We start from the raw sequence: 72,089 nt of genomic DNA, 5'->3' as shown, positions 1-72,089 counted from the left end.
TTTGTTACACTCATAGAATATTCTTAATCTTTTAGCGATAAATTTGTTCTCCTAACATGGTTCTATTTTATCTCAAGGTAACCATTACATCTTCCTCCATGAAAAGTCAATTACTATCAAATAAAAATTAAGTCATTCATCACAAAGAGAAACAACCTATGACCATATTTACTTTTCATCTATCATGTAATGCCAATTAGAGGATATCATTTACCCATGTCTTGGGCTATGAATTCCACTATTGTGAATAATGCTACATACTACAGAAGTCGTATGCCGTACACAAAACCTTTCGATTCCTTATCTATTTGAGCTTAAGCTTTTACTTACAACAAAGTATATGATTCACGCATACATAATTCACCGTTTACTCAGGATTACGAAAATCACAAGTGAATAAATCCATAAAAAGGTTCAGGATCTATTCTACTTGGGTCCTGTCCAATGTATTGTCAGTCCAGCAAGTCAAATCTATGTATCTATATTCTGGTAGTCATCTGCTCCGATGCTCAAGATAAAACATCTCTCCAATTGGACTTGATAGATGACATATTAGTCTTTCAATCGGTTCGCTCAATTCTAATTAGACTAAGAACATGTTTAGGTTCATATACTAATGTAAGTTGTATTTTCGTATTATGATCCGACCATGTAATATCGTTTAGTATTAGTTAAACAATAGATAACTAGTCAGCTAATATTTGCTTCCATTTTGTTTTGCAAGCAAAAACCATTGAGGAAAATATACAAAAGGTACTAATACAAGTTAGACGAATATACTGCATTTAGGGAACCATATCCAATAGTCTCCCACTAGCCCTAGTGAAGTAGATGAGTCATATTTTCCATTCCCATGCTCTCCATGTTTTTCTCAAAACTTCTAGCTAGTAGATTTTTGGTAAATAGGTTTGCAAGGTTGTCCTCAAATGTGACTTTGACTATATCCACAATTCCGTCTACAACTACCTCCATTATGGTGCGATACTTTCTATCAATGTGTGTCATCCTTTTGTGGTTTCTGGTTTCCTTGGTGTTAGCTATTGTTGCATTGTTATCATAATACATTCCTTTTCTATATCAGAAACGACTTTAAGATCTGTAAGGAACTTTGGAAGCCCTATTGCCTCTTTTGTAGCCTTAGAAGCAGCGACATATTCAACCTTCATAGTGGATTCACCAATACAACTCTACTTGACACTTCTCCACACTATGGACCCACCACCTAGGAAAAAGATATAGTCCAATGTTAATTTCCTCGAATCTTGACACATTTGGAAGTCAAAATTAGTATATCCTATAGGAGTAAGATCTCCTCCAGAATATACAAGCATATAATTCATCATTTTCTGTAAATACTTGAGTATATACTTAACTACTTGCTAGTGTCTTGGACTGAGATTTGCCTGATATCAACTCGCCAACCCTACTGTGAAAAAGATATTTGGATGTGTGTATAACATAACATACATAAGACTTCCTACTGTAGAAGCATGAGTAATCTTTCTTGTGTTTTCTCTTTCTTTCGTTGTCTTAAGCGAGTTCTCTAAAGAAAGATGAAATCTCGATATAAAAGGTTGAGTTCCCTTCTTAGAATCGGTTATTGCATAATGTTCCAATATCTTGTCTATGTACAAAGCTTGTGATAATGATATCATTGTTCTTACAATCCCTTAGGATTTGAATACCTAGAACAAAATTAGCTTCTCCTAAGTCCTTCATGTTAAACTCTTGAGTTAACCATATTTTAACCGATGACAATGTCCCTATGTCATTTCCAATGAGTAGAATGTCATCAACATATATAACGAGAAAGACCACCTTTCCACCTCCAATAAGTTTATAAGCACAAGATTTATCTACATTTTGCTCTAATCCAAAAGTTTTCATCACTTGATCAAATATTTGATTCCATGAGTGCGATGCTTGCTTAAGTCCATATATGGATCTAAGCAGTTTGCAAACTTTATGCTTGTTTCCTTTAGCTATATTTTTGGTGGGTTGCATCATATAGATGCTCTCTTCAAGATAGTTATTTAAGAACATTGCCTTGACATCCATTTTCTAGATCTCGTAACTGAGAGCCATCACAAGGGATAACAATATACAAATTAACTTGAGCATGGCATTCAACCCTGAGTTTTACATAATATTGCAGCACTAGAGTTGGGAGCTAATTTGGTGAAAGCTTTTTGAAGTTATTCCTTCATTATCTTGATTAATTTCTATGAATTTGAACTGCTAAATGATGTTGTTGAATGATACCTTTATTTTGGATGTTAATTTCCAACCCATGAGCTAATCTCATAGGGTTGGAATTGCTTGATGAATCCTTATTTCCATTAATGACTAGGCATTATCTTGATTAGATCTAATGTCTCATTTGATTTGCGTTATTTTGAATGCATGCATGAAATCTCTAGACATAGATGGATGTACGGTATGTTCACAAACTTGATTTAATTCTGAAAAGGTTAGATGAGTTGGATTGTGATCGAATGATACAAGCGAGTAGTCGAAAGAATATTTGTAGCACTCTAGACATAGAGTTGCACTCTATACAGAGTAAGGAAGAAACAATATTGGGTATCATCCTTGAAGCTTGTAGACATACAAAGCCTTAGGAATGGTAGCTTGAAGTCAGACTCTCGAAAGAAGCAAACTACTATAGCTAGAATCTGAATAGTAGACTGGTTAAAAATTTTCCATTGCATTATTGTGTTATAAGGATGTAATTTGAGTAATTCCAACCTTTCCATTCAACAACGTAGTTCCTCTCAACTTTGTCTCATTAAATTACCACAACATTTTAAGCTAGTTTTCTGATTTTTAATAATGCATTCATGATTATCCTTTACAAATTTGTTATTCTGTCCTTTCCATAGCCTGATTCATATAGTTCATAGTGATAATTTAACCAAATTAATCCTAACTGATCCTTGTGCAGATGATCTTACTTACTACTTTATTACTTGATTCGACATTTTCACTTGCACATTTACATATCGTTTGACACGTGACAAGTTTTTGGTGTCGTTGCCGGGGATTAACAAATTGGTGTATTTTGGTTTGTTATTATTGATTTGATTTTGTTAGTTTTAACCTAGTTGTTTTTTATTTTCTTTTTTAGGTCTGTTGCTAGTTTATGAGTAGAGGTATTCCTAAAAATGAAAAGTATTATTTTGATCCTGAAATTGAGAGAACCTTAAGGAGAAGGAGAAAAGAATTGTGAGAGATGGCAATGTTGGAAATGATACAGATAAAGAAGATTCGTTACGTCTGAATGGTAGGGATGCTAATATTCCTCACGTGATAAATGATAGAGACATACCCATTAGAGAACATGTAGTGCCTATCTTGGATTATTTGAATCCAGGGATTGTCAGATCACGGATTCAAGCTCAGCATTTCGAGTTGAAACCAGTGATGTTTCAAATGCTACAAAAAGTAGGACAATTCAGTGGATTACCTACTAAAGATCCACGGCTGCATTTAAGATTTTTTTTGGAGTTTTGTGATTCATTTAGGCAACAGGGTGTTCCTGAAGATGGCACGAGACTCAAGTTATTTCCTTATTCATTGCGAGATCGTGATAGACCATGGTTAAATGCTTTACCTTCAGGAATGGTGGCATCCTATAATGACCTATGTCAAAAAAAAATTAATATGATAAATCCTCCAACTATGAAAGCTAAGTTAAGGAATGATACATCTTTTCAGTAATCCAAGGATGAGAAGTTGTATGAAGCTTGGCAGAGATTCAAAGAATTATTTAGAAAATGTCTGATGCATGGTTTCCAACATTGGACATAGATGGGAATGTTTTACAATGGACTGAATGCACATACAAAAATGGTAGTTGATGCATCTGCCAATGGCACATTGCTAGATAAATTACATAATGAGGCGTATGAGATTCTGGAAAGGATAGCCAACAATAATTATCAATATTCAACTATAAGAGTAGGGATAGGCAGAAGAGCTCCTAGAGCAGTGAAGCTTGATGCAATCACCTCATTAACAGCTCAGGTATCATCCCTAACTAATATGATTAAAACCCTGAAGAGACCAACTGTAGTGCAGGAAATGAAAGTAGCAGAGCTAACATGTATTTTTTAATAACTATTCTATTTAATTCAATCCAAATTCATATTTTAGCAAAATTATGCTTTTGCCCCTATAATTTTAATTTCATTACAATTTAGTCATTAAGCTCATAAAATGAAAATTCATGCAATTTCACTATTAACCAATGCTAGCCGAATTTCATATAGGTCCCTAGCAACTCATACATTTCATTATTTTCACAATTTCACCATGGATAATTTCTATTTTTTAATTTAATCCCTAATTGACATTTTCAACAAAATTCACTTTACAACAGTAGTTTACCTAACCACAAACATTCATTTTCTTCCATCAAACATTAAAAAATGCATGTATTAATGCATGGAAAAACCCTAGCCTTTTAAAAAATTTTCAAATTAGTCTTCGGGCTAGCTAGATTAAGCTACAACGACTTTAAAAACGTAGAAATCATTAAAAACGGGATGAAAAATCACTTACATGCATACACTAAGGTTGGTTGAATGCTTCAAGCCCTGGCTATGGCTCATTTTATTAAATTTTTGGTGATATGAAGTTTTGGAGAAGATGAGAAACTTTTTTTTAATTAAATTAACCTTAATTTGCCTATTTACTATTTTAACCTTATTATTAACCTTTATAATTTCATTTTACTTGCCATAAAAGCCCACTAGCAATTTATATGGTCTAATTGCAACATAAATACCTTAACTAATAAATGTCATAGTCATTTGATACCTTTAACTTATAGAACTCAAGTTTTGCACCTTTTGCAATTTAGTCTTTTTATCAAATTAAGGATGTAAATGGTAAAATTTCTTAACAAAATTTTTATACGATAATACTAACATGTTGTAGACATTAAAATAATAATAAAATAAATATTTTCACATCAAATTTGAGGTCCAAAAACCACTATTTCGATTTCACTAAAATCGGGCTATTACATAATTCCAAGAAGAAGTTGACGCAATAGCCGATCCGTGCCACTCTCAGCCAGTTGTACTTGTACCAGATAAATCACCTGGAAAAGAGGGAGAAAAGTGTGTGCTGAGAGAGGGGACCTACCCTATAAAAGAGGAAATAGAGGAGAATTCTGGGATGATTTTTACACAAGGATTTAGGAGAGGAATTGGGAGAACCTTTTTTTTCTCTCCAACAAACTTTCGTGAAAAATCTAGAGAAAAGAAGAAAGGGTAGTAGTTAAAACACAGAGCAAAGACGCAAGGAAGGGGACGAAGCATTCAACCCTGGGTCTTACACAATATTGCAGCATTAGAGTTAGGAGCTAATTTGGCGAAAGCTTTCTGAAGTTCTTCCTTCATTATATTGATTAATTTATATGAATTTTAACTGCTAAATGATGTTGTTGAATGATACCTTTATTTTGGATGTTAATTTCCAACCTATGAGTTAACCTCATCGGGTTGGAATTACTTGATGAATCTTTATTTTCATTAATGACGAGAAATTATCTTGATTAGATCTACTATTTCATTCGATTTGCGTTATTTTGAATGCATGCATGCAATCTCTAGACATATATGGATGTATAGTATGTTCACAAACTTGATTTAATTTTGAAAAGGTTAGATGAGTTGGATTATGATCGAATGATACAAGCGAGTAATCAAAAGAATATTCGTAGCACTCTAGACATAGAGCTGCGCTCTGTACAGAGTAAGGAAAAATAAATATTGGGTATCATCCTTGAAGCTTGTAGACATACAAAGCCTTAGGATTGGTAACTTGAAGTCTGACTCTCGAAAGAAGCAGACTATTGTAGCTAGAATCTGAATAGTAGACTGGTTAAAACTTTGTCATGGCATTATTGTGTTATAAGGATGTAATCTGAGTAATTCCAACCTTCTATTAAATAGCGTAGTTCCTCTCAACTTTGTCTCATTAAATTGCCACAACATTTTAAGTTAATTATCTAATTTTAATATTGTGTAAGTGGTTATCCTTTACAAATTTGTTATTCTATTTTGCCATAGCCTGATTCATATAGCTCATAATGATAACTTACCCAAATTAGTCCTAAGCGATCCCTGGGAGACGATCTTACTTACTACTTTATTACTTGATTCGACGTGTACACTTGCATATTCATATATCATTTCACACGCGACAGAGAGAAGATTTCTTCATAAATGATACCTTCTTTTTTAGTATAACCTTTTGCTCCAAGTTTTGCCTTGTAAGTCTCCACTTTTCCATCCGTGTTTCTTTTCTTCTTGTAGATCCACATACATCCTATGGGTTTTATTCCTTCCAGTAAGTCTACAAGTTCCCACATTGAGTTGGATTGCATAGAATCCATTTCAACTTTCATAGTTCTTTCCCAAAGCTTGGAATTAGCACTCTGCATCACCTTATCAAATGTGAGTAGATCATCATCTTCCTTTTTGACAAACTCAATGTTTAGAACACGTCCACCATATTGGAAAAAATCAGGGCTGTGACAGATCCTTCCACTACGATGAAGCTCCCTATGCTACTGATCGTTAAAATCGTTCTTGGAGTACTTCATTACTTTGAGGTTTAAAATCTTTCATGTAACTTTCCTCAAGGAAAGTAGCATGATTCGACACTATAACTATTTACTATTTCAATTTATAAAACAAACCACATTTTGTTCTCTTAGGATATCCCACAAACATGCACAATTCTATTTGTGAATTCAACTTCCTCACATATTTATCCAATATGTGGGTTGGTTATCTACCATAGCTGATCATGTTATTTGTATCCCTTTCCGCATAATTTTATCTTGTTTAATAGTAAAATCAAGTCCTTTTAATAATAATTTCTGTTTCTAAATTTTAACTACTCAAAACGTACTTTGTTCCCTTAGGATATCCCACAAACATGCACAATTTTATCCGTAAATCCAACTTCCTCACATCTTTCTCCAATACGTGAGTTGGTCATCTGCCATAGCCAATCATGTTATCTGTATCCCTTTTCATATAAATTTAGCTTGTTTAATAGTAAAATAAAGTTATTTTAATGATAATTTATGTATTTACATTCTAAGTAATCAAAGTATACTTTTTAGTAGTTTTTATGGTATTTGATATCTAAATAAGGTTATGTGGTTATGTAGGATAGATCCAGAGCTAAAGATGAAACTTTGGGATAGAATTGATGTCAATGTCACGACATTAGGCCATAGAAGACAAGACATTGAAGACAGAGGCAACAACAAACTCTTGGGACGAAATTGTCATTAATGCCGCAATTTTAGAATTGAATGTCGCGACATTGGATTGAATGTTGCAAATTAGAATTGAATGTAGCGACATTGGGGCTGAATGTTGCAACATTGGATTTTTATGTCGCGATATTAACTTTGTGCAACGAAGATTTCCTTCATGCATCGATTCTGATTTCAAGGGCAATTAGAGGTCTTTTTCCAACTTAAAACCTTTATTGAAATTATAAATGAAGGGGCAATTTAGTCTTTTGACTTTTATCTATATAAAGAACATTATAATCAAATTTGATGGGACTTTTACACAAATTGCACTTAATCTTTTAGAAAATTAGGTTTTTACTTAGATGTTTTCTTAATAGGAGATTCTATTTAGAAGTTTATTCATTGCGAGTGGAGAATGTTCTAGACGCGTGCATTCTCGTTACTTATCAATGAGCATTCTATTCTTTATTCTCTTTATTTATATCTCCTCATTAATGTAATTAACTAAATGTTTGTATGAATAGGAGAATAAAACCTATGCTTTCATAAATATCTTGCGTGATTGTTTGAGTAACTAATTATTTCATTGAGTGCTTGTTTATCTAAAATTGGGTATTTATTTGAGTTTGCTAAAGTTCTCAATATACTAGGATAGACAACCCTAGCAGAATAACTAGATAGATGAGACCGAAAGGGTACTCTATTATGTAAGCCTTTAGTAAGCTTGTGCTGAGCGGTGAGACCGAAAGAGTATGCATATGCTTAGTGGAGACCAAAAGGGTATCTTAGGTAGTAACTCTTAGAGAGGATGACACCGAGAGGGCATTCTTAGTTACGGGTGGTAAATAATTCAATTGAAGTAAATATTGCTTTCATTGATAATTAGCAATTCAACCAACTTTAGGATAAGTAGCTCACTCGTTTAAACAAGGAATAGGAAGTTTCAATAGTCTTAACCTTTAGTTTAATTTTAATTTAGAATTGAATGTCGCGACATTGGATTGAATGTTGCAAATTAAAATTGAATGTAGCGACATTGGGGCTGAATGTTGCAACATTGGATTTTTATGTCGCGACATTGACTTTGTACAACGATGATTTCCTTCATGCATCGATTTTGATTTTAAGGGCAATTAGAGGTCTTTTTCCAACTTAAAACCTTTATTGAAATTATAAATGAAGGGGCAATTTAGTCTTTTGACTGTTATCTATATAAACAACATTATAATCAAATTTGACGGGACTTTTACACAAATTGCACTTAATCTTTCAGAAAATTAGGTTTTTACTTAGATGTTTTCTTAATAGGAGATTCTATTTAAAAGTTTATTCATTGCGAGTGGAGAATGTTCTAGACGCGTGCATTCGCGTTACTTATCAATGAGCATTCTATTCTTTATTCTCTTTATTTATATCTCCTCATTAATGTAATTAACTGAATGTTTGTATGAATAGGAGAATAAAACCTATGCTTTCATAAATATCTTGCGTGATTGTTTGAGTAACTAATTATTTCATTGAGTGCTTGTTTATCTAAAATTGGGTATTTATTTGAGTTTGCTAAAGTTCTCAATATACTAGGATAGACAACCCTAGTAGAATATCTAGATAGATGAGACCGAAAGGGTGCTCTATTATGTAAGCCTTTAGTAAGCTTGTGCTGAGTGGTGAGACCGAAAGAGTATGCATATGCTTAGTGGAGACCAAAAGGGTATCTTACGTAGTAACTCTTAGAGAGGATGACACCGAGAGGGCATTCTTAGTTACGGGTGGTAAATAATTCAATTGAAGTAAATATTGGTTTCATTGATAATTAGCAATTCAACCAACTTTAGGCTAAGTAGCTCACTCGTTTAAACAAGGAATAAGAAGTTTCAATAGTCTTAACCTTCAGTTTAATTTTAATTTAGAATTGAATGTCGCGACATTGGATTGAATGTTTCAAATTAGAATTGAATGTAGCGACATTGGGGCTGAATGTTGCAACATTGGATTTTTATGTCGCGACATTGACTTTGTACAACGATGATTTCCTTCATGCATCGATTCTGATTTTAAAGGCAATTAGAGGTCTTTTTCCAACTTAAAACCTTAATTGAAATTATAAATGAAGGGGAAATTTAGTCTTTTGACTTTTATCTATATAAACAACATTATAATCAAATTTGAGGGGACTTTTACACAAATTGTACTTAATCTTTCAGAAAATTAGGTTTTTACTTAGATGTTTTCTTAATAGGAGATTCTATTTAAAAGTTTATTCATTGCGAGTGGAGAATGTTCTAGACGCGTGCATTCGCGTTACTTATCAATGAGCATTCTATTCTTTATTCTCTTTATTTATATCTCCTCATTAATGTAATTAACTGAATGTTTGTATGAATAGGAGAATAAAACCTATGCTTTCATAAATATCTTGCGTGATTGTTTGAGTAACTAATTATTTCATTGAGTGCTTGTTTATCTAAAATTGGGTATTTATTTGAGTTTGCTAAAGTTCTCAATATACTAGGATAGACAACCCTAGTAGAATATCTAGATAGATGTGACCGAAAAGGTACTCTATTATGTAAGCCTTTAGTAAGCTTGTGCTGAGCGGTGAGACCGAAAGAGTATGCATATGCTTAGTGGAGACCAAAAGGGTATCTTAGGTAGTAACTCTTAGAGAGGATGACACCGAGAGGGCATTCTTAGTTACGGGTGGTAAATAATTCAATTGAAGTAAATATTGGTTTCATTGATAATTAGCAATTCAACCAACTTTAGGCTAAGTAGCTCACTCGTTTAAACAAGGAATAGGAAGTTTCAATAGTCTTAACCTTCAGTTTAATTTTAATTTAATTAGTTTTATTGCAATCTTAATTTGGAATTTTCACTACTAACTCATTACTCGATTAGACTAGTACTTGCATTTAGTTAACTGATTAAGTAATAGTTTTCACCAACTTAGCAATCCCTTGGGTACGATCCTCGAAATAATTCCACAGTGTTTCATTGTAATTATAAAATATATTACAATTTGAACTGTACACTTGTAAATACCGCACTTAATTTTTTATTGAATTGCATATTTCTAAGCCCTGGTACACACATGCTGGGGCACGATCAAGTTGTTGGCACCGTTGTTGGGGATTGCGGTGGTGTGAGATTGTTATCAATTTGGTTGTTTTTAATAAAATAATACTAGTCAAAAGAAAAATGAGGTATATTGTTATCAATTATTTTTATTTTTCACTTTTATTAGTATTTTTAGTTGTCTTGTTGGATATTTAACTTAATCAAGGATAATGACTGATATAGATGGTATAATTAGCAGTATGGATATGATAAGGATAAAGTTGGTTGAACGGAGCCTCGATCAACCAATGGAGTTATGACAGTGAATTTGGAAAACACGGGTACTCACGTGAACCTCCTTATGAGTCATATGACTATATGTCCGAGTGGGAGAGCTTCAATCGAGAATTCCAAGCTTATTTAGAGCGAATCCAAAAATAGTTGGATCATTTAGAGGAATTTCTCCAAAAACAATTTAAAGTAAATACTCCAAAGAAGAGGTTGTGCATGATGGTCTTGACTTTGACAATGAGAGCTTGTAACACCCTAAACCCGACTTGATTCACCGGATCTAAACCTTAGGTATTACTACTCAAAAACACTTAGCCAAACTCACTAAACCATCTTGAATAACATCATGCTTAATACATAGTATTTTAAATTATTCAAGACAAAATTTCAAGAAACAAATATAGTGTTTAAACGTAAAATATTACAAAATTTCTCAATAAATCCATCTAAAACAATTGTCCACTAAATATAGATTCATTTAAGAACTCCTACAGTACACCACCCCAACAACTCTGTATGCTTAATAACCTGACAAGCCTCTTCCTTGGTGTAATCCTGGCATCGTCCCTCCAGCCGTAGCCTCTTGTCAACGAAACCTAAAACAATTTAAAAGTCTTTTAATGTTCATTAGTAATTAATGAACACTATTTCATTGAATATTGATTATTACTTTATATTATTTGATTATCATCTATGCAGCAACTAACTTTTTGAGAGATCTATCGAGCGGATACCAATATAGTTTGATTCACATACGCGCCAACTGTTATATTCATAATATTCCAATTCTTTCTCACCTGATTATCTAAAGATTCTTTGAAATAATAATTAATTCCATCATTTACATATATGCATCCCAACCAAATTTATCTTCAGAATTCATTTCGTATAGATCATATCCTATTTCTTACACTTATCTCAAAACAATTGTTCCTAACATTAACTATGGACGGATACATACACATTTGGCAACTACTTATATAAATCTAAGCACCATCAAATTATTAAACCAATCATATCCTAAATTAATACCCTAAAACTCATATCGATGAGTACTTCATAAATCAATCTGGCAACATCCACAACAATATTTCCAAATCCCAAGTGTTCATGATAATCAATATTTAGTTTTCATAAGATTTCAGGCGAAGTCATCATTCAATTCAGATTTGGCATATTCCAAACAACTTTGATTAAATCATACCATAACAAATTCATGTTGACGATATCTTCGGTCATACATAGTATGAATAAGTCCAATTCCAACATTGTCATATTATGGTATGAATAAGTCCAATTCCAATATTGTCATATTATCACAATGAATACATTCTCTATCATCTAGATACACGGTTATTTTCAACAACATTCTTTAAACTTATTCGTTTATTTCACTAATCTTACTCAACCCTTAATCTTAAGAGCATCAATACTTTATCTAGCCATACTTCATAAAGAAATGATAGACTTTATTCATAATTTATCACAAAGACTGATATACAAATATTACCATACATATATGACAGATCACGCCACAAGGGCCAAACTGAATATGCCATAAAAGCTTCACATAGAAACACCACAGAGGCGTTATGCATACTCTCGTGTTTACTGTCCTGGTAGACTTTCACATAAATTCATGTATCATGATCTTCCACTTTCATTCATACATCATCGATGGCTAAACCATGAACATACATACATTCATATCATATCATACCATAGATCGTAACCACATGATCTTACACACATTCATGTATCATATTTTCCCATTTAAATTTAATTTTACTGAAGGCTACACCATGAATGGTTTCCAATCATACTAAGCTTCCATGGACCTATATTCTATGTTTTTACACTCATTTTCAAATTGTGACATGCCAGTCTGGTTAGCACTAAAACTACCCTACTAGAGGCTTCATAATATTTCTACTTAGCATCCACTTACCTAGATGACCAACTTTGTACTAACTTCTCCATCTTGTATACCAAACCTTACCTTTCTGCTATCAAACTTCATTCCTTTTACTGAACTTTATACATTTTATTATAACACATCTCTCATCTTTACCAGTTTTCGTAAACTTCATCATCACTCTATTTTTGTATGTATATAAATATTTTTCTTATTTGAATACTTCATATAAAAGAGTCAGGTTGAAAACTCACTTTAACTCACCTAGATTGTATTTCAAAACTCCTTACTTGAACATCCAACACGATCCAACAACCACAATTATTTACAGAACATAATTTACCATTACAACTCATTCTTATACTATTTACTATCATATCAAATGCTCACAACCTTCATGCAATAATCTTATACTTATAGTCTTACTATTCACATACATCTTACAGACTTACTCAATAAAAATCTAACAAGTAAAACTGTCATACTTACCCGATGATGGAAGAACCACTGATTAGTTCTAGATCTTTAGCTTCCAGCTTAGGAAGAAGGAATTACCATTGGTTATGAAAAATAATCAAAGAACAACATTTTCTGGGAAAAGAAGAAGAACCCCTTTTCATAACCATTTAACATATATATATATACAACCTAACCAATTTAGTGGAACTTGACAAGTGTCATCTATGTCAGAATTTACCTTCTTAATGGTCTATAGTTACTGTCAAAAACATAAGTGAGCACCCCGCATTCACAATTATCAGACTAGGCTATCTGGTTGATTTCTAACCAGATTACTTATAATATAACTAGCACAATACTCCAGACAAAAAAGGCATACTATACCTTTGGCGAGAACTCATACCATGCATACCCTTTTATCACGCACCACAAACTTCTCCTTAATACAATAGAATATAATGAAATAAAATCCTTACTTAATTATGTGGCAGTTACTATACACCCACATGTATACGCCACAACAAAAAATTACGCGAATTAATCTTCGCTAGTCAGTACTATATGCCACATCAATCAATGTGGTAGTTACAAAGCCACTATATCATTGATGACAATGATAAGTTAAATAAAAAAAGTTAAACAAGAGATTAGAATCAGAAACCATGACGAGAAGTTAAAGATGGAAGAAGGTGTCTTCGATCCAATTAATGTAGTAGTAGATGTAAGAGTAGGAGCAAACGTAAAACTAGTTACTAACAATGAATTGAAACCAGATCTGAATGAAGATGTAATATAGCCTGTACACTTTCTAGCCATATTTAGGCAGATGAAAACTGAAGGAGTCGGTGAGTTCATTCCGTTCTCATTCGAAGAAAAAGGTAAAGCTTGAGCAACCGGAGCCTCATGTGAAATTGGGTTAAGGATGCGCAAGGTCATAATACCCCGAAAAATAGTATAGGGTTGGCTCGAATTTGACATCAAATGGCTCATAACGTGGATGTCCCATTGGTCAAAAATAAGATGTTTCCAGTGGATTCAATTGAGGGGGTTGGTTTGTATTTATCAACAGAAGAACAAATGAAGGATCAAAGTGTCAAGAACCAACTAAAAGTTCTTTTATGGTACCGATATGGATTTTCTGTGGTTTTAAAGGACTATTATGATTTCTTTTACTTTTTTAAAATTTTTTCTTTTTAAGTTTTCTTGTTTGTTATTTAATTTTAGTGTTAATCTCTTTTTTTCACAGTATGTGCTGATATAGTGGGGTGACAACCAAAAAATTGAAGAAGTCGTAAACTAGATTCAATGTCGAGACATGGAAAGCTTTAAGTTATGACTTTGCAACTGTAAACCTTAAACCCGATCCAATCATCGGACCCGTGCTATAGGAAGCTACAATAGTAAACTAGAAAATTTGCAAGCAATTTATTTAATATTATTCAAAAATAAATAAATACAAGTTAATTCTATGTTAAACATGCATTACAGTCAAAATTGAGTCCTATTTAGGCTTACAAAAACCTTTGAACAGAGTTCAAAATTAAATTCGAACAAATCAGAAACATTTACAAAAATAAGAGGTAAAATGCAAAATAAGGGTTACCAACCATTCAAATAGATCTAAAAAGATCAATTCATAATAAATTACAATCATTTCCATGTTATTGAATCATATCGGGACCTAAATCAAACTTATGGAACATTTCAAATAAACAGGAAATGATTTCAGATTAAAACAAAACTTTTACAAAATAAATACAAATAATGAAAAAAGGGGTCACACGGCCGTGTGACAAGGCAGAGACCGTGTGGTGCAGGGATGGAAGCACAAAAATATATAGATTTTTTAATGCCCTTTTTAACTCAAATTCATGCAATTTCGTAGTAATTATTGGCGAAAAAAATAATATAATTATAAAATAATTAAATTGTACTTAAATTATTAAAATATTAAATTTTAATAATTTTATAATAAATTTTTCATAAATTTTGATTTATTTTGACATTTTTGCACAAGGGGTGAAAATTTGCTCGACAAACACTGTTAGAAGCTCAAACCCTGAAGCGATTTCTGAAGGGTTGAGGCGAATTAATTTTTTAGCCTAAGACGATCCAAATTATGAATATTAATACATAATATAATTAATTTTAATTTTAATCCAATTTATTTTGTGTTAAATAATTATTATTGATTATATTATGAAAAGGAGGCCCAGTTGTGCTAATACGAAAGACAAATCTAATCGAGCAATCGGGCTGCCAAACTCGTCCAAAATGCTAACCTAATCAGCTCAAATCAGCTGATTTATTAAATTGCAAATCAACCATTAAATTCTCTTTTAAATCACATTCAAACCCCTCCACTTATTATTCTTTTGTAGATTTTCCCCTAGCTAAATATAGCAAGTTGAAATCATCAACAAATGTATGAGTGGTGGCCGGTCATGGGGGGCAGTTAATGGCTGATATTTCTTTGCTAAAATTAGCAGCCACTCCCACCTATAAATACCCTCTACACATATTCATTCAACACACCTCTCATTCACACTTCTTTCTCTCTTTTACTCACTTTCTCCCTTCCAAAACCTCCCTTTGTATTCCATTTTCTTTCTTGTCCCTTCCTTTGCCGATTTCTCCTCTTGAGAAAGATCCTTCTTCCACCTTGGAGTAGCAGTACTCAAGTGTTCGTAGAGGCCTCAAATTGACAGAACGAGCAGAGAAGAAGAAGAGCACGCTAGTGACTTCAGAGGGACACTGGATTTGTTTCTAGTTCCCTACTCTTTTATTTTCTTGATTTTGTTATGATGAATACTCATTGTTTTGTTACTCTTGATTTAATTAAAATGGCTTAAATTTAATTCGCGTTAGATTGATTGCGTTCTATTGCATAATTTATTAAAAATCATGTTTATGTTATGCTTGCATTTAAATTGTAAGGTAACAATTGAATTAATTAATAAGCAAATTGAAATTGTAATTAATGGACACAATATTTAATTTGTGCATGTTTAATATTCTAAGGTAGTGAAGGATGAATTAGCGACGATATTAAACAATATTATCCTTGCATAACTTGCGTGATTTTGTGATTAAATTGTTTCAGTTCATAGATATATTGTTACCTATTTTAATCTTTTACTTGCTTATAAAAATTGAATTAATTGTTTGAATTGGCATTGAGGTATGTACAAGAGATTACTTTAATTTCATAAGTATGTATATGCATTAAAACGTTTGCTTATTAAAATTTGTTTAATCGGTTGAATTGACATAGAGATTTATAGTCAAAAGATAAATGGATTTTGATAGGTGAGTATGTTCATAAGTTAGCAAATTACCGAAGTTTCGTGAATTAAATTCATAATGATATGAACATGGTTCTAATAATGTTAAGTTAAAGAATGCAATTGATCTAGAACTTTTATGTCATATTGATTAAAACTTCTTTTGATGGAAATTGTTATTTTTATTTTATTTTAATTAGTTTAATTTTTAATATTCATTAAACCCCTTTTCAAATCATCAAAATTTGACCACCAACTTGTTAAATTATTTATTTCATAAATATTTCTTTGCACAGTCCCTGTGGGTACAATAACTCGACATTTACTTGTCCCTTTATTACTTGTTGTGATTGTGTACACTTGCACATTTCCATTGTTCCAACTTTTTGTAGTCATTGCCGAGGATTGTTTTAAAAATTCATCATTTGTGAAATTGTTAATTTTTCTTTTTGGTTTATTTTTCTCTTTAATTTTAACTTAATTATTTTTTCTGTGATTATTTCAAGTGTTTATGAGTATTGACCGAATTATTGATTTAATCCATGTAAATTTTGAGATTGAAAGAACTTTTTGACAAAGAAGAAGACAAGAAAGTCAAAGAAGGACAAAAGAGATGAACTTTGAAAATCGGAATCAAGGAGATGGAGCAAACCCTGCTCAAAATCTTATCCTTATTACTGATGATAGGGATAGAGCTCTAAGACAGTATGTCGTGTCAGTGTTTCATGAGCTTAATCTGGGTATTAGGAGAACCAAAATTGAGGCACAAAAATTTGAGCTGGAGCCGGTTATGTTCCAAATACATCAGACAGTGCATCAATTCAATGGAATGCGTATCAAAGATCCTTACCTTCACTTAAGACTGTTTATAGAGGTGAGCGATTCTTTCAAGCTAGTCGGAGTACCCGAATATGCACTACGATTAAAGTTGTTCCCATATTCGCTAAGGGACAGAGCTCGAGCTTGGTTGAACTCATTGCCTCCAAAGTCTATTATCACATGGCAAGAGTTAGCAAAAAGATTCCTTATAAAGTATTTCCCACCTAGAAAGGATGATGAGTTGCAAAATGAGATTACTATTTTCCAACAATTAGATGACAAGTCCTTGTACGAGGCATGAGAAAGGTACAAAGAATTATTACAGAAGGTCCCTTATTATAACAGCCCATTTTCAGTGGTTTCGAGACCATAATTTTGATGAGTAAATTATTATTTTATTATTTATTTAATTTTTATGGGATTATTAGGGTCGTATTGAAATTTCATTAAGAAATTTTGAAGTTTACTTAATTAAGTGAAAAGGTCTAAATCGTAAAAGGTGAAAAAGTTGAGTTCTATTAGTTAAAATGGGTAAATGGCTATCGAAAGGAAAGCTAATAGACTTATATGGAAACTATACCATGTTTTAAGATAATGGATTTTGATGGATAGGTTTTATGGTAGTGTAAATGCTTTATTCAGGTTAATTTAGCAAATTAGTACATAAAAAGAAAACTAAGTAAATAAAACATAAAATAAAGATGTTGTCTTCATCATTTTTAGTTTCAAACCCTAAAATTAGCCACTAGAAAAGAAGAACATTTGGTCAAGCTTAGTTTGATTGCATGGTGAGTTTTCAAGCCCCGTTTTTAACATTTTTATGTTTTTGATTTCGTTTGAGCTTAATCTAGGTACCCCGGGGGTTCATTTGCAAAACTATTAAAGGATGAGGGACTTACCATGAATCCTTGAATGATATTTTATGTTAATTGATAGATTATGAATCTTTGTTGAAAAATAAACAAGTTTTGTTAAGTGATTTTTGATGAATTTTGGAAATAGGAATTAATTTGTTAAAGGCATAAAGTCTAGGGTTTTATTGTGAAATAATGGTAAACATGGGTTTTTTCAAGGTCCCTTGCATCTTTTATTAACATGGATTTAGATTAAAATGGTTAGATTTTAAGTTATAAGTTTAAGGACTAAATTGTGAAAAGTTAAAATATTAGGGGCAAACTGGTAATTTTGTATAAATAAGAAATGTGGATTAAATTGAATACTAGAAGTATTTAATTTATTGAAGTGACCTATTTAGATCAAGATAAACCACGTTCGGACTTAGATCAAGGAAAAGCTAAAGCTTCGAATTAGCTCGATCTTACTTCTACACCATAGTTATCGAGGTAAGTTTGTATGAACGATTATCGTGTTAATGTCATTTAAATTAAATGTTTACTATGTTATTTCTAATGTAAGTGGATCGATATATAATTGTATCAATGCTATGATGAATTGACAGGTATCAAGTCCCGGTTGAACCTTAAGAATTCTTAGGATACAAATGACATGTCATTAGGGATTTTATGTTTCGGGTGCTAGTCTTAAATGTCCTACCGATGGCTGAGGTTTTGTATTTGTTGCGAATTCTCCACAGCTCGTGTGAGCAGCATCGTGTAGCTTACATTTCGACCCACAGCTCATGTGAGCAGGCCCATTTCACAGCTTGTGTGAGCATTGATGTAAAGGAAAGGTTACGATTATTTGTAAAGGCGCACTTAATGTGAGCTTTCTCGAGTATCCGATGTAATTCTAGATGGTTCAACGGGTAAGAAAAGGAAATAAAATGATAAGTAATCAAATGGAATTAAACATGATCTTATGGAAAGGATTTATGAATTAAATGATGTATTTCATATGGAAATCTACTTATCTTATGGTTAAATTCATTTGGATCATGTATAAGCGTACTAACTTGTGAATTTGATGATATTGTATAGGCATATGCCAAGCTTATGGTTTTTGTTTGATATTATACTTATGCTTTATATTATGCAAATAAAATGGTAAGTTATGTTTTGGTTTATACGAGCATACTAAGCACTCATTGCTTACGTAGTTTTTTTCCATTGTTTTACAGATTATTGGATGCTCGATCGGTTTGGAAACTCGTCGGAGATCTATCACACTATCCAGAAGTCTTTTCAGTAGTTTTTGTATATTTTGGCCAAGGTTAATAATGGCATGTATAGGATGTTTTATAATGGTAATTTGGTATGTTTTTACCTTGATGTTTATGTATGGTTGATGGACTTGTAATGCTTGTTATGTTAAGTCCCTTTGATCACTTTTAGGTAATTGATGTGCATGGTCATATGGTATATTTATGTTGGCATGGAAATGGTCATTTGTGATGTGTTTTAGGTACATAATGGAATTAGGTTTTCATGCTTGAAATAAGGCAATATTGACATGTTTAGGCAAATTATGTTTGCATGCACATATGGTGCCTTTGAATGGCATATTGGTTAGGTGAATTAGGTTGTTTGAAATGGCATAATTATGCAAGTTTGAATGGTGTTTGAACCCTTTAATGTATGCTTAAATGGTTTTGAAATGTCTTGATGTTAGGTAAATTTTGGGTTCACACGGCTTGGGACACGGGTGTGTGACACAGCCGTGTGAGGCACTCAGCCTAGAGACATGGCCGTGTGTCATCTGAGGATTTCTTAGGGTTCAAGTCAGTGAGTTACATGGCCTAGCACACGGCCTAACACACGAGCATGTGGAGCAACTCAAAGAGTTACACGACCTAACACACGGGTGAGGACACGGGCTGGGACACGACCTTATGAACCTTGTTTGAAAGTTACATAGCCTAAGGTGATTCCACACGGCCATGTGACCCCTATTTCCAATTTTTGCAACTTTTTTCTAAACTTTTTGTTTTGTTTCAAATTAGTCTCGAATTGCTTCCAAGCTATTTCTAGGGCCTCAAAGGCTTGATTTAAAGACGAAATGTATGAGAATTAATGGTTTATGATATATTTAAATTATTGAGTGTTATGTTGTTTAACTATTTCTGATTGTACGATAATGCTCTGTAACCCTAGTCTGGCGATAAAGATGGGTTAGGGGTATTACACTTATCATGGAAACCCGTATTTCATTCAACTTGAGACATTCTATAATGGTCTCAATGCTCACATGAGAATGGTAGTAGACACTTCTACTAACAGTGCTCTACTTTATAAGTTTACAAAGAGGCTTATGAAACCATTGAGAGAATTACCAACAATAATTATCAATGGCCAACCAATCAAGTAGTTTAGGAAGACAAGTCGCATGAATTCATGAAGTGGATGCTCTTACTTCACTAGCATCTTAGGTGTCTTCAATTGTCTCAATGCTTAAAAATTTTACCACTAATGGGTTTAATAATTTTGCAGCTTAGCCACCGAATCAATACGAAAATGTAGTTGTATTTATTGTGGGAAAGGGCACTTGTTTGAAGAATGCCCATCAAACCTAGAATCTTTGTATTACATGGGTAACTAGAACCAGAATTGAGGAAATCAAGGACTGCAATCCAATTTTTATAACCCATTTTTGCGAAACCACCCTAATTTCTCTTGGAGTAACCAAGGGACTAGGCCCAGTATCACTTATGCACAACCCAGACCGACCTAGCCAATTGGATTTACCCAACAAGCTCAGAAACAAACCCAAGTTGAACAATCCAATGGTTTGGAAAACCTATTAAAGGCATACATAGCAAAAAATGATGCCTTAATTCAAAGCCAATAAACCATAACCTTGAAATCCAAGTGGGTCAACTTGCCACTGAACTCAGAAACAATCCACAAGGTGTTTTGCCTAGTGTTATGGAGAATCAGAGAAATCTCAAGAATGAGCATTATAAAGCATTGACATTAAAGAGCGGAAAGACATTAGAGCCTAACACTGTCGAGGTTGAAGAGGAGCCAACTGATGCTTAAGATGCAGTAGAAGTTCAACCAAGTTTTGAAACTCTAATCTCAACAGAACTAGAACCAGTGAACTAGGAAAAGGTAACTTCGAAACCAGTCAATTCTGATAAGCTAACAACTTTGTTAGATACAGAAGTGTCATGGAAGACGAATCAACTAGTTCAAGTAAAGAATCCTCCACCACCCTACCTTCACAGAATTTAGAAGCAGAAACAGGAAATTCAATTCAAGAAAATTTTAGATGTACGCAAGCAACGTCATATCAACATTCTATTGGTAGAAGCACTTGAGTAGATGCCAAACTACGTCAAATTTATTAATGATATCTTGTCCAAGAAATGAAGACTTGGATAATTTGAGACGGTAGCCCTGCGGAAAGAATGCAGTCCATATCTTCAAGATAAACTTCCCCAAAAGTTGAAGGAACCTGGATGTTTTACCATACCTTCCAACATTGGAGAAACTTATTGTGGTAAGGCATTATGTGATTTGGGTGCGAGCATTCACTTGATGCCCATGTCAATATTCAGAAAGTTGGGGATAGGTGAAGTTAGACATACTACGATTACACTTCAATTAGCATATCGATCTTTAGCACATCCAAAAGGAAAAATCGAGGATGTATTGGTACGTGTAGATAAATTTATTTTTCCTACTGACTTTGTTATCATAGACTTTGAAGCAGATAAAGAGGTGTCAATCATCCTAGGAAGGCCTTTTCTAGCAACTAGAAGGACCCTTATTGATGTGCAGAAGGGAGAACTAACCATGCGTGTCCATCTGTGTGCATGCATAAGATCATCCTAGAAGATAACAAGAAAGGGACAATTGATGGACAACGGAGACTGAACCCTATTATAAAGGACATGGTAAAGAAAGAAATCATAAAGTGGTTAGGTGCGGGTATAATTTACCCCATCTCTGATAGCTCATGGGTAAGTCCGGTCCAGTGCGTGCCAAAGAAAGGAGGTATCACGGTCATAGAGAATGAAAACAACAAGTTGATATGGACTAGAACGGTTACAGGATGGAGAATTTGCATAGATTACCAAAATTTGAACAAGGCCACTAGGAAAGATCATTTTCCTCTGCCATTCTTGGATCAAATTTTAGATAGACTCGCAAGACGAGACTATTACTATTTTTTAGATGGGTACTCAGGGTACAATCAGATTACAGTTCAGAGGATCAACACACCCGTACGGTACGCTCGTATTTAGACGCATGTCATTTGGTTTATGTAATGCACCTGTTATGTTTCAAAGATGCATGATGGCTATTCTTTTTGACATGGTTTAGAAGTACTTGAAAGTTTTATGGACGATTTTTCAATGTTCGGAGATACTTACGATGATTGCTTGCCAATCTAGCGAAGGTACTAAAGCGGTGCAAAGTAACAAACCTTGTACACAATTGGGAAAAGTGTCACTTCATGGTACGAGAAGGTATTTTTTGGGGGCACCAAATAATAAGAAAAGGGGTCGAGGTTGATAAAGCCAAGATAGATGTCATTCAGAGGCTCCCACCTCTAACATCTGTAGGAGCTTTTTGCGACATGTCGGATTCTATCGTAGATTCATCAAAGACTTTTCCAAGATTGATAAACCTTTCTGTAAATTATTGGAAAATGAGACAATATTCAACTTTGATGAAAAGTGTTTGAAAGCTTTTAATGATCTAAAGAATCGGTTAGTTTTGACACCAATTATCGTCACACTGGATTGGGAATTGCCATATGAGTTAATATGTGACCCAAGTGACTTCGCGGTAGGAGCTGTGATGGGCCAGCGAAGGAACAAAGTTTTTCATCCCATCTACTACACAAGTCAGACTTTGACGGGAGCTCAACTGAATTATACGGTAACCAAAAAAGACTTACTTTCTATTGTTTTCACTTTTGACAGGTTTCAATCTTATCTTGTAGGTACTAAAGTAACTGTTTATACAAATCACTCAGCAATTAAATTTTTGCTCACTAAGAAAAATGTCAAGCTGAGATTGATCTAATGGATACTTCTACTTCAAGAATTTGATATAGAAATTCAAGATCGAAAAAGGGTAGAAAACCAGGTAGCAAATCACTTATCTAGATTAGAGCCGCAAGAGGGAACTTCTACTCTTGTACCCATACAAAAAACATTCTCAGACAAGCACATACTTAAGGTAAGTCATGTCCATAACACCCATTGGTTTACTAATTTCGCTAACTATCTAGCCTGTGGTTTAATGCCATTTGATAAGACATATTAGCAAAGGAAAAATTTTATCCACGATGTGAAGTACTATTTCTGGGAAGAGCCATACTTGTTCAAGAAGTGCACAGATCAAATGATCAAGAGATGCATGGCAGAAGATGAGGTACATGAAATATTATATCAATGTCACACAACTCTAAGTGAGGGACACTTTAGAGATTCATGTACTGCGGCCAAAGTATTATAAGCAGAATTATTTTGGCCAACTTTATTTAAAGATGCGTACTGTAACAGCCCATTTTTAGTGAAATCGGAATAGTGGTTATGGGACCACAAATCTGATGTGAAAATATTTAATTCATTATTATTTTAGAGTCTATGGAATATTAGCAAGGTCGTATAAAAATTTCGTTAATAAATTTTATCGTTTGCATGCTTAATTTGGTAAAAGGACTAAATCGTAAAAGATGCAAAATTTGAGTTTTATAAGTTAAAGCTATCAAATGGCTATGAAATTAAATGGTTGAGGGATTAAGTTGTAATTAGACCATATTAATTGCTAGTGGACTTTTATGGACACTAAATAGGTGATTTTAAAGGTTAATAAAAAGGTTAAATAAGTAATTTAATTATTATTGATAAATTAAATTAACTAAAATCAATGTATCATCTCCCTACAGAGAACTCACCACTGAAATTTGAAGGAAAGAAAGCCATAACTAGGGCTTGAAGCATTTGGTCAATTCTCAAGCTTGCATGTAACTGAAATTTGTCTCGTTTTTAATGATTTCTATGTTTTTGAAGTCGTTGTAGCTTAATCTAGCTAGCCCAGGGACTAATTTACAAAACTTTTAAAAGATTAGAGTTTTTCTATGAATGCATTCATGTGGTTTTTTATGTTTGATGGAAGAAAATGAATCCTTGTTGATAAATAAACAACTTTTGTAAAGTGATTTTTGTTGAAAATGTCAATTAGGGATTTATTTGTAAAATGTGTAAAATACAAGGTGAAATTGTGAAATAATGAATTGTATGAGTTGCTATAAGTGTGTATTTAATTCGGCTAGGTTTGTATGTGGATGAAATTGCATGAATTTTAATTTACGGGTTTAAAGACTAAATTATAAAGAAATTAAAATATTAGGGGTAAAAGTGTAAATTTGATAAAGTGTGTACTTTGGACTGAATTGAATAGAATGAATATTTAATGGATTGAATTTGATTATTTAGATCAAGTTAAGTCTCGTACGGATCTAGATCAAGGGAAAGATAAAGTATCGGGCTAGTCGATCATATTTTTTTATTTTTGTGATCAAGGTAAGTTCGTATGTTTAAATAGTGTTTTAATATATTTGATTTAAATTTTAATATGTTATTTATCATATTATGCTTCGACGGAAAATCCAACAACGTTACGATGATTGTCGAGCCTCGTTTGAACCTTAGGAATATATAGGATACAAATGACATGTCATTGGGGTTACCATGTTTCGGGTGTCAGTCCTGAACATCCTACCGATGGCTGAGTTCCGGCATTTTTTGTGGATACTCGTCAACTTGTGTGAGGGGCATCATGTAGCTATGTTTCGACCGTCAGCTTGTGTGAGCAGACCCATTTATGACTCGTATGAGCATTTACGAAAAGGAAAAGGAATGGAATGGTTTCGACCATGTGTTAGCACACTTTGTGTGAGCTTCTCGTATATCCAATATTATTCTAAGTGGTTCAACAGGCATGTAAAGGGATGATCCGATAAGAGTTCCGATTGACTACACTATGAAGTTATGGAAAGGTATGAAGTATTGATGATCAAAGTATGTATACACATGTTATGAAAAGTATGAATTCATATGTATCATGATTATGAGATTTACTTTACCATGTGATGAATTTTGCTAAGTTATGTGATTAAGCGCTGACTTGTGTTGTTAGTGATGCTTAGGCTTGTGCCAAGCTTGTATTAGATTGATTCATGTCTATTTTTATGATTATTGGAAACAGGAAAATATACACACTTTTTCATACCCTTTTTAACTTAAGTTCATGCAAATTCGTAGTAATTCTTGTCGAAAAATATATAATAATTATAAAATAATTAAATTGTACTTAAATTATTGACATGTTTAATTTTAATTAATTTTATATTAAATTTTGATTAATTTTGATCATTTTTGACAGATTTGCACAAATGGCGAAAAATAGCTCGGTAGACATTGCTGGAAGCGCAAAACTGAGAAGCGATTTTGAAGCATCAAGGCAAATTAATTTTTCATCCTAAGATGGTCCAAACTATAAATATTAATTCATAATTTAATTAATTTTAATTTTAATCCAAATTATTTTGGGTTAAATAAATTATTATTAATTAATTATAAAAAGAGGCTTAGTTGAGCTGAACCAAGAAAACCGATCTGACCGAGCACTGGGTAGCCCAAAACTGTCCCACATGCTGACCCAAACAGCTTGTTTGGCTAATTATTTGTCTTTCAAAATAGCCCTTGAAGACTCCTTGAATTTTCATTCAAACCCCTCTACTATTCATGCCTTTCTAGATTTGCCCATACCTTAAAATAGCAAGTTTGAAACCTTCACACTTGCCACATGTGTGGCCGGACATGGGGGGATTCTATGGCTGCTGATTTTTTCTATTTTTAGCAACCTACTCAACCTATAAAAACCCCCCTTGGCTGCTCATTTGAAACACGTCTCAAAACCTCTCATCCTTTCACTTTTCTCCCACTTTCTCTCTTCAATCCCCTCTCGTTGTTCTTCATTTTCTTCCCCATACCTTGTTGATTTCACCTGCTGAAAAGAAGTCCTTCAACAACCATTTGGAGCAGCATTCAAGTGTTCATGGAAATCTCGGTTCAACAAGAACAAGCAGAGAAGGAGGAACGGGGCAAACTAGTCAAGCCGCAAAGAAACACCGAATTTTGTTCTTGTTCCTTATCATTTTAATTTTATTGTTGTTTTTATGAATATGTCTATGAATATTTGTAATATTGATATGTTTAATTTAATTAATATGGCTTAAATTTAATTCGTGTTAGGTTGATTGCATTTTGTCCACTTAATTTATTAAAATTGTGTTTGTGTTGTTATAGGCATTGGTAAGATGTTTGATTAAGTGAAATCATGACTAAGTTATTGAAATGATATTTAATCAGTGCACGTTTAATCATCTAAGGTAGCTGAGGGTTAAATTAGCAACGGTATCTAACGATACATTAGCCTTGCATAACTTGCAAGATTACTGTGATTAAACTGTTTCAAGGTAGGAATACATTGTTGCCTCACGTAATCTTTTATGTGCTTATGACATTGAATTAATTTTTTGAATTGGCATAGAGATATGTACAAGAGATTTTTTTAATTTCATAAGTATGTATGTGAATTAATGCATTTGCTTATTAAAATTTGTTTAATCAGTTGAATTGACATAGAGATATAGTCAAGAGATAAATGGATTTTGGTAGGTAAGTATGTTAATAAGTTAGCAAATTACCAAGTTGCCGTGAATTTATTCGTAACAACATGAACACAAGTTTAGTAATTATAAGTTAAGAAATGTACTTAATCTAACACAATCATGTCATCTTGTTTAAAATCATCTTTTGAAATCGTGCATTGGAAATTTTATTTTTATTTTATTTATTTTACTTAGTTAAAAATCTTAGTTTTTAATCACCTCCTCAAATCAAAATATTTTTCTTCACCAAAGTGTTTTTAATTGCATTCATAAATAATTCTTTTCACAGTCCCTATGGGTATGATAACTCGACAGTTACTTGTCACTTTATTACCTGTTGTGATTGTGTACACTTGCACATTTTCGTCGTTCCAATTATGCATTGAAATGGTAAGCTTTGTCCATGATTTACGAACTTACTAAGCTTTATATGCTGACGTCATTTTTCTTTCCTATGTTTTATAGATTATCGGAAGCTCGTTAGAGACCTATCACACAATCCAGTGACTATTTCGATAGATTTTGATGTTTTGAGTCATGGTTATAATGGCATGTATAGGTGAATTGTGCTTGATGAGATTATCATTATGTTTGGCTTGTAAATGTGGTCTTATGGTTGATGAACTTTTAGTATTTTAATGCTTTGATGGTTGGTGTTGAAATGGTCAAGTGAAGTTATGTTTTGAATGACCAATTTGGTATGTTTGAATGTGATTTTGGCATGTGATCATTGTGGTAAGTTTGGTATGGAATTAGGTTATAAAAGTATGGTTGATGAATGGCTAAATTATTCATATGTTTAAGTATATTTGATTTTTTTGATTGAGGTGCCTTTTGACATATTGGTTTTATGGATAGATGTCATATTCAATTTGCCTTATTATGCATGTTTTAGGTATGTTTTGAAGCTTGATTGTATGTGCAAATGGCGTGTAGGTGCGAACTTGAATTGGGTGAAAGAAATGGCTTGAAATTGGCCTATTTCTTGTCCACACAGCCTAAAACATAGGCACGTGTCTCAGCCATGTGTGACACGCTACCATGCGACATGACCGTGTGTCCTCTGTAGGTTTCAAAGGGTTGCAAGGCAGGTAGTTACACGGCCTAGCACACGGCCTGGCATATGGACATGTGAGGCCATTTCGAGAGTTACACGGCATGGTAAACGGGCATGTGGCTTGGTCGTGTGACCCAAGTCAGAGAGTTACGTAGGCACGAACATAGACTGGGACATGGTTGTGTGTCCCTATTCCAAATGTCCACACAGCCTAAATTTACGGGTGTGTGTCTCAATCGTGTGACCCCTACAGTGTGAAATTTTCTATCTTTTTTTATGAAGTTATAAATGTTTCTGATTTAGTCTCGAATCATTTCTAAAGTGTTTCTAAGGCCTCGAGGGCTTGAATTAGGGACAATATGCATGTGTCTGAATGAATTATGCTATGAATTATAAAATGTTTGGAAATTGATGACTTTAAGTTAAGTTCTTTGGGTAATGCCCTATAACCCTATTCCGGCGACGGATACAGGTTAGGGGTGTTACACGTACGCCTATGTTAAAAGTTGTGATCGATGCCAGAGGGTTGGAAATGTTACTGACGGAAATAAGATGCCCCGAACAAACATCATTGAAGTAGAATTGTTCGATGTTTGGGGTATTAATTTCCTTGGTCCGTTCCCTCCTTCTTTTGGTAACAAGTACATATTGGTAGCAGTAGACAATGTATCTAAGTGGGTTGAGGCCGAGGCATATCTGACAAACGATGCCAAGGTAGTGACAAAGTTCTTACAGAAACATGTGTTCACAAGGTTTGGAACTCCTAGGGCTATCATTAGTGATGAGGGGTCCCATTTTGTGAACAAATGGTTGAAATGGTTACTCGATGGATAAGGAATGAAGCACAAGATCGCCACAGCTTACTATCCGTAGACAAATAGGCAAGCTGAGCTGGCAAACAAAAGAGATGAAGGGTGTACTCGAGAAGGTAGTTTGTCCGAACCGACAAGATTGGTCCAAAAGACTGGATGGCGCTTTATGGGCCTACAAGACATCATACAAAACACCTTTAGGGATGTCTCCTTATAGGTTGGTATTTGGGAAAGCTTGTCATTTACCCTTAGAGTTACAACATAGAGCTTATTGGGCTCTTCAGCGACTCAACTTAGATCTCAAGCTTGCTAAAGAAAAACGAATGCTTCAACTTAACAAGTTAGAAGAATTTTGAACGTTCTCATATAAAAATGTCAAGTTATGCAAAGAGAGATTAAAAAGATGGCATGACAAGCACATTCGAGTCTGAGAATTTTAAGCAGGTCGGCAAGTCTTGTTGTTTAATTCCAGGTTAAAATTCTTTCCAGGTAAGTTGAAATCACGTTGGTCTGGTCCATTCACCATTCACCAAAATTTTCCATACGGAGTTGTTGAACTCCATAGCAAGAGAGGTAATTTTCAAGTCAATGCTCAGCGTTTGAAACACTATTGGGGGAATAAAATTGAGCGGCGCAAATCATCGTTCATTTTATCAGATATTTAATTTTTCTTGTTTTATTAAATAAATGATTTAGGGTATATTTTCAAGATTAGTATGTTAAATAAATTCTGTCTAGGAGATTGGAATTTAAGCAGGATCACTTGTGACCCCTCCAATCTTTCCTGAGAATTGATTTTTACATAATATTCCGAGAAATTATGTCCTAAGTGACAAAATAAATTTTTATTTTTTTCAAATAAAAGGGTCAATTTTGATCCAAGTTTTAATTGCAGCTCAATTTTCAAATATTCTTTAAGTTTAGGTACTTAATTGAATTATTTGTAAAATTTAGTTGTTCTTTTTGTAAATACTAAAATTAATGTCTCTTTTTGTAAATATTTTTTAAACAACTAAAATGTTTAATTTTTATTTTATTTTTATTTAATAAATAAGGATGATAATATCTTATATTTATTATAATGTATATTAATTATTATCAACTTTGTATAGAATTAGAATTAGTTTAAATTTTATCATATTTTAATTAAAAAATTTATTTTAATAAATAAAGTAATAGCAATTAATATATTAATATACATTATATTATTTATTAATTGTTATTAAATTTATATGACATTAGGACTTATAGTAATTTAGCATTATTTTGTTCTTAAAATTCTAGTTGAACTCCTTCCATCTATCACTTTAAATATCACCTCCTTCATCCATTATTCACATAACTCACCATTCATCAAACCAATTTTTCCATACACCCTTCCCACCGTAGGCCTTAGCATCCAAACGCACCTAATGCCGTAGCTCTTGACCACCAGCCACAACACACTACTGCTGCCTACTATCCCAACCAACGCGCCTGCCTCCTACATCCAACCAAGCAGCTACGTCACTCTGTTGTTCCCTTCCACCGCTCACACGCCCAGCAGCGCCCGCACCAGCTCCCGCACGCTGTTGCTGCCACCTGCCCAGCCTGCTGCTCTAGCCGACGCACAAAGCTACAGCTCCACACGTCATTGCTGGCCCCAGCTCCCAAGCTGCTCACGCACCTGCTTCCACCACCCAAGCAGCTACTATTTCCTATCCTAGCTGCTGCCCTTGTGTCGTGCGCACTTTAGCCATAAAAATCAAAGCCCATATCACCCTTACACCATATCACCATTAAAATTTACCGTTACCATTATCACGAGCACCTTCCAACCAACCCTCATTCAAAATTCCCAATTTAATTTTTATTATTAGGTTTTTATTTTTCTTTACAGAAAGGTTGTAAGAAATTTCTCCCTCTTAAATTTTAAATTAATTCTTTACCCTTTCAATTTTCATGAATTGTTAAAATTTTAAGTTAATTAAATTTTTGATAAAATAATTGTTTCTATCTTATGTTCAGGTTAATCATGCATCGCAAAAGAATTCGTGTCTCTGTCCCAATTGAAGAATCACAAAACAAATTTCACTATGAAGAAGCCAAAGCGAGATACGACATCATCTTCAAAAATCAGCAAATGCTCCCAGAAAAAGGCTTTACACTGAAATAAAGCAACTATATCGATTTCATGGCGCACATTCGACAAATTGTTGAAGCCCTCAGTTGGAGTTGTTTTGTGAGAAAAGACTGAGTGCAGATGAAGAGTTAGTTCATGAATTTTATGCGAATTTAACCTCAAGTGAACTAACGGAAGTTTCTATCCGAGGAATCAAGATGCCAATAAGCTCAAACACTATCAATGAATTCTTTGAATTACCTGATTTTGAAGATGACGAATATTCTTCTTTGATGAGAAATATTGAGGCTGAAAAATTGCAAGAAATTCTAGAGGAACTTACAATTCTGAGTTCTAAATAGATTGTGTCAAAGCATGGAACTCATACTTGTCGTAGAGAATATTTGACACCATTAACGAAGGTATGATTCTAATTCATTCAATTCAGCCTTATGCCAATTTCACATGGGACTACAATTTCATTAAAGCGAATGGTCTTGTTATACTCAATATTAACGAAAAAAACCATTGATGTGAGAAAAATCATTCTGAGAGAAATGCGAAATTATGCCGCTAGACGTTTTGGCCCAGCATACTTTCCCTTTACGATAACAAATTTGTGCTTGAAAGCTAAAATTCTTGCAAACGTAAAGAATACAGGATATAGCCAAGGCACAATCACATATTGGGACCTCTATCGAATAGCCGGAGATTCTGTTCTACAGCAACAAGTTGAATTGAACGAGGATCCCGAAAAAGAAGAAGAAGATCCCATAGAGATCGAACCAATGCAGTCGGTTGAAATCCTTGATAAGGCAGAACAAATTGAACCAATAACCGAACCTGACATGGCGGCCTCAACATTCAAAACTCAATCACCTAAGCTAGATCTTCGTGATGAGCTATCAAAGTTGATGGACATAATTCAACATATGCAGTGGCAACAACAAGCTTACTGGAGATATTCAAAAATATGGGATGACTCAATGACAATCGTTTTTACGAAAATATTTCATGACCCATTTATTTTTGTGCCTGAGTTTCTAGATTTTATATTTGAACCATGGAGTCTAATATCGAAGAGGGTACAAAGCGATTCATGCAAAAACAAAGACGATGGAGTAAAAGATGAGTCAAATTCTGAGGGATCTGCAAATAAATAAGAAAGGGGGATCTTTACTTTATATTAGTTTCTTTCCTACGATATTTAATGTTTTTAGGATTAGGTCCTATTAGGATTTTTTTTCTCGCATAATAAAATAAAAGGTGAAAATCATAAATAAAAATGAACAAGTTACAAAATAAGAAGTGTGGCAATAGATATGTATATGTCTAGGATTGGGTCTAGAGAGAGCTTGGTACTTAAGCAGTCAAATTGACTCACCTCATCTTTTCTAGAATACTACCTAGTGTATAGTATATTCACTTCTAACAAATAGGACATTGTTCATCTTAAGTAGGGGGATTAAAAAATTGAAATTATCTCCTCTCAGAATAAAATTTTCTTTTAATTATGGTTAGGTTATATTTTGTTCAAAAATTTGAAATTTTGTGAAGTATGCTAAACTTCAGTATGAATAAAGTTCTATTATCTCAATAATTGTTATGTTAGCTTAATTATGACATAAATGTACTCTTAATAAAGTATGAAAATCATACCATAAATTTTTTAGTTTCTTAGGAAAGTTAAGCATGCATGACAGTTTAAGTCTCTAGAATTGACTTAGTAATTTCTTGAGGCAAAATCCTAGGAAGCATGGACTGTTGAAAATAATTTAGGCAAACTTTTTTTGGACTATTTGAGCCTTTTAAGCCAACCTTGATGAATATTTACCCCTTGAAACCCAACTTTGAGACTATATAGCCTAATTTTATTTGAACCTTTGCAATAATTAGCCATCACTTCTCTCATAATTATCTTTAAATTATCCCAAACACTAGACTCAGTCTATTCATAATATTCTTTGAAAATAAGTTTGGGGGAGTTGAAAAGAAGTATCAAATTCTCAAAAAAAAAGCATATGTACTCGAAAGAAATAGATGTACATAAGAGAAGGTAAAAGAAAAATGAGTTGGTGTATTAAAGTTCATTATTCCGAAGGTTCGATGCAAGCTGAGTCTAGGGTTTTTAGCCTAAATTCATCTATCTTTTACCTACCCCTAGCCTAGCCACGCTACAACCTATTTAAAAGACCTACTAATTCAAATTTTTGTGCTACCCACATTAGTGGAGAGAAATTGCTATGTTTAACATATGAAGGCATAAATTAAACTTAAAGATTGTAGCTAATCTTAAATAAGATAAAATCAAATTGGTAGGGATTTAACATATCTTTATTGAGAAAGCATTTAGTCTATTTTTTCTATCATAATAATAATTGAGATTAATTTGAACGATATGTATACTTAAGCAGCATAAATCTCAAAATTTATGTTCTTGAGCATAAGTATACTAACTTCATAATTATGGGAAGAATGTTTTCTAAAGAAAATTTTCAAAGGTGTTTACAAAATATTCTTTTCAATTTGTGCATTACTCGGGACGAACAATGAATTAAGTTTGAGGGTGTGGAAACACAAAAATATACAGACCTTTTCATGCCCTTTTTAACTCAAATCCACGTCCACTCATTAGTATCACATAAAAGGATTAATTCCCCTTGGATCTAATAAACATTATAAACTTGATTAAAAAATGCAAGCATAAATAATAGATCAAGAATAAAGTTAAGAAGAATTCTGATATGCATTAATAATTGTGAGAACAGATGTAACACCCTTAACCCGACTCGAGTCACCGGATCCGGATCATTGGTGTTATCACACAAAACATTTAGTCAAATTCACCAAACTGCATTAGGTAACCTCTTATTTAAAAGATACTCTTTGTAATTACATTTAAAGACTAAAACTCAAGAAACAAATATGGTACTTAAACATAAAATATTACAAAGAACAATAAATCTTTCTTAAAACAACCATATGATAGTTACAGATTCATTAAAATAGAATCCTACTAATCTACCACAAATTGATGTGGAAAATTAGGCTTTTTCGATACACTTAAGGAGCTTTTTCTCAAGCAAAATAGATTTTTTAGCTTAGTTTTTCGTTATTTTTGTATTTTTATATTGTTCAAGTAATAAGTGAAAATCTCTCATTTTTGTCTTTTTTTTACCCAAATTCGTCGATAGTGCCATTGGGAGGTCTAACGAGTGTTTGAGTGATCTAGGGACATCTAAGAGGTCGAAAACAAGTGAGAACGACATTTAGGGCAATAGTATCGTGATACCTCCAGTAGTATAGGAAACCAAGGAGACAATTAATTAGTATCACGACATCCTCTTTGGGTATCGTGATATCCCACCTCTCAAGGAAGACCCCAAGTTCAATATTACCCGAGATATCGTGATATCCTTTTCTAGGTATCGTTATATCATCTTTGTCTACTCGACCCACCAATCACATAAGGCCCGTCTAGGGGAAATTTGGCATCAAAAAGTCATCAAAACACCATTCAAAATAGCCAAAAATTGTTGAGGAAAGAGACACATTTTAGCTAGTTTTAGGTTTAGTTTTCTCTAGGTTTTCTTTAGTTTTTCTCGCACTTTTCTAGGGTTTTTACTTTTCTCTTATTCTACCTTAGATTAGAGTTTATTTTCTACATTTACTTCTTGTTCTTGATGTTCTTTATATTAGTTAAGTTAGTTAATACTATAGCTAAGGTTTATTTACATTTCCAATTCATTTACCTTGCTTTCAAGACTCTTTAAGCTTTATTTTAATGTATTTCAGTTTATTTTACTTCAAATCTATTAAAGCTTGTTCTTTTATGTTTCTTATTTTATATTTCTTCATTAAATTCTTTTGGTTTCATGTTATTTGAGTTTTCTTGCATAAAAATCTCAACTTTCACATTTTTCTTAAGCTTTACTTTCATGGCTACTTTGTTTTCTATTGTTATGTTTATTTTCTTGACTTTGAGCATGTGTAGCTAAATCCTCAATGAGGTTGGTTGATGGAGATGTGGATAAACTAAAATCTTTGAACAAAGGACAAATCGTAACAAATTGGAGTAATTTGAATAGAACTAAGAACTTAGGTTGTGACGCCCCTAAGGGAATATTAAGATAAAGTGAGACCGAAAGGTAATCTTATCGCGCATCCATTCATTAGTCCCGATTAACCGGTGAGATCAGAAGATAAACCTGACTTAATTCGTTTAAGTCAGTAAAATTAAGATCGGAAGATAAAACGAAGCCACTTGGTAATTACGCGATTTATGTCCCGAGTCCGAGATTTGGTGAACCACATCGAAGTCAACCAACCCCTATTAGTCATTTAATAGATAGTCCATCTAGTTTAATTTCTTGCAATTTAGTCTCTAGAATAGAATATTTAATTTTCTAGCAAACTTGTCTTTTATGAATCACCGTAATATAAAATCGTATTAGTAGCCACTTGTCCTCTATTGTGTATGCTAGTTATTGCTCAACTGCTTCTTCCTTTGGGTTCGATCCTTGGAATACTTCGATGTTTCATTGTAACATTATAAATATTACAACTGACTTGTATGCTTGCAGTAAAATCATACTTTAAAAATTGTTTCATAAATTAGTTGTTTTAATGTGCACGCGTCCAGTTGGTCAAGCTGTTGGCATCGTTGTCGCGAAAGACGGTGTAAGATTGAGTAATTTTTAGTGTACATTTTTAGGTAGAGATAAGTAGTCAAAGTAGGATTTATAGATACGGCTTTATTTTCTATTTATTTTTCTGTTATTTAAATTTTAATTAACCTTCTTCAATCTCTCGTGCTTGTAGGAACATTGTAAGACACGAACCGGTAATAGTGTCATGCCATTTGAGCCGAAAATGAACATGCTAGAAGGGCACAACAACCAAGAGAGCAACCCATTGAAAATCCATAAGAAGAAATTCGACAACCACCACAACTAACGATGGAGCAAAAAACTTTGTGCAACTATGCGATGCCTAACTTAGACATTGTTCTAGGTAGAATTAATCGTCCGGCTATTAATGCTAACAACTTCTAAATTAAACCGAAAATTATCCAAATTATACAGTCGAAGCTTCAATTTCGAAAGTCAATGAATGAGGATCCAAATCAACACCTTAAGCAATTTGTAACTATTTGTGATACTTTCAAGTATAATGGAGTATTCGATGATGTTATCCATCTTCAGCTATTCCTTTTATCTATTACTGGTGATGCTTTTATGTGGTTAGATTCACAGCCGGTAGATTCAATCAACACTTGGGATAAGTTAGTGAACAAATTTTTGGCAAAATATTTTCCACCAAGAAAGACGATAAAACTTTGGATGGACATTACAAATTTTTGACAATTGGAAGGTCATTATACGAGGCTTGGGAGCACTTCAAATTGATGTTGCGCAAGTTTCCATACCATGGTTTACAAGATTGGCTGCAACTTCAAGTCTTCTATAATGGACTTGATGGGAATTTATGCTCTAGTCTTGGCGGAGTATCCGCTAGAGCATTCATGTCAATGACTTACACCTAGGCTTGTCAACTCATCGAGGATATGGCAATGAAATCTTACATGTGGTCGGCTAAGCAGTTCACATATCGAGCCAAAAAAGTGGCAACAAACGCTGTCACTAGCGAGAATAAGTATAAACAAGTCCTCGAGAGGATTAATTAATTGGAGACAAATGCGACCAAGTCATAAGTCTAAAACCAAACCAATCTAACCAATTTTAATGTAGGGCAGGATGATGAGAGCAACCATATGGAGGCTAATTATGTAGGGAGTAGAGGATATAACTCTTACTCCAACACTTATAACCCCCAATAGTGAGATCATCCTAACCTTAGGTGGGGAGGGAACCAAGTGGGACCTTCACATCAAAGTAACCAAAACGCTAACCCTCTAAAACGCAATGCACCATACCAACCTCCATTACCTTTTAAAGCACCCCAAGACCAAGAAAGAAGCCACCCTCTATTGTCGATTAAGGTGAGTAAATTAGAGGAAGGTTTGCATGTAGTGCAAGCCGATGTGACCCAAATTCGGAGTCAATTGAACCAATTTTTGCAGCTATTGAAAAAAATTTAACCTCTAGCATACCTAATAGTACCGAACCTAATCCAAAGAGAGAAGGAAATGAGCATATGAAGGAAATCACCCTTAAATATGGGATTGTGGTTAAGGAACCTATCTGACCAAATTGTGGGGAGAAAGAAGGAGGTGAGAAGTACGAGAGCACCCACAATCCTAATGTTGGAGAAGGGGTAGCTGAGAAGGAAAAACTCGAGAGTGAACCTACACAAGCCAAAACCGATGATAGACATATTCCATCACTACCACCTAGCCCAAAACTCGTATCCTTTCCGAGCCATTTAGTGGAGAAGAAGAAAAGAGATGATAAGGATTTTATAGACTTTCTAAAGATGTTTAAAGCCTTTAATGTGAATCTCCCTTTGTTAGAACTTCTTGAAAAGATGCCCAAATGTGCTAAGTTCCTTAGGGAAATAATGCCTCGTCAGTGGAAAATAAGGAGAAGAGAGCAAATTGTACTTAGCGAAGAATGTAGTGTGGTAGTGTCTAGGAGAGTTCCTCCCAAACTAAAGGATCCCGGTAGCTTTACCATATTCACTGAGAGAGGAAGAGTAAGTTTCGAGAAGGTCCTGTGTGACCTAGGAGCCAGGATCAACATCATGTTATTGTCAACTTATAGGAGGTTAGGTTTGGAAGAGCTTAAGGAAACGAAATTTACCTTGCAATTAGTTAACTAATCTTTAGTATGCCCCAAGGGATTCCTTGAAGATGTGTTAGTGAAGGTTAGACAATTCATTTTTCCAGTTGTTTTCATCATGCTTGACTTTGAGGAGGATTTAGAAATTCTATTACTCTTAGGGAAACCTTTCTTAGACTCATCTAAGGCCACCATAGACGTAGGACGGGGTGAATTGATTATGGATATCAAATGAGAAATTGAAGTTTTCAACTGTGTCAAGCTCGAGTATAGGTCTAAGAAAGTACAACCATCACAAGTGTATAAGTTCCAAGTGATTGAGACGAAAGATTATCATACTACCGAATTTGCAACTTTCATGGATCGTGTATTTTTCAGGTGTTCATGGGCCACACAAAAGGATCAGGAAATGAACAAGGATAAGAAATAAGATACGACTCTTAAGAGGACTTGTGCGCGCGCTGAACAAAAGACATGTTCGAGTGTTGATGACACTGGTGAAACACCATTTCGGTCATGTGACCAACCGCCCGAAGTTGAATTTTTAACTCGTCGCTTGTGGCGAATGAACAAGGATTTGAAAATAATTAGATGTTTTGAGCATGGACTGCATTTATTTTCTGCATTTATATTAGAATTTTAATTTGTGTTAGTTTAGTTTTAAACTTGTTAGGTAGGATTTTTGAGGATTGAGAGGGAAATTGATGATTTTGTAGTGTTTTTGGGATGAGTTCAGTGGAATCACAATATCCAAAAGGGGATATCGTGATTTCCTAGACAGTTTTGGGAGGGACCAAATATCTTTTAGGTATCGCAATATCGGACCCCTGATATCCTAATACCCTTGGAATTTCAAAAGTTATTTTTTGTTTCACACAGTGGCATCGCGATACCCAACCCTCAGTATCACGATACCTCAAACAAAATCGAATTAGAGGGGTCTAAAAATAGGGAATATCGCAATTCCAACCCTGGGTATCCTGATATCCAAGTTGGGTTATGCGATACCCGATTTCAGATATTGCGACCCATGTGTTTTGGAGGCTTAAAAAAGCCTTCAAACACCCCAAAACCTTCCATTCTTCTCATTTTCCCCCAAATTTTTATTCTTAAATCCCTATAAACTCTTCCCACTCTCTATTTTCTCTCAATCTCTCTTTCGAATCTTCTCATATTTCTTTGAAATCCTTCTTCTTGTTACTTTATTTTTCTTGTTTATTTCTTCTTTTGCAGGTTTTACACTCTTTTGGTTGGGAAACACGAAACTCTGTTGATTTTATCAACACGCCTATAACACAATTTAAGTGTCCTAGTTCTCTTTTTCCTTGCATTTTATATTATTGCTTTTGTTATTATTTTTGTTGCTTTACTAGAGTTTTAGTGTTGATTGGTTGTGAATACAAGATAGCCTCTATATTATAGTTAGCTTGTTGAGAATCGATAAACATGCCCCCTAAGACTAAAAAGTGAGCTAAGTCCCAACCCGAACCACTTCTGTCACTAGAGTATGTCTAGGATAAATTTAAGTCAAAAGAGGTCGAGGCTTTTTTCTCAAACATTCAAAGATGAACTTTTATCCTTGAAAGAGGCTTCGACCCCTCGGTCTTTGATTGCGAGGACGTTTGGGACTTAGTCTGTTTCCATCGTTGGATGAACCTTGCGATGGTGTCGACTACACCTGCCGTAATTCTGGTAGTTTTGGGGTTTTACTCCAATCTTATATTTTCTAAGAAAAATAAGGTGCATGTTCGACACAAGAAGGTTGATCTATCCCCTAGAGCCACTAGTGAATATTATGGCATCCCTTATTATGAGACTAATGATCTACAAGCCATGGATTTGAACAACTTTGAAAATGTTGATATGGACGCCATTTTATTATTTTTAACAGAGGAGATGGGGAATGGAAATGAGAGGGGTATAATAATTACCCACTATCTTTTAAGCAAGCTATAATGTTTCCCACTGCTAAGATGTTGATGTAATTCATTTATACTTAAATCTCACCATTACTCAACACTAATATTGTTAATGTTTTCCAAGCTACTTCGTTGTATTGTATTTTGCAATGTAAACGAGTTAGCCTTGGGAAGTGGGTTCATAAAGAGATCCATAAATGTATATCTGGCATCAAGGTTGGGATATATTTCCTTCATTTAATCACCGATTTATGTCGTTGTGCTAGAGTGGTGATGGGATCTATAAAATAATTTCATCGTCCCACCACCAGTATTATTATTGAAGACACCCTCATGCATCAATTCCAAGAGCTTTATAGAAAGAAAATACAAGAATAGAATCAAAGGTGAAAACAAATGATGGAGATGCCTCCACCCCCACCGAAGAAATCCATGAAGGCTTAGTTGAAGAAGACCAATGAGCCTGCACAATGGGAGCATATGCTAGGCCACGGTGTGCTATATAATGTAAGACTCTTAAAATCCATGAAAATAGGCATGGACATGTTTGTGAAGAGCCTAGGAGGACAAAGTATATAATGGTCCAAATGGTCGAGTGACTTGTCCGAGGGTAAGGAAGACGCGATCGAGCCATAGGAGGAGGATGAGGAAGAAATAGATGATGAGGCCACAGAGGATGACGACTTCACCTCTTACCAAAGGAACGTTGAGAATGCATTTGCAGCTGTAAGGCAACCAAGAGGAGGACCTGTCTTTTGAGAGCCTACCGACCAAGCCCGGATGCGACCCCCAAAACTCATTGTGCGCGGCAAAGGGAAAGATGTTGCAAGACCAAGTGGACAATTTTATTTACTTTCTAATACGACATGTAAACTATTGAATACTTTTAGTTTTTGGAAAATTTTAATTTGTGTTGGTTTGTCTTTATTTGTTTCTTTCTTCTTCTTTTTTTTATGTGCAGTGAATCACCCTAGAAGATTACACAACAATTAGGGCTTCAACGAGGAGATGGACACTCGAACTAGTCTGATGTTCCATTCTAGGTAAGTCATGTAACCTCCTAACCTTTATTTTGTACACATTGGGGACAATGTGTAGTCTGAGTGTGAGGGTGCACATAAGTTTTATGTGTTCTTATTTTTTTTAATGTTTGTTTATGTGTTTCTTTCAGTTTTTATGCCTTTTTCAAAAAAAAATAAAAAAATTCCAAAAATATTTTTCGTTTTTATTTTTAAATTTTCCAAAAATACCCCAAGGATTGGAAGTTTGGGGGCCTCGGTATCGCGATACCCATGGCCCAGTATCGCAATACCACTATAGATGGTCTCTGTTCTCCTCATTTCAGCATTGTCAGGGTTATCACGACTTCCATACTTTGATATCGCGATACCCCCTTCTAGGTGATATTTTCTTCACGGTTGGGTCACCTTTGACTCCATACAATACTCAATTAATTTGTTAGGTTCCCTATGGCACAATTGACCAATTTGGGTCTCAAAAATGACTTAAAACTAATAAAAATAATTTATTAACAACAAAACTAAAAATTGACAAAAAAAAACATATAAAAGACACTTAAATTGCTTGAGAATAAGCTCCTCAAGTGTATTAAAGAGCCTAATTTGACGTATCAAATTATGGCAGGTTAGAACCCTTAAACTTTCAAATTACAATCAACGAAGCCCTTTAATCGTTTAAGTTAACGGACAATTTTTACAAGTTAATGACAACCGTTTTTTCTGGATGCTTTTGCCACGACGCGCGCTAGGATTGTGCCATATGACGAAAATTGATATTTTATATTTAAAATCATTAAAAATTATAAAAATATAGAAAATCATAAAACTATATAAAAATTAAAATTTTTAAAAAATATTGAAGTGTAAAAGGTATAAAATATAGAAATTTATAAAAAAATATTATAACTGAAAAATATATAAATTGTAAAAATAATTTAAAATTGAAAGAAAATATTAAAAATTTTATATTATAAAAATATAAATTACAAAAGATATAAAAATTTAAAATTTTTAAATATAGAAAAATATTAAAATTGATAGAGTTGATAAAATTTTTAAAAATATTATAAGAAGCATAAAATTACAAAATAAATTAAAATATATGAAAATTACAAAGAAAACAAACTTTTTTCATTTGTACACTAACCATTGTAAACACTACAACACCTATTAAAAATTATAAAATATTTATTTGATCCGTGAAGCTACTCGTTGTGCTCTTCCACCATAGATCTTTCTAAAGTTTGCACCCCTTTGTGCATCGTCAATGATAGGGGAGTGTTTTGAAATGTAAATTAAGGTGGGGAAATGGGTTAAAAAGGCAAGTGACAATCAAGATTGTATATAAAATTGTAAACATTTCTTATAGTTTTATATTTGTGTAATTTTATATTATTTTTGAATAATTTTCTTTAATTTTTTTATATTTTTGCGCTTTTCTGTATTTTTATAATATTTATAATATTTTTCTATATCTTAAACATTTTCATAAATTTTACAATTATTTTACTTTTCATAATTTATATAATTATTTATTATGTTAATAATTTTTAATATTTTCTGTATTTTTTAATAATTTTAAATTTATTATCATTTATATTGAATATTATAATTTTCTATATTTTATAATTTTTTCACTTTAATATTTTTATTTTTTGTAATTTTTAAAAATATTTTTATAATTTTGTATTAATTATTTTTAAAATTTTTAATGATTTTAAATATAAGATACCAAGTTTCGCTACATGTCGAGTCCCGACGTCATTACGAAAACACCTAAAAATTGGTTGTTATTACTTTATAACAATTGACCATTAAATTTATGGTAAAATTTAATTAATTATAATTTTAACATTAATCACTCAATTGAACCATGCCTAAGAACTTAATTATTTATTAGGAAAAGTTTAAGAACTTTCAACAATGCCATCAATTGACAAATTCTCATTAAACATCATACTCAATATTCAAATTAAAATATTATATAATAGATTTCTCTTTTCTATTGCTTCAATTTCCATTTTACCGTTATTTTGTTTCGTTAAAATTTGCTCATTGTATTTTACTTCTTTTCATCAATACTAATGTGTTGTTAAAGTTTTGAAAGTACCTTCATATCTTATTTTCATCTAAGTGAAGTTAAGGCTTATTATTATCACCGCTATATATTTTATTAAATATTTCAACACTTTAAGCAATAACTTTTAAATCTTAATACATATATTCAATTAAACTAGTTATTTTTAAAACCTCATAATCATACTCATTTAAAAAATTTTGAAAATTATAATTACTGATCTCTTCGTGGATGAATAGAATTGACACATAAATCTCTTTTTTTTTTCCTTGACTTGGAGTTCTCTTGTCCACTAATTTCTCTTACTCATCACAAGAATGTAACATAAAATTATTACAAAAATGCTCAAAAAATTCCAATACACCAAAACCTCAAGTAAAACCATCAAGATGACGAAATTTTAATTTCTTACCTTACTTGAAGCTTTCTTTCACTATCCGCTTTAAATTCTAGATTTAAATGGAGAAGATGATTATGGAAGCAAGCTTAGAAATATATTTTCTACTTTATTTTAGGGGGAAAATCAAACTACGATGAAATTTGTGCTTTGATTGACAAGAGTCATATTTGCAAGAGATAAATTCTTTTCTCTTGCTTTGGTGGACGGCACAATGGAAGAGGGAGATGAGAAAAACCACACAATTTTCTTCTTTTATTTTATTACAAAACAATAGTCAAATTCAAACTCAAAATTATGTGGCCTAAAAATTGTCTTTGTTTTAAACCCCTAATCCTTATCAACAATACTCACATTTTTAACTAAGAAAAGATTGCATGAAACTGTGATTGTACATTATCTCTATCCTTTTTAATAAGAAAATAACAAATCATATTTTTCCTCTTGATTTTTAGCATTTTAGTTGGATTTGAATTTTTTTTCAGGGGAAAATATGATTTGTCATTATCCTATCAAAAATGATAGGAATGATATGGAATTACAATTTTATACAATTTATTCTCTTTTCACCTATTTATAAATTCAAAATTTTATTATAATTCTTGTGAAAAGTCCAAAATAACACTTAAAAGTTCTCACGTTAAGTTTACCATAAAAATCTATTTACGAGAATATTGTACTTTAGTCCTACTTTTTACTTTTATTCAACTTAACCTATACCTTAAGTTTCAATTTCCATGTACCAATATAATTTCCATGTCTCTTTGGTAATATTTTTTAATCCACTTTTTTATGTAGTAGTTCATTTACACTTTAATCTCTATATTCTCTCTCTCCAATTATTAGTTTAATCATTTTTTTGAAGTTTCAAAGTCACATTTATCCTTACTAATTTCTTTTCCTCTTTACCTTATTAATTCCTTAAAGAAAACTCAATTAGTAAGCTTGTTTTCAATTTCATCAAAATTTCACTATATATGTTCCTAGTACCATTTACTAAACTAGAAATTTGAAGTGTTGCACTATTATATTAAATATGAGATAAGACTCTAAGACGAAGAAGAGGATAAAACATATGGAGACTAGTTTTGAGCATCACCGATGTAAAGGATCTTTTAGAGATCTTTATCAGTGTCAAGTCAGTTAATTGAGATTTATCATCGAATAAATCTTATTGTGACAAAACTAGGATGTAGTTATTATCGGTTGATAAAGTAATGAATTTGTTTCATATCTCTCCTCCAATAAGCTATTCTTGAAGAAAATGGCAACAATGTTGTGGTTATTACCAATTTGATTGGAACAAAAACTATTCCAAAAGTAGTTAAAGAAGATAATATCATTCACTTTTTCACTTCCTTTAATAATTTACTCATGATTCATAATTTTGTAATATCTATATATTAATTGTCGCTGAAAACATCTTTTATTTAAAAATTTTAACTATCATTGTTATTTTAAATCTAATTTCATCAAGAATAAAGGTTTAACCAAATCAACTGGTTACAAGTTAATACCGAAATTTCTAATGCAATAGCAAAATTTTAAATTTATAATGAATACCAAAATCTCTAAGCAACACCAATATCTCTAACAGATGCCTATATTTATAACAGATACCAAATTTCTAATGCATTACCGATATTTCTAACAAGACAACAAAGTCAATATTTCTAATTTAGTATTCGTTAGAAAATTTTCTATGCTAAAAGTTCAAACAAGATGTTCTTAAGAATTTTGATATTTACTTAAAATTTTGGTATCGTATCAACTAGTAACATCCCTAAGCAATTTTGGTATGACCTTAGTAATCTTGGTCCAGGCTATTGGGTCGCACAGGGAGGAAAAAAAAAGGAAATTTTGAAGATAAATTTGAAGGGAAACATGTACGAACAAAAATAGTGCATATTGACCCTAACATCAGTATCGCCTTAAATATTTTGGTATTTAATTAGAAATTTTGTATTTTGGTATACAAAATTAAGTATAATTTGTTATATATTACTATATATATTGGTATACCATAATATATTGTACTATCGTCATATATATTTGGGTATATTTAAATAATATTTAAATACGGATTAAATATATTATATAATCAAATAATTGTTACATCAAATAGAAAATAAATTTTGGTATAACAATATTTGTTAGTATGCATTAAATTTTGATATATTTTATATACAATTTTTGAAAGTATATTAAAATATTTGAAGAAATAACAAAATTTTATATGATATCAAAATTTTAATGCGGTACCAAATTCTAATCAAGTACCAAAATTTTTAATAAAATTTCTCTAAATAGTTTGGTGTTCGTTAAAAATTTTGGTATTTGATTATGAATTTTAGGGTCAGTTTGTTTACATGTATAAAGTTTTACGGAAAATATTTTTTTATATTTTCCTGTGTTTGTTTTACAGAAAACAGCTTGGTCAACGGAAAATGACTTACAGGTCAACAGAAAATAAACCTTTTTCCTTGTAGAATGACTTACCCTTTTGAAGAGCGTAAGTCATTTTCCGGAAAAGAGCTCCTCAATAGATAATTTTACTTTTATATAAAAATTAACTTAAATAAAGTTTAATATTATTATATTGATAATAAATTTTATTTTTATTTTTAAAAATATTTAAAATATTAATATAAAATATTATATTTTTTTAATATTATTAAACATACGTATTTAATTATTTATATTTAGTCATATAATAAATTATTAATATAATTTATTATTTTAATAAATTATTTAATATTTAATATTTAAATTTTATTTTAATAGTAAATTTTAAGAATAATAATTTTAAATAATATTATTCACATATTATTGAAAATATTAATAGTAATATTTTAATACTAAATATTTATTACAATTATAAATATATTAATAATAAATATTTTGTAGTATAAATGTTAAAATATGTCATAAGTCTATATACTCTTCACAAATTTGCAATTTAGTTTCTATACTTTTATTTTCAAGAATTTAGTCCTCTACTTTCCAGATTTGAAAATCAAGTCCAATCACGACATTGTTGATTTTTTTGTCAAATTTGTTAAAGTCACATTTTAAATAAAAAATACTTAGTTGGTAGTCATGTAACTAAAAATAATCGTTGCAATGAACCTAAATTTAACAAAATATTTTTAATATATGTAAAAACAATGTAAAATATAAAATTATAGATATAAAATAAACTCAATTAAACAATGAAAAAATAAAAAAAAATTCTCAAATGTATGATGACTTTTATGAAATATTTTTAAAGAACCTGCCAAACAAAAGAAAATATTTTACACAGATTCATCCAAGCACCAGAAAATATTAGTTTTTCCAGAAAAGTAAGTCATTTTCCAGAAATCATTTTTCGGAAGCCATTTTCAATGAAACAAACGGAGCCTTAATATACCAAAATACTGAAAAATCTATAACAAGATGCTGTTAAAAATTTTAGTATCATATTAGATATTTTGATTAAAAGTATTGGTTTCACATTAAAATTAAAAATATTAGCATCTTATCATATTATATTTTTGCAATAATTTGTCTAAAAATGTATTTACTGCTTCTAGGGATGTCAATTAGGCGGGGCGGGTGCGGGGTGCTCCCCCCACATCCATTATCACCAAGAATTTTCATCCCCATCCTCGCCCAACGACCCGCTATGGGTACAAAACCCAAAATCATCCTCGCTCCATGCCCCACAAGACTAAAACCATACATGCCTCGCGACTCACTTCATATAATATATTTATAAGTATCAGTTAAATAAATATAAACTGAAGTTTTTATGAAAAATGTATGAAATACTTGTCCTCCGAACTCCCACCACATATGTGACATTATTTCAACTGCCACTATTTAAAAAAAAAAGTCATCATGATCCTTTAATTGGTAAACAAAATATAACTTCAGTTTAAAAAATTTAAAAAAACTAAAGTCTTTTCATAATATCTAAATACAAACAATGTCTCAAATATATCATAAATGTCTTCAAATACAAGACAAGTACACAAATTAAATACTAATAAATTAATAAAATATTATTAAGATAATTATTAAATTGAAATTTTATAAATATTTATTTTTAAATTTGCTTATTATATTATGCGGGATGGGTGGGTGGGTGAGTCGATAAGTCTAATATTTATCTTAATTCCCATCCCACCACCCGCAAAACTTGTACCCATCCTGGGTGTGAGGCGGGATGGGACCAGTGAAACCGCACCGACATCCCTACTTTCTTTATATGAAAGCTTACGGAAACGTGAATTGAAAAGATTAAGCTAAAATTTCTTCAAATAGGTCTTCGAAATGAGCTTGGTCTCTTTGTTCCCCCATTCGAGTACTGTAAGCTACGACGACGTTTCGTAAGCCCCTAAACCACTCCATGAAGACAAAAACGGGTCAACTTGAAGCCCGAGTTCTTGTGGGAATCACACGCCTGTGGATGACACACATTCAACCCAACAGTTCCAATCGAATCTCTCGCCAATCGCCACTCCCTTCTCTCACTTCACAGCTCCAACAAAGGAAAGGCTAAGGCTATCTTCGGGCTGCCAGAAAAATGGGTTTAGGCTTGTTAGCTTCAAGAACCCTAAAATCGTCAAGAATCCTCCATTCCCAACACTCTAGATTCCGACCCATCGTCACCAAACCCGAGCTCCAATCCCCCGACGCCTCATCGGCAGCAGCAGCAGCACCGCAGCCAGAAACCACTCCTTCTCCACCCAAGAAACCCGTTGGCGGTGCACGGATCCACTTCACGAACCCGGATGATGCCATCGAGGTTTTCGTCGATGGCTTCCCGGTGAAAATCCCCAAGGGCATGACCGTTCTTCAGGCCTGCGAAATTGCTGGTGTTGACATTCCGAGGTTTTGTTATCATAGTCGACTTTCAATCGCTGGGAACTGCCGTTTGTGCCTCGTCGAGGTTGAAAAATCCCCCAAGCCCGTCGCCTCTTGCGCCATGCCTGCTCTCCCAGGTTAGCGTTTCAATTTAACAATTATTATATTTTGTATTTTGTTTTCTCAATTTTACTAGTGTGTTTGAATTTAATTAGATGAACGGATTTGAATTTCTTTGCAGATTTTTGACGTGTTTCAGGATACTAGTAATTTGGATTTAGGGTTCTCAAATTTATTCTATACTATTTTATTCTCTTTAATCTCTGTTATTTAATGTCTTGCTACTAGTTCCATATAGTCGTCATAAAGATACAGAATTATGATCGATTTGATCTTTATAAATTCAGTCATAAATGTTTGTTTTCATCTTCATTTTTGTTTTACATGTTTTAGTAATCATGCATGCAAATGTGTCTAGATTTGTACTTAAAATTTCTTAATATCTAAGTATTTATGTGATTGTAAACAATAATCCTTGTGATAATTTTCTTTCAAGCTTGCCATCCTGTTACCTACTTGGATTTTAAACAATTTAACCTTCGTGGGTTTTATTCCTTTTCTTTTTGGTTTGTGTTGTTTAATTATGCTTGGGACTATAACATAGGAATGAAGATTAAGACGGATACACCTTTGGCAAAGAAGGCACGTGAAGGAGTAATGGAGTTTTTGCTGATGAACCATCCACTTGATTGTCCAATCTGTGATCAGGGTGGAGAATGTGATCTCCAGGATCAGTCTATGGCATTTGGATCTGATCGTGGTCGTTTTACTGAAATGAAGAGATCTGTTGTTGACAAGAATCTTGGTCCTTTAGTAAAGACTGTCATGACTCGGTGCATTCAGTGTACAAGGTAAAAAATTAACCCCTAATATTCCCATCTCTTTTATTTTTTGATTTCAAGCTGGCTGAAATAGAAGATCTGAAATCCGAACTCCGACAGATGCCTGCATATCTTTAAGACTTTATTCAGAGTAACCATATGCATTGATCACCTTTAACTTTAGACATTTGTGGTCACTCATAGGAACCGAGCATGTGTATTGTGTTGATTACCAATTCAGAAGAAAAGATTCTTGATTGTCACAAGTATTGCTGATATTGCAAATTAATATGCTGAGCACCTTTTGAATCACTTCTTGTCCTACATTTACAATCGTTTATGTTAGATTGTGATCAAGTTGGTCTATACAATTTGCAGTGCTAAATTTTGTTTACCTCATTACCTTAGACTGATGCATCTTCTACATTTACACAATTAGTCCACTTTCTAAAGCTTTCATCATAAAAGTTCCCTTGATAGGGATGTCACCTGTAAATGCTTGATGATGTTGCTTTTGGGGAAAAAAAAACCCAATTACCCTAAATGAAGTTTTGTTTGGGCTTTATGATTCGTAAATAGATTTGCCAAGTTTATGTAAAATCTCCTACCTAGTTAGTGTTTTTTTTTGCTTCTTGTATCAAGCCAATTTTTACATCTTTTACAAGCAGTTTTTGGGCCAAATCCTTGTGACCTTTTGAGGGTTTGATTATTTGAGAAATATCTATTACCAGCTTTCACATTGTTATACAATCCAAAGGTCTGAGTTTGAGGCTAATAATTTTTTGTGGTCTCTTCAGGTGTGTCAGATTTGCAACAGAAGTTGCTGGTGTTCAGGATCTCGGCATGTTAGGTCGTGGTAGTGGAGAAGAAGTCGGTACTTATGTTGAAAAGCTTATGACAAGTGAACTTTCTGGAAATGTAATTGATATTTGCCCTGTTGGAGCACTTACCTCTAAACCCTTTGCCTTCAAGGCCCGAAACTGGGAGTTGAAAGGAACCGAGACCATTGATGTAACTGATGCAGTTGGATCCAATATTCGGATTGACAGCAGAGGTCCGGAGGTTATGCGTATCCTTCCACGTTTAAATGAGGTAAAGTGTAAACTTCCATAAGATGCTTTTAGTGCCCCCTTTTCTAGAAATATTTTTTCTGAAGCCCATCAAGCAATGAACCGTCTTTGTTTTTTCTTGGGCTTGATGCCATGAACTATCTTTTTGACTGCTTTTGTGTCAATCTTAAATTCTTTTGATCTTATTATCATCTCAGTTACTCGAAGGCCTGTGTTATTTCTGTTATGAGATGAGCAACCTCGTTATTAGTTCTCACACAGATGTGACAAATAGCTTAAGATGGGTTATGTTGGTGCCAAACTGTTATTGTGATTATTGTGGCTTTTATTGGATTACATTTATGTTATCATTTTGTAATAATTTTTAGCAAGATAAATTGTTGATAGGTAAAAGTGGCGTATGTGGGATAGAGTTACTACAGTCCTGCTGATGTCTTAGAATGGCTTGTTCATGTGGTAGCATTCTCTTGTTGCAAATTTGTGTGCCTTAGTGGCTAGTTCCTGATCATTATGGTAATGGAAAATTTTGCTAGTCAAAATGGTCATGGCTGGCATTTTATTTCACATGATTCTGTGACTTGAACTGTTGAACAAATTGCCAGTTTTTAAAATTAAGGTCCTGTCTGTTTGGGCAGTGCAGGGTTTTTTTTTTGGGGGTGTTGGCACCCCCTCTTCCCTTAAAGAATCTAAATAGGGTTCATAGGTTTCATCTAGGAAATAATGATAAGCATCTCTTCCCTGCTTCACTGACCTTTGCAGGATATAAATGAAGAATGGATATCAGATAAGACTCGTTTCTGTTATGATGGTTTGAAGAGGCAAAGGCTAAATGACCCTATGATTCGTGGTGCTGATGGGCGCTTTAAGGCTGTGAGCTGGCGCGATGCTTTGGCTGTTGTTGCTGAGGTTGCCCTTCACGTTAAACCCGAGGAAATTGTTGGGATCGCTGGTCAACTTTCTGATGCTGAATCCATGATGGCACTAAAAGATTTGTTAAACCGCATGGGATCAAACAATGTGTGGTGCGAAGGAACCGGCACAAACCCTAGTGCTGATCTGAGATACAGATATCTTATGAACAGCAGTATTGCTGGTCTTGAGAAGGCAGATGTGTTCCTTCTAATCGGAACCCAGGTAATACTCTAGCAACTCAAATTCTTATATTCTATGCTTGTCGCATGTACTCTCTGTGAATTTCGCAATGTGTTTCATCTACGTACGTTGCGCATAGTTAGCAATTACCTATCTGAATCCCTTTCACGATAGGTGTTATGTTTTCTTCAAAACTGAACAAATATATTTGGATGCATACTGTCTTTTCATTTAAAAAAGAGGACTTTGATTGACAAAAGCTAAAATATGAAATGTTTCCTAGTAAAAATGTTGAGAATAAAAAACCCAAGTAGCACAAAGATTGTAACAGTATTATAATATACTACCAATAGAGCTGAACATTCTAAGCTGAAAAAATACAAAGCCCAAGAAGAAAAAAGAAAGATGCTATTACGTGGACGGTAAAATGTGTCTGAATAGTATCATTAGATTGGATTTTAGACTATAATAATCATATAGTTCTATGTAACTTTCAGCCAAGGTATGAAGCTGCTATGATAAATGCCAGAATCCGCAAGACCGTTAGGGCATCAAATGCTAAGGTAGGCTACATTGGTCCTCCTGCAGACTTCAACTATGACTACCAGCATCTTGGCGTTGGGCCAAAAACACTTCTTGAGATTGCTGAAGGACGTCATTCTTTCTGCTCAGCCATCTTTAATGCCAAAAACCCAGCCATCATTGTTGGCTCTGGACTGTTCGAGAGGGAGGACAAAGAAGCAATATTTTATGCTGCTGAAACCATTGCAAAGAATGGGAATGTCATTAGACCTGACTGGAATGGATTCAATGTTTTACTTCTCAGTGGTGCCCAGGCTGCAGCCCTTGACCTTGGCCTTGTTCCAGAATCTAGCAACAGCATTGAGTCAGCGAAGTTCTTGTATCTAATGGGTGCTGATGATGTGAATTTGGACAAAGTTCCAGCAGATGCTTTTGTGGTGTATCAGGGGCACCATGGGGACCGAAGCGTCTATCGTGCCAATGTAATTCTACCTTCAGCAGCATACAGCGAGAAGGAGGGTACATATGAAAATACAGAAGGCCGCACTCAACAAACATTGCCCGCCGTACCTACAGTTGGCGATGCTAGGGATGATTGGAAGATCATTCGAGCACTCTCTGAGGTTTCTAGAATTTGTTTACCTTATGATACACTAGGATCCTTACGCTCCAGGATGAGGACCGTAGCACCAAACCTACTGCACGTGGATGAGATAGAGCCAGCTACATTTGGACCTTCGTTGAGTATAGACTGTACCCAAGAGATAAATTTGACACCATTCAAAGCAGCTATCGAGAATTTTTACATGACTAATTCTGTTACCAGGGCATCAAAAATAATGGCACAATGCAGCGCAATGCTATTAAAGGAGTGAGTGGTGGGTTACTAATCTTGATGAACTTTTGAGATTCATCTTTTTTCTTTTTTGGTTCCATTGTGTCATACCTATATAAGCCTGCACTGCCGAGCTTCTCTGAGCAGTGGCTTATATGCCAAATAAAGGAATTTGAGGTCCTTTTGTTTCAATCAATGTAATATGATTTGCAATGTAAAAGCATTTTTCCTGGTAAAACACTGCCTATAAGACTCAAAGGGTTACTTTGAGATTGAGCAGAGATTTTGCTTGTGCTTTAACCTGATCTTATAAATATTTAAGAGTTAAAGTTTCTAATAGTAGGTGCTTTAAGTGTCGGTCAATGTAATAAGAGGTCATTTGGTGATTTCATGGTTTACAAGGAGTAAAAAGACCGCGGTAGAGCTGCAAAATCGGTTTTTTTTCTCAATTTTATCTATAATAATTTTATATAAGATATGCTTTTTTGGTATATTAGTGATGAAAATTTTAATCATAAATTGTATTTTTTTAAAATAAACTATTAAAAAATATGATTTTTTATTTTTTAAATATAATTATTAAAATTTTATGTTTTTATTTAAATATGAAAAATTAATTTTATAATTTATTAAAATTATTTATATACTTTTAAAGGAAAAGACGAAGTTGACAAAATTGTACAGATAATATCTATTTTAGAAAGAAAAAATTAAATGAGCATGAACTCACACATGGTGCAAATAGCAATTTAAAGCTTAAATTCCGTTGTGCATAAATTTTAATCCAAATGATAGTATCTTCCATTTGCGACTACGACTTTGTGTATATATATATATAACTGAAAGTATTCACCGCAAGCGCATATAATAATATCTATTTTAGACGAAAAAAATTAAATGAACTTAAACTCTCATATAGTGAAATAGTAAGTAATTTAATGCTTGAGGGTGGGTATGGATTAGAGGTGCTCATGGGCCGGGCGGCCCGGCCCGACGGCCCGCTCGAAATATGAGATGGTTTGGGTAAAAATATAGGCCCGAAATATGGGCTTGGGCAAAAAAACGAGGCCCGTTTAGAAAAAGGGCCGGGCCTCGGGCACCACTTTTTTGGCCCGGGCCCGGCCCGGCCCGATATAATAAATATATATATTTTTTTAATTTTAAAATATTTTTTACATACTTTTTTATTTTTTTTAAATTTTAAAATATTTTTAAAATACTTTTTTAAATTTTTTTAATTTTAAAATATTTTTAAAATATATATTTTTAATTTTTTAATTTTAAAATATTTTTAAAATACTTTTTAATTTTTAAAATTTTAAAATAAAATGGGCTGGCCGGCCCGGCTTATGATTTTTTCGTGGGCCTGGCAAAATCTTAGGCCCATATTTTGGTAGGGCAAAAATTTTTATGGTGCTGCCCAAACCCTACTGCCTACCATGAGCACCTCTAGTATGGATGGGCGATTGGTTGCGGTATGTGTGTTTAACTTACTTTTATCTCACGCCATGTTGTCGCCACAAGATATCTAATCTCACCGCCACCACTGTTTTTACACTAACCCAGATAAACGCACCGCCCATCCAAATTCACCCTGAATTTCATCTGGTATGGCTGCACTTCCATTTCCTAGCCTTTAATCTCTATTCATAATGCCTATTACAACCGTTTCAAGACTCACTACTTGCCTTTTAGCCTTTACGTTTTTTTTAAACATTTATGTCATTTTAAGCTAGTTGATACATTGTTTTATTATCTGGACTTGTATTTAATGCATCATCGCTGTGTATAATTATAAGCTTAAATATGTCAAAGATTCTTATATTCTTTTAAAATTTTAATTTTAATTATTATACTTTTAATTTTGATTAAAAGCATAGCATAAAAATTCCAAACATAAAAAGTATCATACATTAGTTTTACATATAAAAAAGTAGTATAGTTATATTACAATAATAATTCTAAGGAGCTTATGGTTGAGGTGGTTGATGGTATGGTTGGAAGGGAAATGAGGATGTTGCTACCAAGGATGAAAATGATGCAATTGGATTTTGTTCAGCATACTCACGTCGAAGCCACCAAACCCTATCATCTAGATCTAAGTTCAAAAACACTTCTCGTTTCACCGGTATTTGGAACATTTTGGTGGCAAAATAGTACAGTTCATCTTTTTTTGGAATTTCATCTCCCAAAGCACGCAAAGCTTCCATTGCATTTGAAATAGTATATTGAGAGTGAGGAAAAATAATTTCATTCACTGACTTCCTTGGACTAGCCATACTCTCACACAATTTCTCAATCTGAGTAGTTAATGTATTTCTTAATGATTTTCTACTTGAACTTGATTTTTTTCCTTTACCGTGTACAACCCCAAGTGTTTGCTTTCTTCGATTAGGAATTTCATGAGAAGGGTTTGATGGTACCTCATCAGGAGGAATACCTTCATTCTCGTTACTATGTTCATCTGAATCACCAAATCCCTCATTAGGTGCATCATCTCCCATAGGAACCCCACTTGGAAGAACACTGCACGAAGGTGCCCATGCGTTCTCTCCAAAGGGCTACAATGCCACCAAACATTTGCCACATTAACTCATTCAATCGTGGTTCAATTCCTTTCTTCTTAAATCCTTTAAAATCAGGATTTTCCTACATAACATGTTAAATGTTAAATGTTATACTAAGATTTTATAATTGTAAATTATTAATTTCAATAAACTTTATGCATTAAAATAATGATAAAGTTAACACTAACTCAATTTTTGCAGCCCGCCATTCTTTGGTAGCATCGACCGTCTTTTAGATGGACACCATCCAATACCAGAGATTCCTTAAGCAACTCCTCCATAACCTCCATTCCTTTTTAATGTATCCCACTTATTTTTCAATTGAGGTTTTCCATAATTTTTGTGTTTTTTTTGAAAAAGAGCAATGACATTTTCCCATCTTTTGAGTTTAGATGAGTTGTTGGTCTATTACCAGCATTGACTTCATTCACGTGAAGTTCACAAAATATCAACGTCAGCTCATCATCCCAAATAGCTTTTGTTGCTAAGGTACTATCTCCCTCCACAAAATTTCATGTCTTTACCATCTATTATTATTATTTTGATTTTAAATGTCAACCGACATAAAACCATAAGTATATAATTAGATATAATAATATAGTTTCATAAAAAAATAAGAATAACACATCACGAATGGATGAAAGCCATAATATGAACACTAAAGAAAAAATTCTCAAAGATCCATTGTAAACAATAACGAGGATATAGAAAGGATAATTGATTATGACTATTTTTTCAAAAGTGTAAGCAAACTAGAGCAGTTGGTTTTTCTTAGCAACACTAGTCATCAAATTTTTATTTACCGTTCTAGTTTATCTTTGGAAAGCTTTAACTTTGTTTATAACTGGACTAAAGTGACTTGTTAATCTCTTATCCTTATCCTCACCTCCTTCTCTTATCCTCACAGCCTCAAGAAAAGTCTATTCCTCCCTTCATTTCACTTGTTAATCTCTTGGCCAAATCGGGTTTCTTTGATAAAGCATTTTCCCAGTTTCAATCTATAAGAAAAATGTTCCCACAAAACTCGCCTTCCATCTGTTTGTACAATGTTCTCTTTGGATGTTGTATCAAAGAGAAAACACTTTATTATTTATATATCTTTTTTGTCCATTTTTAATGCTTTCAATGGAGACCTTGTGAAAAAATATCCTAGATAATGATTAGTATATGTGGCCTTCCTACCTCTTCTTCATCAAAACTATTTTTTAAAGATTAATATTACAATAATCTCATCTTCAACTTTATCAAAATTCTTCTAATTCATAATAAATACATGAATTTGAAATGTTAATTTTGCTTTAAACTACCGATTTTATGAAAAATTAAAATAGAAGAGCTTTTTCTATTTATAAAAGAAAAGTGAGATAGAAGAAATCAAATATAATGAATAACAGTTAAGTTATATTTCATCATTAAGAGGAGAGTTGGATAACATTCACAAAATCATTAATACATCTATTATTTATGTTTGTGGTTTACCCAGATGACTTCTTTTGCATTTTAAAATGAGGTAGCATGGATAATTTTTTAAATTGGTATTTAATATATATGAATATCAATTAAATAAATTTTAAATATAAAATATTTATAATGTATCATCCAAACACTAAAAGAAGCATCCTAATATTATTTACTAATTAGAAAATAACATGAATGCTAGTTTTATTTTAATATTTATATATTATATTTATATTTATAATAGTATGTCTTTAAAGTTCCCATTAGTTTTGTACTGAATTAATTGAGCTTTACCAAACATTTAATGCAGGGGCCTTTCTTTCCTTTTACAAACAGTAGGTTAAATTCTTCTAAATTCTGTTGGTAACCTTGTATTATTCATAATTATTCATTGTTCCCCACTAATGTACATTTTAGGTAATAAACTAATAATACAGTGGAAAGGGGAGATGAGGCTTTTAGTAGTTTTGACTTTTGAGTGTCAACCTAGGCAATTGAATTGAGTTTTGGTCAGTGGAAGGATTTGGATACATACCGTTGATGATGAAACGCATTCATTTTTTAGGATTGTAGTGCTGAAAGCATTTAGTATCAAGAATGTTAGGTGTTCTGCTTCTAGAAAACTGGACTAAGGGTTCAAACGTTGCTAATCACTAGAAATGACTTGGTGACAGAATGGCAGCATGTATAAATAGAAAATAGAAGCTCGGTCTCTCCATTATCAATAGAGTTAGGCTAGTTAGGCAATGAAAACTTCAGATATATCTTATATGCTATTGACTCGAACTCTGTTTTTGAGTAATACACTTCTCCGGAGACTTATACTTTTAATCTTTTGATTTGTGGGTTATGTGATTTGGGTCATTTGGAGGATGCCCGAGAGTTGTTTGATAAAATGCCTGAGAAAGGTTGCTTGCTGAATGAGATGGGTTTTATTGTAAGGAGTGGTCTTTCCCCTTATACAGTAACTGTAATACCCCTACCCGTTTCCGTCGCCGGAATAGGATACGAGGCATTACCAGATTTTACTAAATTAATTTTTCTGTTATTACAAGTTTAATTACTATTCATTTATCGAATCATGTCATGACGTCCCTTGGATGGGTCTTCGAAGCCCAAAACATACATCGGGACTAAACTGATATTAAATCGAAGCCATAAGAAAATTTTCACAAAATCTCAAAGTTATACTTACTCTAGCCATACCAACAGCTAAGTTACAAACATTCATTTCTATGTAATATTGGTATTTAGTTTATACATTCCATTCTTTCAAAATAAGTCAGTTTCAAATACCAAAAGATATGGGTTGATAGTGTGATAAAGCTCCGACTAATCTTCAACCTTCGAGCTCTCGAGCACTACAAAATAGAGAAAAAAAAAGAACAGGGTAAGCACATTGTGCTTAGTAAGTTCATGCAACAAGAATTATACTTACCATATTATACACCTATCATTTAATAACACAAGCACACATCCAATTCACATAAACATATACCTATCACATACAAACTCAACTTTTGCATTAGTTAAGTAAACATCATATAAATTCATTACAAAGACAAATGATTGATGAGCTCTTCAATTCCATATTTTCCATTCCCTTGTTATTTTTCCATATTTATCCCGTTGAATTTTTCAAAATTTCAATGGATTTTCAGGGGTACACTTTAGTGTACAAATTCGGGTCCGTCAATTCATATTCATGTGCGTGGTAAGCTGTATCTTTTAGAAATGATACCGCACATTTTAGACACTCTTCTGGTGTGCAAGATAATTCCTCCAAAACTTGAATAGTATTATCTAACCAAAACTCAACTCGTTCGGGATCATCATTAACTGTAGCTCTAAATTCTTCTGCCCCATATTTTCTAATTTTATCAACCGGAGCTTTCCCTTTTCTGATAGATTCGACACCTGTACCCTGCGGAATCTTGGGAACTGATGAAGGAGGAGGAGGGGGATCTTGAGTTTGCTGCACTACATGGTTAGTTCTTATATATATACTGAGTAAACCATTCATTCATCATTTGATAGAAGACCATTTTAGCTTCTTCATTTTGGTCCCTTGTCTCGGACCTTCTACTACTAGTAGCTTCAGCTTCTCTTTGTTTTGAAGCTGGAGCATGACTCCCGGCTTCCTCGGGTTGAGCTCGGTCGGCAGACATTTACTATAAGAAAATCACATTTCAAATGGTCAGGAGATATCACACTATCAATAATAATTTAAATGGCATGTATAGCTAATCTCATATTTGTTACGTCGGTCCGAGAACCGGCTAAACCGTAGCTCTGATACCAACAAATGTAATACCCCCTACCCGTTTCCGTCACCGGAATAGGATACGAGGCATTACCATATTTTACTGAATTAAATTTTCTGTTATTACGAGTTTAATTACTATTCATTTATCGAATCATGTCATGACGTCCCTTGGATGGGCCACCGAAGCCTAAAACATACATCGGGACTAAACTGATATTAAATCGAAGCCATAAGAAATTTTTCACAAAATCTCAAAGTTATACTTACTCTAACCATACCAACAGCTAAGTTACAAACATTCATTTCTATGTAATATTGGTATTTAGTCTATAAATGTCATTCTTTCAAAATAAGTCATTTTCAAATACCAAAAGATATGGGTTGATAGTGTGATAAAGCTCCGACTAATCTCCAACCTTCGAGCTCCCGAGCACTACAAAATAGAGAAAAAAAAAAGAACGGGGTAAGCACATTGTGCTTAGTAAGTTCATACAACAAGAATTATACTTACCATATTATGCACCTATCATTTAATAACACAAGCACACATTAAATTCACATAAACATATACCTATCACATACAAACTCAACTTTTGCATTAGTTAAGTAAACATCATATAAATTCATTACAAAGACAAATGATTGATGAGCTCTTCAATTCCATATTTTCCATTCCCTTGTTATTTTTCCATATTTATCCCGTTGAATTTTTCAAAATTTCGATGGATTTTTAGGGGTACACTTTAGTGTACAAATTCGGGTTCGTCAATTCATATTCATGTGCGCACATTTCTGTTTGAGAGAGCACACTCCCGCGAACCTCATCCTTACAGCGGGATTACTAGTCCAGGCTAAATCCCCTATAATATGAACTCATAGAGTATTGTCGGGATTACCATTCCAGGCTAAATCCCCTGCAACGACAATTACTCTAATGAGCTTGGATCTGACTTACCAGTCCAGGCTAAATTTAGACCCTAATTTGGATTACCCATCCGGGCTAAATCCATTTTCCACATATTCTTCGGGAGGGCTATATCAGAATAGGATCACCCGTCCGGGCTAGATCCTTTTTACCGTCAATTCCTTTTCAGAGATCCATAGAATTTTCCTTTCATTCAATCGAGATTTATTTTCTCTTTTCATCAAGAATATCAATAATTCATTAATTATCATAAAATAAACATCTAAATCATATTCACATCAAGAAAAATATATTTCAAGCATTTAAGAATATAATTTAAGTTACACGAACTTACCTCGACACTTGTTCGTAACCAAAAATCTACTAATCCCGAACTTTTTCTTTTCCTCGATCTTGCTTCGTATTTGAATTTTCCGGATCTAAATAAATAAATTTAATCATTAATCTAATACTTTTCATGTTCATATGTAACATTCTCTATAATTCCATTATTATTTATAGTGCATTCAAAGCTGTCTCACTGAGTCACAGTCACTAAATTTATTTATATCTTCAGCTACGGAACTCCAAATTAAGATCCACTAATTTTCCCCAAAACTAGGCTCACATATATTCTTACCATAAAATTTTCATAAATTTTGGTTTAGCCAATCAGTACATTTTATTCTTTAAAGTTTCTCCTGTTTCACTATTCAACAGTTCCAACCTCTCTTCACTAAAATTTAATTATCTCATTGTAAAGAATTCAGATGATATTTCAATTTGTTTCTCATGAAAATAGACTCATTAAAGATTATAACCATATAAATTATAACTCATAATAATTTTTGTACAATTTTAATGATTTTCCAAATTTAGAATAGGGAACCCGAATTCATTCTGACCTTGTCTCACAAAATCTATTATATCTCATGATTTACAATTCCATTGCTTACAACGTTTCTTTTACAAGAAACTAGACTTAATAAGATTTAATTTAATATTTTATTCATCCTCTAATTCGATCTCTATAATTTTTGGTGATTTTTCAAAGTTAGACTACTGCTGCTGTCCAAAACTGTTTTAGTGCATAATGTTAATTACCATTCTTTCCCTAAGCTTTCAATAAATGATAATTCCATCCCTGCTCAATTAACCTCTCAATTGAGCTGATTTTTCTCAACCAACACTTTATTCTTTCACTTTAAACTAATTTATAACTTTTGGAAATTAGAATTTTAGCACTAGACTTTAATTCCAAACTTTTTCACAATTAAGTCCTACAAATCAATTTCTATTGAAATTACCTAATAAAATCATCTCATAAACAAATTAAAGCTTAAATTTCATCCTATTTCATCATAAACTTCCAGCACATATTCATAGAAACTTTCAAATTCATTCATAAAATCAAAAAATAATGAATTTAGTAATAGGACCTAGTTGTAAAAGTCTTAGAAACACAAAAATTACAAGAAAAAGGCAAGGATTAACTCACTTGGTGCAAAAATTATGAAAAACAACTTGAAGAAACCCTTAGGATGTTTTTTGGCTGATGAGAATGCAGAAAAATAAAGAGAATTCTAGATATTACACTTTAGTCCTAACTTTTAAAGTAAAATTTGCAATATTCCAAATTTACCCTTAATTCTTCAATTCTCCTGATTTTTCTCAGCGTATGCCGCCCAAAATATCTTATTTTGGGCTTATTTGCAATTTATGTCCCTCCTCATTTAACAATTGAGCTATTTAATCCTTCTAGTAACTTTTACACCTTTTTCAATTTAGTCCTTTTCACTTAATTGACTACCCAAACATTAAAATTTTCTAACAAAATTTTAATACCATATTACTAACACTTCATAAATATTTATAAAAATATTTTTGACTCGATTTTAGGAGATCGAGGTCTCGATACCTTGTTTTTACCCAATTTCTTCAATAATTTATTTTTCTAACTAACCACTAAATTGGTAAAATTCTTCTATTTATATTTTCATACGATTTTCCTATCATATCAATATTCATGCAAAAATATTAAAATAAATTTCTCTTTAAATAGGATTTGTGGTTACGAAACCACTATTCCGATAACCTTGAATTTGGGCCATTACAGTAACTTATAACACTTTACGGCACAGCTACTGTCGTAAAGGGAAGTTATCTGAAGAAAATGTTATTATAAATGAGATGATGAGAAATGGTTGTGTCCCTAACACTTACACTTGTAATATTTTGCTGCATAGCCGATGGAAAGAGGGTAAAATATTGGAGGCAGAAGAGTTATTGCAAAAGATGAATGAAAAAGGCTATGGTGTGGATACTATGACCTGTAATATTGTAATTGATGGTTTGTGTAAAAGTGGGAAATTGGACAAAGCTATGGAAATTGCACATGAGATGTGGACACATGGAAGTGCTTCTCTAGGTAACATTGGGAACTCATTTGTTGGCCTAGTTGATGGTGTTAGCCGTAGCATGAGATGTATTCCTGATTTTAGTTACATATTCTATCATAATTAGTGCTCTATGCAAAGCAGGAAAGATAGATGAAGCTAAAAAGAAATTCAGAGAGATGATGGGTAAAAACTTGCAACCCGATGCAGTTATTTTTGATACTTTCATCCATATTTTCTGTAAAGAAGGAAAGATTTCATCTGCATTTGAGTTCTCAAGGACATGGAGAAAAAGGATGTAATAAGAGCGCATGGACTTATAATTCAACGATACTTGGCTTAGGAAGTAAAAATCAAATATTTGAAATTTATGGACTTGTCGATGAGATGAGAGAAAGAGGGATTACTCCTAATGTTTGCATATACAATAACATTATTCAATCTCTTTGCAAAAATGGGAAAATACAGGACACTACTTCTATCTTGGATGACATGTTGCAAATGGGTATAAATCCTAATATTTCTACCTTCAGGATGTTAATAGAAGCTTTCTGCAAGGAAAGTGATTTTGGAGTAGCGAAGGAGTTATTCGAGATTGGTCTTAGTATATGTGGTCACAAGAAAGCCTTTTATAGTTTAATGTTCAATAAGTTGCTTTCTAGTGAGCTACTTTCAGAAGCTAAAGTGATCTTTGAAGCTGCATTAGATAGATCTTTTCATCTGGGAAACTTCCTTTATAAGGATCTCATTGAAAAACTTTGTAAAGATGGGAAGTTAGAGGAAGCTAGTGGTATTTTGCACAAGTTGATTATCAAAGGATACAAATTTGACCTGCATCATTCATGCACGTGGTTGATGACTTAGGTAAAAGAGGAAACAAGCATGAGGTCGATGAACTTGCAGAGAAGATGTTGGAGATGGCTTCAGATGGTAGAGTGGAAAATAAGATATCTCGAAAACCAAAGGAATTGATCCATAGAAAAGAAACGAAGTATGGTGGAGATGATGGCAAACAATAGTACATGTGTATGGCTAAAGTAGTAATTACATTTGGTGCTAAATGATAATCACCAAATATAGACATGAGTGAACTATAGTCTTCCTCAAAAAGTATTAAAGAACCATTATCTAATAAAATCACATATGTTATGTCATGACACTGCCAGTAAAGCCTTTGGTATCCTGGACTCCTATATGTGATATATTTTTAATAATGTCTTTGCCTGGTAACCCGTCACGTTCTTTTCTATTGCTATAGTCGTATATTGTTCTCTGTATACCATTATCTAATAAAATCCTAATATTTCTACCTTCAGGATGTTAGTATATGTGGTCACAAGGAAGCCTTTTATAGTTTAATATTTCTACCTCACACACAAACAAATGAACCCGGATAGTTATTATTTTCTTAGCTAAGAACAAGATGAGAAGGAAAAACAGAAACTACTTTGATACAATTCAAACACATATATAAAGTGGAAAAAGAAGGGTTTTGAATTACCAGATCAAAGTTGAGAACAAGATTGATAGGATGAGTCGAAAAACAGAGTTTCTTTGAGTCTGCTTGTTGTTGGTGGGGTTTTGTAGGAGTGTCAATTGAGGAAGAGTTGAAGAGCAGGAGTTGAAGAGCTTTCGCCGTTTTCAGCAGAATTTGGCTGCCAAATCTGAAGAAAAATAAGATTGGGAAAGAAATTAGTTTAACTTTCAAGGATAAAATGATAAAATACTAAATAAAAGTAAGGGTATTTTTGTCTGTTAAAAATACCAACAGCTCAGTTAGGCTTCCATTGCTGCTGAAATCTCCAACTGATTTTCAGCTAACCAGCGTGGTGGAGATGCAAACTCACTGGACTGACCTGCTGAACCAAATAGCATGACAGTGAGGTTAGTACCATATTTTCCCCCAATTGCACCTCACTGGCATTAATATTTTCCCCCCAATTGCACCTCGTTGGCATTAAAAGCCAAACCAAAGGAAGCCTTAGTCTGATAAATAAAATTTTTTCATATTATACCCGTAAATTTTTTTTTTTCATATTATTCAGAAAAATAAAAACCCATTTTCCCTTTTCTTTATTTTATTATTCTTTCTTCTCATATTTTCCTCTCTGTTTCTTCTTCTCGATTTATCCTAGCCATCACTGCCATGAGTCACCGCTGTCCATGGCCTTCTCTGGCCAACAAGCCATGGCTTGTTTTGCTTTGAGAAATCTCTCCCTGTGTCCTCCATTGGTGCTTTCCTTTGCGTTCAAAAGGTACCCTCTTCTGACTTCCCCCACCCAGTCCTCCAAATAGAAAATATCCCATCTATTTATGTAACTAGCTTTGTTTCACAGGTTTTCTTCAGTTGCCTTTTCGTTTTTCGGAGGAATTTATACTTTTGGTTGTAATATGCTAATGAATGAATGAATGAAAAGTACTCCCCGGTATGGTGGAAAGAGGAAAAGGAACCATTCTCTTCATCGGCTGCTCTGCTTCACTCAATGGCATTGCTGGTTTCTCTGAAAAATGTAAAATTTCAAGTTTCACCCATTGAAGAATATCAGAAACTTATATACCAACCCCAAGTTTGAAATTATTAGTGCGAATAATTTAGCAGTATGCTTTTTTTTAAAAAATGAAACAGGCTATGGAAAGTTTGCCCTGAGAGTATTATCCCAATGCCTGGAAAGAGAATTCCAGCCTATCGGTGTTTATGTTGCCCATTGACAGAGTCATTGGTCCACCCAGGTAAAAGAAATTCACAAAAAACAAAAGAATCTTGATCCAATGGATCGTATCCCATTTTCATGGACTAGATGAAAGCTCGAATTACAGTAAAAGCACTGCAATCAAGGTGTCATATACTCTTATATAATTAATACTATATAATATAAATGATAAGAGGTACGACAATGAACAACAAAAGTATATAACGATGGAAAAATGCAGGGGGCAACGGCATCACACAGAGGTTGATTGGAGAACAACAACAAAGAGGCAGAGTGGGAGGGGAGGTCTGGGCCGTGATGATGATGGACCCAGACGCGTTGGCTCAAACCTACTGACCCAGGAGATTGACCTCCGTCCCTCCATCACCACATTCTATTAACCATTCAATATTCCCTCTCTTTCTTTCCCCATTTGCTCAACTTGCTCCCTTTAGCTTGTTGGCCGGAGAAGGCCACCGGAAGCCCATGGACGGCGGTGACTTATGGTAGTGGTGGCTAGGATAAATGGAGAAGAAGAAACAGCGAAGGAGAGGAAAATGTGGTAAGAAGAAGAATGAATAAAAAATAAATAAATGTGAATGAAAAAAAAATTAAAGAACATGGAAAGAAATGGGAAAATGCGAAAGAACAAGAAAGGGAAATTACACGTGTAAAATGTGGATTTTTAAATTAATTATGAAAACCCACATCACCAATGCCATTACTGATTTAACAACAGGTGATTAAAATGATCAATTTTGTAACGTTAATGATTTGATTGATTATTTTTAAAATTTAATGAACAAAATAGAATAACCTCATATAATTAAATGACTAAATAATTTACCCTTAAAAATTAGTAAATAAAAAAAATGCTTTAAAATCTCAATTGCACTTAAAATTTTCACCTCTTTTATATCAATTAATTACCCTTAAATTGTTTTCGAAAAAAAATTACCCTTAAATTAAATACAATTTTATTAATTACAAATAATTTTATAACTTATATTACGTCAAATACAACTTTCAAATATTTTAAAGGCTTAATGACTAATTTGGCCATTAACATTTACATGTTTTGTCAAAATGGCCCTAATCGTATTTTTGAGTCTTTCTTTTACCATCAACCTTTATTTTTTTTAAAATTGCTTTTTAATAGATTTGATGAAACTATTGTTAAAAAGTTAACGAGATGTTTTGGAATTTCATATGTGGAATATTTTAATGAGATGTAATCTATTACTTAGGTAACCCAATAAGATAAATAGATGTGAAAATAATAAAATAAATAAACCATACATGAAATTAAAAAATAACTCTTAATTTAAAGAAAATACACGTAATTATCTTTAAAAATGGTTTCAAAATGAATGGATACGTTTGTTTACTTAGAAGTTTCAAAAGATGATTAATAAATCAAACCAAAAATCTTGAATGTGTGCAATTCATTTTGAAACCTTTTTCAGATAATTACGTTTATCTTCTTTAAATTAAGAGTTATTTTTAAAACTTCATCAATTATTTATTTTATTATTTTCCACATGTAATTATTTTATTGGGTTATCTAAGCAATAAATTATATTTCATTAAAATATTCCACATATGAAATCCCACATCATCCCATTGACTTTTTTAATAGTATATTCACCAAATCTGTTAAAAAATGCAATTTGAAAAAAAAAAGAATAAAGGTTTATGGCAAAAAAAGACTCAAAAATACAATTAGGGCCATTTTAACAAAACATGTAAATGTTAGTGGCCAAATTTGTCATTAAACCTATTTTAAAACAAAAAAAAGTCAAACCATCTCATTCAACCAACTTCTATTTGGTTTTCTAACATCGATATTTCAAACCTCATCTCAAATTGATAGAAGAGCAAGGTTTTCAGAATAAAATCAGTGGTTAGATCGAACGATTTAACCTATCTGACTAATTTAATTGAATAAATTATTAAAAATTAAAATATTAATAATTAGTCGAACTATTTTATTTCAAACAAGTATCCTAGTCGATTCTCGAGCCAATCGATTGGCTCGATTTAGTTTTGAAAATAGTGTAGAAGAGAAGCCTTGCGAGTGAGCCTTTAGAGGATCTATGCAACACCCCTAAAATTGTTATGTTATAAACATAGTATAAAGAGAGGATCATGCATAATGGATTCCTCGGTAAAGTAAAATAAGGAATATAAATGATAAAAAAGAAGGTTGATGGATGCAAAAAAAAAAAAAAAAGAAGTTGAATTAAGAAGTATGTCGTGATCTATTAATTTAAGGTAGAGACTAAATTGTAAAGATGTGAAAATTTTTGTAATTCAAGTGTAAATATTCAAAATTTAGGGAAAAGTATAAATATGGAAAGTTGAAGGACCAAAAGTGCAAATAACCTAAAAGTCCCGGTGACATAAAATTGCTAAATAAGGGCCAAACTGAATAAGTGAAGAAATATAAGGGACTAAACCATAAATTTACCAAAAGTGAATAGTGATTTAAGGATGGAAATGTAGAGAATTATGAAGGGCAAAATGGTCATTTCTCAATTTGGATAAATATTAAATGTAATAATTAAGGATGAAAGGTGTTGAAAAATTATTGGTTGGATTATTTTAATATTGTTTTGATATTATATTTTTATATTAATTAAATAATTAGATATTTGATGAGAAAAATGTAGAATTTTCCATCATTTATCTTCCATTCTCAAGCCACTTTCATCCATGTATGAGGGAAACTTTCACCATCGATTTTCATTGTTAATTCATTTTCTTGAGATCAATGGTCGATCTAAAAGTTGCCAAAAACGACCTACCCAATAGTATGAGAATCTCTTGATCTTCCTCAAAGTTAAGGACTACAAAATTGACTGGGATGATAAAATTCCTCACTTTAACCAATACGTTTTCAAGTAAACCTTTTGGGCATACTAATGATGTAATACCCCGAAAATTGCTACAGTAAGAAAGTAAGATAATATCCTTGATATAGTAAAATAAGGAAATAAAGTGATAAAAAGGGTAATATTGAGTTATGTCAACATTGGGAAGTATATTATGACATATTAATTTAAGAAAGGATTAAATTGCAAAAGTGAGAAAAGTTTTGTTGCCTAAGAGTAAATACTCAAAATTTGAGGGGTTAAAGTTTAAATACAAAAAAGTTGAAAGACCAATAGTGTAAATATTTTAAGAGTGGAATAATCTAGAAACTAAGGAAAATGGATGAATTAGGGCCAAATTGAAAAGGTGAAGAATTTTGAGGGACTAAATTGCAATTTTACCAAATTAAGTGATGACTCAAGGATGGAATTTCAAAAGATTATAAAGGGCAAAATGGTCAAATAGAGAGAGAGAATTCTATAAGGTAATGATGATGTTTGTGATATTTTTAATTAATTAAATAGATAAATGTTATTTAATTTATATTTTATTAAGATTTTTAGTATTATTTTATTATTAAATGATTAATATAAAAGGGAGGAAAGATGATGAAAAAATTATAATCTTTTCCATGCAACCAACGTGAGAAGAGAGAAAAAGAAAGAAGTTTTCCTTTCTTTACAATTTGGTCCTCCCACCAAAACTTCACCATTTTCACTTAGAAATCAAAGAAATTTCCATAGCCACCAAGAGAGAAAATTGATAAGGAGACAATGGGGAGCTAATATCAAGTTAGATTCAAGAAATAGAAGCTGGAGGAGAGAGAAAATCAAGTTAAAGATTGAAATCAATAGCACAAGGTAAGAACATCAAGATTTCAATATATTTTTAAGTTTGATATTATTGAAAAAGCATGGAAATAATGTTATAGTAGACTTTTCTTATATAAGGTCTTAAGTTCTTGATATATTAGTGAAGAGAAATAAGTGAAAGTGATGGGAAATATTATAGAGAAAGGGAATAAGAGAGTTATACACCTAGTAATCAACATTTTGCACTAAAACAGCTTTTGGACAACAAGAGTAGGTTAACTTTGAAAAATCACCATAAATTGTGGAAATCGAATTAGAGTTTGAATAAAAATGGAATTAAATCTTATTAAGTCTAGTTTCTCATAGAAGAAACGGTGTAAGTAATGGAATTTTAAATCATGATATAAAATAAATTTTGTAAGACAAGGTCGAATGAATTCGGGTTCCTCTATTCGACTTTGGAAAATCATAAAAATTGAATAAAAATAATTAGAGACTTAAATTCATATGTTTAAAATCCTTAATTAGTATATTTTCAATAGAAACAAACAGAAACATCATCCAAATTTTTACAAACAGATAATTAATTTTTAGTGAAGAGGGGTCAAACTGTCAAACAAGTGAAATAGGGAATCTTTAAAGAATAAAATATACTTATTGTCTAAACAAAAATTTCTAAAAATATTATGGTAAGAAGATATGTGAGTATAGTTTCATATGAATTTAGCGGATCTTAATTTGGAGTTTCGTAGCTCAAGATATAAATAATTTAGTGACTATAACTCAAGTGGACAACTTTGAATTAATATATAAATAAATGGTGGAATTATAGATAATCTTACATATAAGCATATTATACACTAAGGATGTGGAATGGAGAGGAGGAGGAGGAAAATAAATGATTTCAACTAGCATGAGTTCTCATTAAAAATGGCCAATTTGCATGTTTTAGGTTCAAGGACTAAATTGAATAAAAGTAATATTTTAAGGGTAAATTGGTAAAGATGTCAAAAAGTGACCAAATTGCATGAAATAAATTGTTTTATTATTTAAATTAATAAATTGAATGAAATATTAATTTATATCAAGATTGGGTGAAAGTTCGAGGAAAATAAAAAATTACCAAAATGTCCCTGAATTTTGGTATTTCTGTAATTTAGCCTGGTAAGTTCGTGTAACTTGAATTATATTCTTAGATGATTGAAATATATATATTGGATTGAGAAATTGATTTGAATTGTGAACATGAGAAATTGTGAATTGAATGAAATAAAAATGAAGCTTTGAATTACATGAGTAAATATTGGGTCTCGTAGGCCCTATTTGTTATGAATATAAAATTTCGAGGATATGTTGTAAAAAATTATAAAAGCACGTTAATAATTTAAAAGTTTTAATTCGGATGAAATTTTGTAACTCGGTTTAATACGTATGCAAATGTATGTCTTCTAGTAATGCCTCGTACCCTATTCCGGCGTCGAATACGGGAAAGGGGTGTTACAATGTGACATCGCTAGATTCGGTCATAACGTTTAGACCGGGTTTGGGGTGTTACATTTAGTGGTATCAGAGCTATGATTTAGTCGGTTCTTGGACTAACATAGCGTATGTGAGTTTAGCTATACATGCCATTTTATTACTCGTGATAATGTACTATCTTTCGACTCGAATGAAATTGTTTTGTAAGACAGAGATGACTTCTAACTGAGTTGTTTCCAATAATGCTAAAAAAAATTACGTTGAGGTGATTGAAATGTGTTTATGATGAAACGAAATTTAGAAAGTTATGAATAGAAAATTCATGATAAGTATGTGTTAACGTATGAAGTAAGACAACCATGAGTTGAGAAATATAGAAACGTAGAATAAAATGAAAGTTTATATGGTGATATGCTCATCCGCGTTTGCTTGGCGCGCATATGATGTTATGTGCTCAACATATTTGATTAAGTAAATATGGTAAGTAAATATACGCAAATAGATGGAATGTATGTTTATGTACACCTGCTTGAATAAGTGTAATCAGTATGTTTATATGATAGAATCTTATGTTTAATTGTTAAATTAGAAATAATATGATGTTTGTTTTATGCCTTTGCTATTGAACCATGAATATTGTAATAGTATGAAAATTGAATTGAAAGATCAAATTGAGTAGAACACAGGAATGAGTACTTTCATTCAGTGATATGTGATGAATTGACGGAAAAGACCATGGTTGGACTGTGGCAACGTGTGATATGTGATTTCCGAATGAGACCATATTTGGGATATGGCATCAGCGTGCGATCTCGTATAAGACCATGTCTGGGACATGGAATTGACATCGATATGTGAGCCAGTGTAAGACCATGTCTGGGACATGACATTGACATTATTGAAATTAAGAGAGGTCCTATGTAAGACCATGTCTGGGACATGGTGTTGGCACCGAGATGAGAGGTCCCATGTAAAACCATGTCTGGGACATGGCGTTGGCACCGAGATGAGGTCCCCCGTAAGACCATGTTTGGGACATGGCATGGGCACCGATATGAAAACTCCCATGTAAGACCATATCTGGGATATGACATTGGTAGTACAGGAAACATCCCATGTAAGACTGTGTCTGGGACATGGCGTTGGCACCGAGATGAGAGGTCCCATGTAAGACCATGTCTGGGACATGGCGTTGGCACCGAGATGAGGTCCCCTGTAAGACCATGTCTGGGACATGGCATGGGCACCGATATGAGAACTCCCATGTAAGACCATATCTGGGATATGGCATTGGTAGTACAGGAAACATCCCATGTAAGACTATGTCTAGGACATATCTTTGGCATGTTATATTCAGATAAGAGACTTGAGTATCCTTAGTATTCCAAGTAATTCAATGGGATAGTAAAGAAATTATGTTACATGAAAGTTTAGGTAAAAGCATGATAAATAGATTCAGGTGAGTATAAGGATTAAGAATATTTCAGTTATCAGTTGAGAAAAGAATTTCAATAAGGAAGGAGTAAGTTATAATCATGAGTTGTTTAAGGAAGCAAGCAAGTAAACAAGTAAGAAAATCAATAAGGAAGGAGTAAGTTATAATCGATCGACTTATCATCTTTCTTTTCGTCAATGGGTTTGGAACGACGGAAATGTTCAAGTGTACACAATTGCAACAAGTAATAAAGTGACAAGTAAATGTTGAGTTATCGTACCCATAGGGACTGTGAAAAGAATTATTTATGAATGCAATTAAAAACACTTTGGTGAAGAAAAATATTTTGATTTGAGGAGGTGATTAAAAACTAAGATTTTTAACTAAGTAAAAATAAATAAAAAGAAAATAAGAGTTCCAATGCACGATTTTAAAAGATGATTTTAATCAAGATGACATAATTGTGTTATATTAATTACATTTCTTAACTTAGAATTATTAAACTCATGTTCATGTTGTTACAAATAAATTCATGGCAACTCGGTAATTTGCTAACTTATAAACATGCTCACCTACCAAAAGCCATTTATCTCTTGACTATATCTCTATGTCAATTCAACCGATTAAACAAATTTTAATAAGCAAATGTGTTAACGCACATACATACTCATGAAATTAAAATAATCTCTTATACATATCTCTATGCCAATTCAAATAATTAATTCAATCTTCATAAACACATAAAAGATTACGTGTGGTAACAATATATTTCTACCTTGAAACAGTTTACTCACAATAATCTTGCAAGTTATGCAAGGCTAATGTATCGTTAGATACTGTTGCTAATTTAACCCTCAACTACCTTAGATGATTAAACATGCACTGACTGAGTATCATGTCAATTAATTACAATTTCAATCAGTTTAAATAATTAATTCATTAGTTACCTTACAATTGTAATGCAAGAATAACTTAGTCATGGTTTTACTTAATCAAACGTATTACCGAGGCCTATAACGACACAAACACAATTTTAATAAATTAAGTGGACGAAATGCAATCAACCTAACACGAATTAAATTTAAGCCATATTAATTAAACTAAATATATCAAAATCGCAAATATTCATAGACA

At 32.8% G+C, this 72,089-nt stretch overlaps 1 protein-coding gene, 1 long non-coding RNA gene and 1 pseudogene across 2 annotated transcripts; 2 read left to right on the top strand and 1 right to left on the bottom strand.

Moving 5' to 3' along the window:
- Positions 1–31,205: 31,205 nt before the first annotated feature.
- LOC128042366 (uncharacterized) lies at positions 31,206–43,030 on the bottom strand. The gene is made up of 2 exons (XR_008197664.1): positions 42,839–43,030; positions 31,206–33,337 (listed from the first exon to the last, which is right to left on the bottom strand). It is a non-coding gene; the product is annotated as an uncharacterized LOC128042366 (long non-coding RNA).
- Positions 43,031–47,077: 4,047 nt separating this feature from the next.
- On the top strand, positions 47,078–52,411 carry LOC105800350 (NADH dehydrogenase [ubiquinone] iron-sulfur protein 1, mitochondrial). Its single transcript, XM_012631431.2, has 5 exons — positions 47,078–47,811; positions 48,339–48,585; positions 49,353–49,647; positions 50,385–50,759; positions 51,215–52,411. The coding sequence occupies exons 1-5, from the start codon at positions 47,394–47,396 to the stop codon at positions 52,112–52,114; spliced, it is 2,235 nt and encodes a 744-aa protein (XP_012486885.2). The 5' UTR covers positions 47,078–47,393; the 3' UTR covers positions 52,115–52,411.
- Positions 52,412–56,994: 4,583 nt separating this feature from the next.
- LOC105763515 (pentatricopeptide repeat-containing protein At2g17140-like) lies at positions 56,995–62,701 on the top strand (annotated as a pseudogene).
- Positions 62,702–72,089: the final 9,388 nt, after the last annotated feature.

The sequence above is a fragment of the Gossypium raimondii genome, chromosome 7 (genome assembly GCF_025698545.1).
Source record: "Gossypium raimondii isolate GPD5lz chromosome 7, ASM2569854v1, whole genome shotgun sequence".
NCBI classification, from domain to species: Eukaryota; Viridiplantae; Streptophyta; class Magnoliopsida; order Malvales; family Malvaceae; genus Gossypium; species Gossypium raimondii.
This window is presented reverse-complemented; position numbering and strand designations above follow the sequence as displayed.

Excerpts from the sequence above, each read along its gene's own strand:
- LOC105800350 (XM_012631431.2), top strand. The coding sequence starts at position 47,394 with ATGGGTTTAGGCTTGTTAGCTTCAAGAACCCTAAAATCGTCAAGAATC. Across the intron at positions 47,812-48,338 it reads CGCCATGCCTGCTCTCCCAG|GAATGAAGATTAAGACGGAT; the intron begins GTTAGCGTTTCA and ends ACTATAACATAG. Across the intron at positions 50,760-51,214 it reads TCCTTCTAATCGGAACCCAG|CCAAGGTATGAAGCTGCTAT; the intron begins GTAATACTCTAG and ends TGTAACTTTCAG.